At 39.8% G+C, this 60948-nt stretch overlaps 5 protein-coding genes across 7 annotated transcripts in view; 3 read left to right on the top strand and 2 right to left on the bottom strand.

Moving 5' to 3' along the window:
• The first annotated feature begins 3114 nt into the window (after positions 1 to 3114).
• Positions 3115 to 8200, top strand: cct7 (chaperonin containing TCP1, subunit 7 (eta)). 2 transcript variants are annotated; one of them, XM_053343394.1, is made up of 12 exons: positions 3115 to 3153; positions 4532 to 4615; positions 4717 to 4786; positions 4875 to 4981; positions 5122 to 5300; positions 5452 to 5623; positions 5736 to 5900; positions 5996 to 6184; positions 6533 to 6630; positions 6718 to 6850; positions 7110 to 7316; positions 7419 to 8200. In XM_053343394.1, the coding sequence occupies exons 1-12, from the start codon at positions 3148 to 3150 to the stop codon at positions 7641 to 7643; spliced, it is 1635 nt and encodes a 544-aa protein (XP_053199369.1). In that variant the 5' UTR covers positions 3115 to 3147; the 3' UTR covers positions 7644 to 8200. The 2 variants fall into 2 exon arrangements, with proteins under 2 accessions (XP_053199369.1, XP_053199370.1); XM_053343395.1 differs by lacking the exons at positions 3115 to 3153; positions 4532 to 4615; positions 4717 to 4786; positions 4875 to 4981 and having other exon boundaries at positions 5186 to 5247.
• A 1781-nt stretch (positions 8201 to 9981) lies between these two features.
• On the bottom strand, positions 9982 to 26654 carry hspa12b (heat shock protein 12B). Its single transcript, XM_053343325.1, has 14 exons — positions 26297 to 26654; positions 23742 to 23805; positions 23144 to 23226; positions 22506 to 22630; positions 22234 to 22420; positions 21262 to 21366; positions 21048 to 21164; positions 17917 to 18094; positions 13433 to 13519; positions 12358 to 12462; positions 12019 to 12277; positions 11813 to 11916; positions 10633 to 10823; positions 9982 to 10549 (listed from the first exon to the last, which is right to left on the bottom strand). Exons 2-14 carry the CDS (start codon positions 23785 to 23787, stop codon positions 10073 to 10075), a joined length of 2064 nt encoding a protein of 687 aa, XP_053199300.1. The 5' UTR covers positions 23788 to 23805; positions 26297 to 26654; the 3' UTR covers positions 9982 to 10072.
• Positions 26655 to 33637: 6983 nt separating this feature from the next.
• paip2b (poly(A) binding protein interacting protein 2B) lies at positions 33638 to 48013 on the top strand. Of its 2 annotated transcripts, none has more exons than XM_053343002.1 (4): positions 33638 to 33875; positions 44368 to 44534; positions 45539 to 45721; positions 45845 to 48013. In XM_053343002.1, exons 2-4 carry the CDS (start codon positions 44379 to 44381, stop codon positions 45899 to 45901), a joined length of 396 nt encoding a protein of 131 aa, XP_053198977.1. In that variant the 5' UTR covers positions 33638 to 33875; positions 44368 to 44378; the 3' UTR covers positions 45902 to 48013. The 2 variants fall into 2 exon arrangements, with proteins under 2 accessions (XP_053198977.1, XP_053198976.1); XM_053343001.1 differs by lacking the exon at positions 33638 to 33875 and adding an exon at positions 37317 to 37477.
• A 5057-nt stretch (positions 48014 to 53070) lies between these two features.
• On the bottom strand, positions 53071 to 56642 carry nagk (N-acetylglucosamine kinase). Its single transcript, XM_053343358.1, has 10 exons — positions 56596 to 56642; positions 56130 to 56214; positions 55847 to 55945; positions 55590 to 55731; positions 55192 to 55302; positions 54999 to 55111; positions 54346 to 54433; positions 54148 to 54245; positions 53982 to 54060; positions 53071 to 53886 (listed from the first exon to the last, which is right to left on the bottom strand). Exons 1-10 carry the CDS (start codon positions 56622 to 56624, stop codon positions 53684 to 53686), a joined length of 1047 nt encoding a protein of 348 aa, XP_053199333.1. The 5' UTR covers positions 56625 to 56642; the 3' UTR covers positions 53071 to 53683.
• Positions 56643 to 59300: 2658 nt separating this feature from the next.
• The window catches only part of dok1b (docking protein 1b), a 14457-nt gene continuing 12809 nt past the window's right edge, over positions 59301 to 60948 (top strand). Inside the window, exon 1 of the mRNA XM_053343348.1 lies at positions 59301 to 59674. Within this exon, the coding sequence (XP_053199323.1) occupies positions 59618 to 59674 (57 nt within the window). The 5' untranslated portion in view covers positions 59301 to 59617. The remainder of the gene's footprint in view (positions 59675 to 60948) is intronic.

Here is a 60948-nt window from a genome sequence, read left to right as displayed (position 1 = left end):
AGAAACACACTGGTTTATTTTGCATTTACTGATTTCAAATAGACAGTAAAAATGGATTCCTGTTAAAGGTCAAAGGTTGCCGGTGTCCTGCCTGCAGACTTCTTCCCTCTCCACCTTTCCATCGTCCAGTTGCCCTTCTGCCTGATGCTGCCGCTGTTCGTTGCCAATCACTTTCTTTGGCGTGAATCTCACCTGATGAACTTTTCAGCTGTCTTGTGCTCTATGATTCTATCTATGAAGCCATTGCTCCTCTGTCTGATTTGTGTGGAGAGGTACATGGCAGTGGTGCGACCCCTCGACTACCTACGGTAAAAGCCCACACAAGGATGACATCCTCACACATGTAGTGTATTCAAATCAAGTTTTGAGGCTCATACTAGTCCAATATATAATTTCTCACAATCTATTACTTTGTCTCATCTGTGTAAAAACCCACTATTCTTTAAAAGTCAGCAAGTTAACATTGTCTTTGTTTGAATGTCCAGGTACAAGGGGCCTCAGTACAGATGGGGATGCTTGGGTGTCTCATGGTTGATTTACATCATGATGACCTCAATTACTGTTGCTAACTACTCCAGTGGTGCAGTGTGTGTGGTGTTCCTCCCTGTTCTGGCCATAGACACCTTCTGCAGCCTGTCGGTGCTAAAGACATTAAGAAAACCTCCACCCGGAGACAGAACAATGGTGCAGGAGAAGAAAAAGAAGAAGAAGAAGAAGGGAGATACAGAGGAGGTGGATAAAAGAAAAGCTGACAGTACGCAGGGCAGTGAAGTGAAGGAAGAAAGGGTGATGAAAGAGAAGAGAAGCATGACGAGGGGAAAAGGAGAGAAGAACTCCATAAAAAGGAAAGCCTTCATCACCATCGCTATCATCCAGGTCGTCCTCACATTCAACTACGTCCCCTTCATCATCTCCTGGGCTATGGAATTGTTCCTTCCAATACATATTGTGAAGTGTCAGTATCTGCCCATAGCTATGGCTGCTGCATGCAGCTGCAGCTACGTGCAGCCTCTGCTCTACCTGCACAAACTGGGCAAACTCCCCTGTATGGCATCACAGAAACCCCCAAACCAACACCTGCATCACTAAACATTATTAATTATTATTGCTACAGTAACTTTCTTTCTTCTAACATTAATGCCAAATTACAGAAAAGACAAACACAATTACATGATGAATGAGGTTTATGGGAAATGTGGTCTTAGTTTGAATACATTCTAACATCTACAATACACAGGTTTAAGTAAGAGATGACAAAATAATAATGCTGCTTGGTATCCTGATCTATGTTTACTGCATGAAACTTGGTTTTGGTTATTTTATTTCATTTTAAATGCATAGTTGCACCACTGAAGTACAGACTTGACTAAGGCGTCACCACTGGGTGAAAGAAATCAAATGTCTGGAGAAAAAAGAAAAAAGATCTGTGATACACATGTATGCTGACATGTCATTTAAAATGACAAAACTTGTAAATGTCCATTTATTGTTTTAGGATATAGTGTGGATGTTTTCAATAGTAAAGAGTTGTTTATATCAAGCTGGATTGTTTATCAAAATCTACTGTAGTTTTAAGACCTTTATGATTTAAGCTGAGATTGTGCTTACATGGTGCATATGGTGCCTCACAGGCACCTGCACAATGCACAGAGGATGGTAGGTTGGAGTCTGGGGTCAGCAGGGGCCCAACAGAAGGTTGTTGCCTTGAGGTAATCACCTACATTATGTTGATGCTTACTAGAAAATGCAAACTATAGCCTCTTAAATTGTTTTAATTTGATTACTCATAGAAATAATCTTATTATGAACATTTTAAAGGTATAAATGTATCACAAAACTGGAGGCATCTTATGTTTGTTTTTTAAAAAGTGGTTTTCAGATTGTTTTAATATTTTATGTATCTAGTTTTAGGCCTTTCTATAAGCATTCAAATGTCTGAACAGTGCACACAGTATGTACACTGTTACATAAACAGGCTGCAGTGTAGAGACTGACTGTGTATAAATTGTATAAAGAATTCAGTCAATGTATTAAAAAAAACTTTAAAAACTGTCAATATGCATCTTAGTATGTGTCTTTGCTGTATGAATGAATAACATCTATAATATTATAAACTTAGAGCACATATAAAACACAAGAAGTTGAAGAAACTACACATACCACTGTATATATGTATTGCAGCATACATCTGGGAATCAAGTGGAGAATGATTTTAACTATACAATTTTACCATATTTGGTTGAATATAATACATTTTACCATATGTTTGGTTATATTTGAAGGGGTGTTTATTTTACTCTGATTAAAATCTTGTTGTAACTTGTTCTGATTGGAGTATAATCTGTTATAAACACTTGTTAGAGGTCAAAACAAAGTGAATCCAGCCATCTTCTATTAATGCAAGGAAAACAATACATGTAGAGGAAACAACTCAAAACCAAAATAATTATACAGCAGAATGAAATTCATGATCTCATCTGATATAAATACACAGTGCAGCTGACTTGTTGTATTTTTAAGAAATGCAAATTTTGTGAGCCCACTGCTGTGTCTGCTGCTATGTTTCCATCACATTATGCAAAGACACAGACCTCATCATCATGTTGATGGCAGTGACATGAAAATGATGTTAAATTAGTGTGTGTGTGTGTGTGTGTGTGTGTGTGTGTGTGTGTGTGTGTGTGTGTGTGTTTGTTTGTTTGTATGCTGATTAAACCTTTCTTTATGGCGATGTGACAAAAGGTGTGTTTCAGAATTTGGCCTAAATGTTAAAAAGTATAATCTACAATGAATTAAAAACAACATTTAAGAAAGTTTGGCAAAATCAAACAAATAATTCAATATTGAAAATGCATCTATCCATCTATCCATCTATCTATCTATCTATCTATCTATCTATCTATCTATCTATCTAAACCAATATTGCGCGACAATTTGAAAATCAACTTAATATCTCACATTTTATTATTATTTTATCATTTCTATCATTTTAATTCTTTATTCATGCTTTGATAGATTGACAGACAGAATAAAACTGTTGCAGAACGCTGCAGAACGCTCTTGAACGCACCTCGGGATTAGCTGTATACTTCGCAAGGCATTGTGGGACGGGATGCCGGTGGAAAGCTTCTCGAAGAAACGGCAAAGATGATGGTGAGCGAGTTAGCATTCATGCCCGATACTTAAATCATACATCCGTCTCAATCTGCATGTTTATCCGCTCGCATTCACATCGAAACCACCGTGAGATTAAAATACTGTCTGTCGGTCGGCTTTGAAAGCGATTATTTACTGGAAATTAGTCTTTTAAGGGTTTTAATTGTGAGCAAGACTGTGATGTGAATGGGGCGTATACGATGCTAACGGGGATGCTAACTAGTGTTTTAAGCAATATTGCTGATTATAAATAAAGCACGCTCAGTTAGACATAGCTGAAACTGATATTATGTGTGTTTCACTAGTTTTGATATATTGTGCTCTTACTGTTTTAGCAGTGCAGTTGTTAGCTAGTTAGCAGCAGTAGCCTCTATGTAGCTTCTTTGTATGAAGTGTCTGCATTGAAAACACTTTAAGGAGCTCATTGGATACAGTTAATTGCTATGGTTACCTGTCATTCAGCAGGTATATTTGTGTAGAGTTTGCTTTTCATATTAAAAGACAGCTGAAGTAAGCAATGATCTGCAGATTATCAGGCATAGGCCGGATAAAGAGAAGGAACTGAGTCACTGTCATTACTAGCAAAGGTTTTGCTGATGAATGGTCAGGAAATAGAGATGCGTGTGTGTGTCTCTGTCTGTATGTGTTAAGGCTTTTGATAAATTGTAATATTTAATTATTAAATTAATTAATACAATAAGCAGAACTGATTTTAAATAGATGGTCAATGGCATTTGACAGTCACATAATCTGCATCTCTGATGGACATCAACAAAGGCATCACACCCTGCAGCCTCAGCCCCGATGTGTTTTTACCATTTTAGGTTATAGACTGTACTGGGGTTTGGAGGTTTGCCTAAAAACAACATTAGTATATACTGATGATGATATGTAGTAAATGTCCTTGATTTCTTATGATATATTCTGGGTGAATGATTATTAATAAAACTGAGATGTGATTTAGATTTAAAGTTTTGTTTTCTATATTTGACAACTAACTAAACGACTTAGTATCTTAATATAATCTTCCTAAGTAACCCATTTGAATTAAATTATTAATTTGAATACTAGAATTTAGTAGCATTATCAAACAGTATATGACCATATTGTTTTAATATGATGGCAGTGACAATGAAAGACGATGTAGTGCCTATTATTGTTTGTATGAATGAAAACCACTCAGCCTGTTCAGGGTCATAGTTGAGCCACTGGTAATCTGTGTTTGTCTTTCATAAAGAGGCAAACTATGCTGGCAAACTTTCTCTTTTTTTTGATGACCACAATTGTCAAATACTTGATTGAGCTCAGCTGACTTGGATCTCCTCTCCTCCTTTCCCTTTTGTTTTTCTCTCCCTCGTTTCTTCTGTCATCTCAGCCCACACAGGTAATCCTGCTGAAGGAGGGGACAGACTCGTCTCAGGGCATTCCCCAGCTCATCAGTAACATCAATGCCTGCCAGGTCAGAAAAATGGACTCCTTTCTGCAAAGCTGTCTATGTATTTTCTCTGTTATGTGTTTAAGTAAAAATAGCTAAAAGTACCTGCTATCTTTCTTTTCCAGGTCATTGCCGAGGCTGTCCGGACCACCCTTGGGCCCAGAGGGATGGACAAACTGATGGTGGACGGCAGAGGTGAGAAGACAGGGATGGAAAGGGGAAAGAGAAATGGGTTAGACTTTAGCACCCATGTCTAAAACTTATGGATGTTTGTGTTTTCTAGGCAAGGCCACAATCTCCAACGATGGAGCCACCATACTGAAACTGTTGGATGTGGTCCACCCTGCAGCCAAGACCCTGGTGGACATCGCTCGCTCCCAGGATGCTGAGGTGAGAAGTTTTTATGTCTCTTAGGTCTTGATGCCATTTCTGTTTGAATGAAGGCGGTGGACATCTGTTTCCATCATGACATCACTCACAGAAGGATCCCTACTGGTTTTCATATAGTTTTTATTTTCCTTCACACTTAGGTCGGAGATGGCACCACCTCTGTCACTCTCCTGGCTGCAGAGTTCCTGAAGCAGCTCAAGCCGTATGTGGAGGAGGGTCTTCACCCTCAGACCATCATCAGAGCCTTCCGCAACGCCACCAACCTCGCCGTCAACAAGATCAAGGAGATCGCCGTCCCTGTGAAGAAAGACGATAAGCAGTAAGTGCTCACTCACTCTCTGACAATCAATTGACATCTGCTGTTTGATCAAGTGTTGGCACTATGTAATTATTATATGTATAATAATTATGAACGGTTGTAGTTAAAATGAGCTGTGAAAAATAGAGCACTTGTCACTCTGTCCTCTCAGAGAGCAGAGGCAACTGTTGGAGAAGTGTGCGGCCACAGCGCTCAACTCCAAACTCATTGCTGGTCAGAAGGATTTCTTCTCCAAGATGGTGGTGGATGCCGTCATGTCTCTGGACGAGCTGCTGTCTCTGAAGATGATTGGTATCAAGAAGGTCCAGGGAGGAGGTCTTGAGGTCTGTATCTCATTACCTCATTACATCTACTTCTTCTTTACGTTTATTGTGTTTAGACACCCTGTTCCTTTCCAAACCACTCAATCTCATACTTTCTCTATATAATGTGCAGGATTCCCATTTGATCTCTGGGGTTGCGTTCAAGAAGACTTTCTCCTACGCCGGGTTTGAGATGCAGCCTAAGTCCTATGAGAATCCAAAGATTGCACTGCTCAACGTGGAGCTGGAGCTGAAGGCTGAGAAGGACAACGCTGAGGTCCGAGTGAAATCTGTGGAGGTATGAAGTCCCCAAACACTGCATCAGGATGTGAAACCATCTTATCAAAAAATGTTGTGTTATTAATCTCTCATCCTCAATCCACCTGTCTGCAGGACTACCAGGCCATCGTGGACGCAGAGTGGAACATCTTGTACGACAAACTGGAGAAGATCTATAAGTCAGGAGCCAAGGTGGTTTTGTCCAAGCTGCCTATTGGTGATGTGGCCACCCAGTACTTTGCTGACAGAGACCTGTTCTGCGCCGGTAGAGTCCAGGAGGAGGACCTGAAGAGGACCATGATGGTAAGTCACGATCACACTGACCTTCTATTACACAGTTATGACTTTAAGCTAACAGGCTTCAACACATCAATAATTAAAGTCCTAGCGAAGCCTAGAAATGAAAGTTTTAATCCTCTGTCCATATATCAATTGTTCATTTAGTATTTAAAAAAAAATCAAAATCAGTCTTTTCTTTCCCTGTTAAACGTTTTCAAAATTGCTGACTCATCCTGCACCCAGGGGTGTTAATTATTAAAGTTGACTTTTGTGTTACAAACTCATATTTCTGCCAAAAAACATGAATTCACATGATAAAAGCAGCTTAACAAATGATTGAATCAGACTGATTGTGTGTAATGTGACCTCCAGGCCTGCGGCGGCTCTATCCAGACCACAGTCAGCTCTATGACAGACGACGTCCTGGGACAGTGTGAAGTGTTCGAGGAGGTCCAGGTCGGAGGAGAAAGGTAAGACCTTTCCCTTCCAATCCTCTCCAGAGAATAACAGACATCACGACGAGTTGCGACAGCTCACGCCCTTCTTTGTGTTTGTAGGTATAACTTCTTTAAGGGCTGTCCCAAGGCCAAGACGTGCACCATCATCCTGAGAGGTGGAGCTGAACAGTTCACAGAGGAGACAGAGCGGTCACTGCACGATGCCATCATGATCGTGCGCAGAGCCATCAAGGTCAGTTCTGCACAGGGGAGTGTGTGTGTTGTGAGACACGCAGCTGTTATAAAGGCACCGTGTCATCATTAATTTCATGCTGATGACTTGCGTGTTGAGTTGTTCAGGATTTAGGTGTCCTTTTTTTGCCTTTTTTAAAAGCAACATTTATGGAAACTTGTTGCATGTTTTGTTTTACGTCTTACATTTAAAAATACCTATTTATTGGCTTATCTGTGCACACTGACTCCAATAAACTGACTATTGAATCCATTTCCAGAATGACGCCGTTGTAGCAGGTGGAGGAGCTGTGGAGATGGAGCTGTCTAAGTACCTGCGGGATTATTCCAGGACCATCCCTGGAAAACAGCAGCTGTTGATTGGAGCGTACGCCAAGGCCCTGGAGATCATCCCCAGACAGCTGTGTGACAACGCCGGCTTTGATGCCACAAACATTCTGAACAAACTGCGTGCCAAACACGCACAGGTAGGAAACAAACACACAGACACAAGCTCACAGCCTTCTGTTTTGTATGTGGAACTGACAGGAAATCAAGACAACTTTGTAACTTTGCTCGTCTCTCTGTAGGGCGGTATGTGGTACGGTGTGGACATCAACAACGAAGACATCGCAGATAACTTTGTCGCATGTGTCTGGGAGCCCTCCATCGTGCGTATCAACGCTCTGACAGCAGCATCCGAGGCAGCTTGCCTCATCCTGTCAGTGGATGAGACCATCAAGAACCCCCGCAGCTCTATGGATGGACCTCCAGGGGGCGCCGGCAGGGGCAGAGGGAGACCCCATGCTCATTAAATGAGGCCAGAACAAAACCCATTTTAACCTAACATTAAAATCCAAATGTAGATAGAAGATTGTGTCTTCAGTTACAGAAAAAGGTTTGCCAATGTAGCTCGGCTTTGTTAACCTGCATTTGGATTTGAATTCTAGATAAAATGGTGTGATGAACCAGTCAAACACACTCATTGCAAATGGCAGGTGGAGTGAAACACAAACAAAAGGGGGAATTTGAACGGGCAGTTAGAAGACATAGTCAGTGTACTTTTCATCCACATTTCATCTGTTTTCTTTCCTTTTTTCTAGCTGTAGTCTTTTGGTTACTGAGACTTTGGTTTGGTAACTTGTTGAAGCTTCTTAGTGTTAATGAGCACTGTAATTTTACTTCTTGTATGTCTTTTTTACTGATAAATGATGTTCTAGCAGTTCCCCCTTTTGATTTGAAAGAAACACTCCTCTCCACTTTGAGCCAGTTCTTCTTCTCTGATCTGAAGGAGCTGTTTCATAATTTCTGACCCGGTTTTTTGTTTGTGACAAACTGATGTGTAACACAGAGAATAAAGCACTGAAAGGATGTTGAGTAGTTCTGAACCATTCATTGGTCATGCTGTGTGAACCTATTTATTGGACCATTCTTATCAATAAATTCACAGCTGAAATCACACTGTTGGCTGTTTGTTTGTATTATTTAAACATACATACAATAATTGCTTCCTGATAGTGTATCAACATATTAATGGCAGATGTACTGGCAAAGTTTAGGTTAGTTTTTTTAAATAGGAAAAGCTTGGTATAACTAATATACTGTATAGTATTATGGTTTTTAAAAATCTAGTTCCATGTCTCATAAAATAATGTTGATAAACTGGAAATCAGAGGAAACAAGGCAACATGTTGAACATGGTATAGTGGTTCTTAAACTTTATACATGAACAATAAACATGGATACAGTTCATTACAGCATACACAACATAAATGACACCGGATATTATTTGATGGAAGGAAAGTTTCTTTTTTCATCTTAAAAAGACATGTTTTTTAGTGCCGTCACTTATCCACCTGACTTATTTCTACAGAAGCTCACTAGATCTTTGATTAGTAGCTTCATGTACAGTTGGACATAACATCAAAATTTGATTTAAGTTCATTCTTGATCTTGGAAAGTGACCTAATGTCAACTTTCCAGCTTTCTCTGGAGCTTCTAGCCAGTGGAGTTTGCTCATTTATTATTAAGATAGCACATCTGTATTACATTTCAATTGCATTTAAACGAGTTATGTCACATAGCTATCTCCATGACAACTTAGCAAACTAATGGTTCAAGATGTGGCTGAAAACTGGTAAAAGCTGAGTAAATTGACTTTGAGTTAGGATTTTTTTGTCAAACATTTAAACCTTGGCTTCTGGCCAAAAAGACACTTTTGGCCCCATCTTTGTTTCTGAGTGGAGAATATTTAGACAAATGAACTAAAATAAGCTATGATGTAACTGAATACTTGTGCCACATGATGACAGCTAAACCAATGACCTTGGGATGTAGCTGAAAGCTCCAGAAAAAAGTTTTATCTGTTAAACTGTCACACAGTTCAACTTCTTATTCAGATTTTTAAAATGCACCGAGTGCAGCATAAAACCAACACTGACACTTGTCTTAGACATTCATGTACATGAGACCATGTCCTTAATAAAAGACTATTTAAATGATGCAATACTGCCTCCTAGTATAGGAAATTCAAATGTGTTTTGATGCATCCAGATCTTTTTTCTGTAGTTAATTATTTTTACCACTAGGTGGAGCACAACCATGACCACATAAGGGAAACAAAGCTGCAGTCCAGGTATAATTAATATCGATGGAGAAGATGGAGAAATAGGATTTAAATGAGGTATCAGATCAGAAATAAAGAGATCTCCTGGTGTCATTCATTATATAAGGTAAAAGGCCACAGTCTTTATATTCAGCGTTGAATATGAGTGAGTCTCACTCTAGGTAGTATAGCACAGATTACTTAAATCCAAATACTTTTGGAATTATTAGAAGGTATGTGTTTGTTCACTTCACTCAGCCTCCATCTTCATAGAGTTCACACGAGTATTCCTTTATACGGTGCAATGAGACAAACTCTCCCATGAAGCCTGAAGGCGGACAAATTTCTTTTTTTTTTGGTGCAGAGAGGGCACCCCAACCGTCAGCTGGGGAGATAGTGACACAGTCAAATTTTTATTTAAGAGTACACTTTAAAAAATGTTCCTTTTACGACACATTTCTAGAAGTATAAATATCTGAATTATGATATGTGAGTTTCTACTTTGAATGCAAAGCTCATGTTCCTTCAACAAAAAGAATATGGGGCCCACTCCCAAAGTACCGCTTTTTCTATAATTATCATCATTGGAATCAGTTTATTCTATGTTTTCAAATCCTCGTCTGCACTTCCTGCCGCTCCTCAATTAGACAGGAAGTCTATGGAAGCCCGTACAGTGCGGTTAGACATGATGTCAACGGCTGTGACTTTAATCTCTGTGTCTCCAAACTGCATGGTCGCTCTGATCTCCCTCCTCTCTGGTACTCCTCCTCCTGCAGCTCCTCCCACTGCTCCGGGTAGCGGTAATGGTTCTGGTAGGTCTAAAGTTATCGTCCCGCACTTCCTGACTCCAGCATCGGAGATGTACGTGACGTCATCTGTCGCGCTGCAGTAGATGTTGATGATGATCTTCCGTTGGCCAAGACGAGCAGGCGTATAGCTGCGCCTCACGACCTCGCCCAGTGCCACCGACTGGTCAACAGAGACAAAGCGGTCGAGGATGTCGGTGCACCATTCGCGGCCATCCTTAATGAGGAGTTTGTCTCTGGGGTGGCGTCCCTCCACGTATCGGTTCAAGACACCCACTCCGTAGGTCAGGGGGCACCGACGCACTCGAACCTGTGAGAGTGTAAGAAAGAGACATTGTTAAATCAGCTGTCAAAGGTCAGCTTCAGGACTAACAGGTGCTCCAAAACCCTTACCACAGTGGGATCCAGCCCAAAGAGCACAGCACCCTTCAGTATGGTCAGACCGACATCATGGGGGATGATGATGCGGCACGTCCGCCCCAGCGCTCTCTGAACTGCTTTCTGCAGCATGGGGGACTCTGCAAACCCACCAACCAGGAAGAGGAAACGTACACCATGCACCTCCGGCTTTGCCATTAGCTCTTCTGTCAGAGGGGAGATACAAAAAGAAGATTTTTAAAAAATCGAGATGGAAGACAGACAGGTGTACCATGACTCTAGATGTTTCAAATACCAATCGACTTCCTTTCCTTCAGAGTCAATATTTCTTCAGTTTGAAACGTGTATAGTCAGTCTTTGCCCTATGGTGATCCAGCAAAGCTACATGCAACACAACACTGGAAAGTGTCTGATTTAAAACAGACACTCTCCACGTCGCTGCCTTTTTTCCGTCTTGACAGGGCTAAAAAACTAACAAACAATGAAGTCACCAACATCTAGGAAAGGGATTCTAAGAAAAGCCTTTATGGCTGGAGTTTGTTTTGTTTGGTCTCAGCCAAGGCAGAAAGTGCTTTTTTTTAGCACTGGACTTTACTTCCTCCTTTTATATTTACACTGTCTATGTACAAGCAAACCAGGATGTGTGACCTAAGTAACACAGACACACGTTTTGGCACCTTGTTATCCTATCAGGTCAGAGGTTCAGGCAGTGTCGATGAGTCAAAATATTAAACCTACACATTAAAATTTTTTAAATGGCTATGTGTTACGTGAAAGGAGTCGCATGTAGTGACAAACCCACGGAGAGTTATCACCCAACTCTGCAGTCCTCTTCAGGTCTACTGAGTTTTTTATTGTCTTTCGGCTGTTTGGTTTAGTTTTTTTGTGACCTGCAACTTTATTACTTTGGTTCAGAAAGGTTGGTTCAGCTGTTTTCTGCTAAAAAAAAGTTCAGATAAAACCACTGTAAGCTTCCCACTCAACAAAGTCAGCGACTTGCTGGTGAACATAGTGGACCATTTAGCAGCTAAAGAGCCAGATGTTTCCCCCAGAATTCAGTGAAGAAATAAACAAAAACAGAGCAGAATGAATGTGTCTGAGCATATGTGTGCATGTGGATGTGTGTCACCCTGTTGTCTGTACACGTGTCTTGTGTGTGTGTTTGTGTGTGTGTGTGTGTGTGTGTGTTTCTTACCAATGTGTCTGACGATATTGACAATAGTGGGCTGGAAGAGCTCATTCATGGCCTCCTGTGTCAGCCGTAGCATCCCCTGAGATGACCACTTCACAATGTTCATACTGGCACACACACACAGAGAGGGACGGGTTTTAATTAAACTGCTCACGCACTCCATCTATCCTCACTTTCTCTCACACACTCTCCACTCAGCCAACACTCACTTGCTCTTCCTCAGGGCGGCCTCCACACTTTGTCCCCTATGTCTCTTGTAGTAGTCGATGAAAGAAAAGGGCAGGGAGATATTGAGGGCGTTGGCCCTGCCCGGCGCCGCTGTCCGCTTCCTCGCCTCGAACGCGATGGTGAGGTCCACCCAGGCTGCCGGCCGCTTGGCTTTAAAGCTCTGGATGAAGTCCTCACCAAAGATCTGGCACAGCATGGCTTCGAAGGCCAGGTCTACACCGACGGCACCATACGGACCACCTGGAGGAGAGAAATCAAGGCTTTAGGAACTTCAAAATTTGGTTATTTTTATGTTTTAGAGGATTGTGAAGAAATTGTACCTGAGGCCTTGTAGAGTTCTTTGAGTGTTCCTTGTGGCTGCTCGATCTGATGGACAGTCAGGTCAACTGTTCCTCCTCCACAGTCTGCAACAATATACTTGTCACCTACAGGAAAAGAGAACACATAAACACAGTTTTATGACCTTTAGTGATTTGGGAAAGCTTATCATTATCAGTTTGATTCCAGGGACAGGAAATATTTAGCCAGAACATGATGTTTCTCCTTAAGGAGATTGTGATTGATAACTTGTCTTCATTTATTTGTGGAATGTCAGAGTGTCACGTTTCAAATGTGTGTGCGTGTGTGTGTGTGTGTGTGTGTGCGTGTGTGTCCTGAAATTCTTCAACCAGGGGACCCTTTAACATAAACAACCTCCAGGCAACTGTGGTTGCTGCGCTCCCTCTGTGCGTGTGTTTTTGTGCATGTTTATGATATCTTCAGTGATAAGGGGCTGTTTTCAGCTCAGCAACCCTGACCACACCCTGAACATGAGAGAGGAGGTAGTTGTATGAGAGTCAAAGACAAAAAGGAAGAATTACAGCAAACAAAAACTGAGAAATACAGAATGAGAAGGATGAGAGAAGAAAATCCGAGAGAAAAAAAGATAAAACAAGGTTTCTGCTCCTTCAGTGTATTCACAGTCCCATTGGGCTGGGCCCTTCCTGTGTGTGTGTGTGTGTGTGTGTGTGTGTGTGTGTGTGTGTGTGTGTGTGTGTGTGTGTGGAAAGGAAAGGAAAGGAAAGGGAGCAGAAAGGGTCAGCAGGGGAACGTGGCTCCTCAGATTGTTGTCATGGCTCAACAAAATAAAAGGCTGAGAGTAAGGAGTGGATGAATTTGATTTGACCCTTGGTTCATCTTGTTGTACAGGAGGAGGAGGTGATAATTCACAGAGAGGAAAACTCATAATGTGAGGATCAGTAGAAATGAAGCAGTAGGTGTGTCCGCTTCTCATAGTCAGCCTCATAGGTCAAAATCATCAATATCTCTGACATATGGGGTCTGCTAGTCTGTCTGTCTCTCTCTCACACACACACACACACACACACACACACACACACACACACACAGCCTTACCAGTCTGCAGCTCAGACCACAGCTCTCCGGTTCCACTCTCCACGAGGAAAGTCCTGCTGTGTCGGGATCGCCTCAGCTGCTCACGGGCTGCAACACACATATACACACAGGTACAGGATGTACTTCAGTTTCTGGACCTTTTATATTTGCATATCACATTATCTCTGTGTCTTCCTTGACATTTTTTTAAAACTTTATTTCTGACTAGTGAGGAATGATTGTGATGATGAGACGTTGTAGGTTGCTTGCAAACTTTCTTCATTCATTCAGAGTCATATAGCTGGTTTAAATCATCATTAAATCAACATATATAAACCCAAAAGACATTTTCCCTACTATAGGTACTAGTACACAGGGGAAAAGCTCTAAAATCTTCACTGAGCATTACCTGCTCAGCTTTTAAAAGCAGAAAAGTTAGCAACTAGCTGATAAACTGAAGTATTTGAAGGATAAGGGGCAGATATTCTGCTAAGGAGTCGGTCAGGGCCAAAAGTAAAGCTTAAAGGAGAGTGAATACTGGAGTTATATTTACCAGATGGCCAGAAACACGACTCCAGATGAATGCTAATGTAGCTCTGTCATCCTGGATATGTAAAAAACTAATATATCTTATATGTTATATGTAACTTATATATTAAAAATAATTTTAATTGGGTTTACTGCAATATTTTCCACTCAAACTTACATTTTACATACAAATAAAGTGGCTTTAAAGTCTATTTTGCCTGCTTCAGGGGCAGAGTAAGGATACCTGAGCCGCAGAACACAAGTAGAAGGCTCTGAACCCCTCAAATGTAACTGTGGGCCTCCTGGTTTTAAATAAAATTATTCAGCAAGAATTCCTATGGACTCTCTCCAGCGGTGGCCCCCTAGTGTCACCACCACCTTTCACCAGCTTGTACTGTTTTAACTGCAGTCAAGCCTTTTTTTGAGGGGGGGGGGGGATTTCTACACATAGTACTGTAGGTCAGACACGAATGCTTGTGTTCTCAATGCAAACTTAATTCAAGCAAAACCAGGAATATTTTCAAACAAATGAAGATCAACGCTTTTAATTTATTAGTACATGTAGTTAACCCATGAAGTCATGACGTTTACTTAAAATATAAAAAATATTTCCATCCAAGAAAAACAGGACAAACATACCAAACTCAGAGTCCTAATGTTTTTGCATGACAGGAGCAATTTGTTGAAAAGGCAGAACACTCTCACACATCTATTCCTTCTCGACATGTAACCCGCCTGAATGGCAGGTTAAGGCTTTAGTTGGAGGCCAAGACAAACACAACACACTTAAACACAGCTGTCAGGAATATGAAATAGCAGACAGCTTGTTTGACAGATCAGATAGGTGTATATGACTCATTACATGCCAGTGGCCTTGTAAAATGAGACATAATGGCTTTAATATGATAAATAATCACAGATCAAAGAAGCAGGAGGAGGAAGTCCGAATGAAAAAAAAAAGAAAAAAGATATCTGTCTTTTGATAAAACAACTTCTTTGGCCTGATGTAAGAGTGTGTATGGGAGTTTAAGTGTGTGTCTTAAGTCAAAGGTTTGACAGACTGGACTTAAGTGTTTGTGTAATTTAGGAAGAAGTGGTTTTTACAAGGTTCCCTCAAACCACATGAGTACTACACGCCACAAAAATAAGTAAGAAAAGCAAAAAAATAGATATTATGTTTCAGAGAACAGATTTTCTGTAAAGATTATAGAGTTTGGGGTAACAATGACCTGCATTGTCCTGAAAGCAAGTACATGTACAGTTATTTTACCCACTAGATGACGCAGGGGGTAATGTATTTGCACCCCTGTGTGTGTGTGTGTGTGTGTGTGTGTGTGTGTGTGTGTGTGTGTGTGTGTGTGTGTGTGTGTGTGTGTGTGTGTAGGTGGTAAATGATGCTGAACAAAAAACACCACAATCATACTGGTCTTGATTTCATGTGTGTGTGTGTGTGTGTGTGTGTGTGTGTGTACGTGTGTGTGTGTGTGCATGTGTGTGTGAGTGTATATGGGGGTGATGAATGGAACGCAAGTCTGGAAACCATTTACATGAAAAAGCAGAAAAGAAAACGTACGAGTGTGTGCGTGTGTGCGTGTGTGTGTGTGTGTGTGTCTGTGTGCGTGCATGTGTGTGTGTGTGTGTGTGTGTATGTTAATGACTCCCCAGTGCTATCTTTGGAGACGAAATGAGCTGGAAGAAAAGCTAAAGATAGTAAAACCCACGACTGTGATGCCAAGTGTGTGTTTGTGCAAATAAGTCTTTGTGTGTGGTGGATTTCTTTGCAGAGTCTGTGCAAAGGGTACGACCTGGTTTAAAAAAAAAAGGCCAGCGAGGGAGAGAAAGAGGAAGAGAGCAAATATTAGAAAGAATGAGGGAAAAGACAGAAAAATGAAAGTGAGTGAAGGAGAGGGAGAATGACAGGCCAGGAGGGGGTGAGATCATAGTCTCACTGCACCTTGTTCCAATTACAATATCCTGTGTTTGGTGTGTGTCTTTGTGTGCGAGGCGAGTGTGTGAATGTTCTTTGTGTGTGTCACTGACTGCATATGTATAAATGGGGGTGTGCAGGGTTTTTTGGACGGCCTGTTCGCTTGTTGAATTATACATCAAGTCTCCTTTTACCCAGCCTGAAATCACTCTTTGTTTCTTAACTACAGTTTTTTGGATTCTGCAAACACAAAACATTTTATACAGCTGTAATGTAGACTTATCACAGTGTCTGGCAGATTATTTAAAAAACCATACACTTACTTTTGCCATATAAACTTTTTTTAAGCATGTACCAAAGAGCTGCACAGTGGGTGGGGATGCTGTTTCCATAAGTATTTTTTTCCCATTTGAAAGGTTTAATGCTGCACTAATCAATATTTTTATATTAACAATGGATCAAATAACTATAGTAAAGCTAAAGGTGTTGCCCATAGAGACGAACTCACAGAAAATTATCACCCGACTTTGCAGTTTCCCTCAGCTTGAGCTTGCCTTTTAGCATCTTTTAGCTCATTGTTTTGGTTTTACAGCCTGAAACTTTATTATTTTTTTTACTTTTAGCAGCAGCTGGCATCAGTTTTTGGCAAAAAAGCTCTGACAAACTAACTGTATTGTAAATGCCCAGCACCAAAGAGCAGGCAGACTAGGCAGTTATTGACTAACTTTTAAACTCAGTGGAGCATTTAGCAGTTAATATTTTTCCTATAAGGTTAGTGGAAGACAAACCAGAGCTGAGAGGAGGGTGAATATTGGCCAGAAATGAACTCCAAGAAAATGATAATGCTGCATTGTGTCCGCTGGATGTGTACCTATTTGTAAGTTTTTGCTAACATGTTCATGAAATCAACTTAATAAGGTGATAATGTATCTTTGTTGTGTTTACAGCTTGTTCCACTGATCCCAAGTAGGAAAAAAGACAATTAATACATGTTTTTCAATCACTTTAGTACAGTGGTTGGCTTTGAATACCACAATACCCATGTGTCTCTGTTGCTGTTGCTGTTAAAGAAGCCAAACAGAGGTGCTAATCAGAGCTGTAGCCAATCCAAAATGCTTTGTGAATTTTTAAGCTGGAGAACGTAGCATCAGTTTCTTTACAAAGCATGAACTTTTGCTTCTGCTCATCGATAGAAAACATATGTAACATTAAGCAGTAGGTCATTTTTCCCTGGACATGGAAGTTAACTTCAACTAACATTTTGTACATTTGATCTTTTATCAAGGAACCACACATTTTTTGTGCAGTTGCTCATCGTTTTCACTGATGATTCAACCAGGAGAGTTTCATGTCTACCCAAGCCTTGTAAAAGCTCCAACACCGAGTCACCTAAAGTCTATGCAAAAAATGTAACCTTGGATGCCTGAAGTAAGTCCCTCTGCTCTGCTACTTCACAGTGAGTTGAAAAGCACATTTAAAAAAAAGCCAAGTTAGCATTTGAAGACAGGTTATAATTTAATATATTGTAATCTTTCATCTTACCTCACAGGGTCAAAGTTTTTCTTACACAGTGTAAAATCAATCAAAGACCTCATTTGCTAAATAGTTGCACAATTAATGACTAATGGTTGCTTTGGCAGATTTTGCCCATATCCTGCAGCCTGTTTCAACACAGCTTTCCTCCTCTTTCTTTGTTCATGTTTCCATCTCTCCTGCTGCTTTGTGGGCTTTACACGCCACATATGGCCTGCCTGTCCAAAGTCATATGTGACTGTGTACAACCTCAAACACACAGACACACACACACACACACAAACTGCAAAGTCATCCGAGGCAAAACCACAAGCGGTATCTGAAGTCAGATCTTCAACCAAAGCACTCTTTCTTTCTCTCACACAAACACAGATTCATCCTTTGCAAAAACCACAATTCCCAAATGAAACCTAACAACAACATTTCCAGGAACACAGTGCGGTTTCATGCCTATGCTAATGACAAAGCCTACAAGACACACACTTACACCCCCACTCTCTTCCCCTTTCTGCAATACCTTGTCTAAAGCTGGAGTCGAAGGGACGGGACCCATCCAGATCCAGGCCGTTTGTGACTGGCTGCAGACTCAGATCAATCACCTGGTGGAGGCGGAGCTTACGGCAGTAAATGGAAGCAGCCTCAGGTTCGAGAGCGATGAGGAGCTGCTCAGGACAATCAGGAGAGACCAGACCAGCCTGGTGAAAGAAGAGAGAGAGAGACAAATGTACAAGCAGAATTGTATTATCCTGTTAGCATTAGTGATTTGATCAAAGTAATTCTCAAACATTTATTTAGCATCTTTGTTGTTTTATAATAAAGAGACAGAGCATTTCAATCAACCAATCAATCAATCAATCTTTATTTGTATAGCGCCAAATCACAACAAAGTTATCTCAAGGCACTTTACACATAGAGCAGGTTCTAAACCGAACTCTTCAGGTTTTAACTTTAAAGAGACCCAACATTCCCACATGAGACACAGTGGCAAGAAAAAACTCCCTTTTAACAGGAAGAAACCTCAGAACCAGACTCAGAGTGGGCGGCCATCTGCCTCGACCGGTTGGGGTTGAGAGGAGAGAAGGGTTAGGGTTAGGGTTAGGGGAAGTATTTTGGTAAATTCGCATGTCTTTATAATCAAATTCAATACCACAATTTAAATCCCCGTACAGTCTCCAGTTTTGATTTTACCAGGTCACAACAATGTTTTTGCCTTCAATTCAAGTCAAAACAAGTCAAATCAAGGCCTCGCTACACTCTGGGTTTTTCGGCTGTCCGAGACAAAACCTGATAAGAGAATTGAGGTGGAATCTTTAGACGTTTATCCAAAACATGGTTCTAGAAGAACACACAGTGAATTTAGGACCTTGGCGACTAAATTTAACATCAAATTCTCATAACATGAAATGGCACATGTGTACAGAGGTACACATGTGGATACTGCATTGCTCTGTATATATATCTATGCTTAGTGCCATTTCTTTCAGTTTTTCCTCAATAGCACACACACTATACCAGGGTCTATTAACTACACACCTCAAACTATGATGTCATCTGCCAAAAGACAGACTCATTTCCCAAAACTATTCCCCTGTTTTCACTCATGTTCTCATTTAGAAAGTGCTGGCATTCAATAACATCTACTCAAGTTATCACAGCTGGAGCCCAATTAACACAAAGTTCACTAGGTGGAAACACTGAGTCAAAATTGTTCATACATAAATCAGAGCAGCAGAATAGACAATTCACTTGTTTTGGAACAATGGATCCATAAAGATCTGAAGCATGAATAAATGTGATTTCTTTTTTAGTACGAACTGTTAAATTGTTAATGCATGGACATGATTCTACTTTATTCTACATACTTTATAAGTTGCATATTTTTACAATGCATTTCCCTTTTTCACTCAATTTCAGTTTATTTTACTACAGTATATTGAGTTTGTCACATGAAGAGGTCGTTTTGGGGGAAAAACCATGCACGCCATTATTCATTGCAGTATCAGGTTTTTACAGTAGTGTGATCTCACCAGTGTGCAATGGCTGTGTTGTTTTGTGTATTTGGTGGCTTTTGTGCGATGCCTGAAGGCAAAGTTTAGTTTTTAGATGTAAGATTACATGGGTTTGAGTGGAGAGTTAGGTTTCTGACATGGATATTATTTTGAGTGTGCAGTTATGCCGTGGTGTTTAGAGTTTTGGGAAAAGGAACATCATTTCCAGCAATGTGTTGAGGAAAAACTGTAATGCAGTTGTTATTTGCATGTTTGTAGGTTTTTGCAGGAACACCACAGCAATTAGCACTACAAAATGAAAACAGAGACAAAATACAGCATTTTTAAACATTTTTATATAAGCACTTAGATGTAGAGAGTTTTTTTCTCTTGCACCTACAGTAGTAAAATTTAAATAAAAAAATGTAAGGTATGAAATTATAAATGAATATGTTGCTTCTATGTTTCACCAAGGGCTTATATATCATATTCATGGTCACTGAAGTAAATGCACAAAAAAGAATAGGGATAATTCATATATTTTTAGTTCAGATTGAACTAACATATTTTTTTTGAAGATGTCAGTGAACAAAACAAGCCTACAGTATACATATGATGGGATTAGGATGGAGGGCCAAGGCCAAGTTGTGGAGGTCATCGAAAAGAGGAGGAGGAAAGGAACTAGATAGAGGAGGGCTCAGAACAGCTGTACAACATAAACACATATGAGAGAACATAAACACAGGGTGAAAGGTGGAGAAGGGATAGAAGAGAAAAAGATATCAGTAATGTTAGAAAGAAGAGGAGTTATATACTATAAGTATTGGTCATGATAAATCGAGAGCAAAGTTGAGAGACTGGAACAACGTGTGTGTGTGAGTGCGCAGGGCGGGGGTCTGGTCTCAGCTTCCTGTGTTTGTATGCCGGTCTCCCTCATTGTTCCCTCGTGATGACATCATCACCAGTAGGAAGCAAACACACCCCGACAGCTTCATATAACAAGCCAGCGCAGGGTGTGTGTCCATATATATAAATATATATATATATATATACGTACGTGAGTGTACACCCTAAAGTGTGTATGCATTAGACTGTTTATGTATGTAAGCGGGTGAGTGAATGGCAGATGGCAGATTATGGTTAGCAAACTGAGGTGTGTGTGTGTGTGTGTGTATGTGTATGTGTGTATGCGTGTGTGCGTAAAAAAGATACAATTGAACAGTGAGAGAGAAAGAGAATGAGGAAAACATGATATTAAACTAAAAGGTTGTACATTACGTATGTACAACACAATTTGATACACACAAACACACACGCAGAGGTCAGTCCATTCTCATTGATGTGTATTTTGATTGGACTCTCCGTATTCCTGTGCACACTTCCTACAAGTCATTGTAACACATACAAGTACACCAAGGAGAGGCAGAAGTGCAGTATTATGATCTGTGTGTGTGTGTGTGTGTGTGTGTGTGTATATCTAGGAAACTTATGCCTAGTCTTCTGAGATAAACTTTTCTAGACAAGCAGCTATCTTCAGTTACAGAATAGCTCTGGCTGATTTAAAAAGAATAAACTTACTATGAAAATAAAAGAAATGTGTTGATTTTGTAGATTCTCATGTCAACAATCTGTCCCTCTGTGTATGCATGTGTGCGCCTACCAGGTATGCCGCCTCTCTCATGAACTGTTTGGCAGGTTGCCTCCACACAGCAGGGACAGTGATCACCCATCTGATCTCCTCTCCTTCTAGCACAGATGACGACTGGTCCTTCACCTCCTAAAACGTGATCCATCAAACATTTTCGTTGGTAAAACTCATTGAAGACATGAGGTTTCCCCCGTGTCAACACATTGAGGGGAGTTTGAAAGTGTACCTTAAGAGCATGTTCCCTGAAGAAGCGTAGGGCGTGAGCGAACACCTCAATGGCTCTGACCCTCCGACCATTGACAGCCTCCAGCTCTGTCTCCATGGTGAGGTCCTGCAGCAAACACAGACACAATGCTGCTAAAAGGAATATTATATTATTTTTGTCTCTATTTGTGTAACTAATGGTTGATGCTAACTTGCACTTGCCACCTCTGCTGTGGAGATCTGGGATACATGATTCAATAAAGTTAGACCAAAATAAACACAGAAATTAACCCCTTGGATTAGCTACAGTAGCTAACTGCATAGGGATGTATTTCCAGAGCAATTTTCAGGGTGGTCTTACGCTGCTTGCCCCCAATATATGTTGTTTTTCATGGAGTTGCGTTTTGGAAATCTCTGAAAAGTTGGCACTGATTGCAAAGATATCATGACACAAAGTCAGAATGGACATAATTATGTGAATATAATTAGAATATAATTGAAATGTACTGTTATTGTCTTTTAAACACTGCAATTAGCATTACACTTCCATAAATTTGAGAGACATGCTGGATGAAGATTAAAAAAGCGGGGTCAAGTTGAAGAAGTGGAGGCCCTGGTGTGGTTTCAATTCCTAAAACACTGGATGCTTTAATACAACCCATGATATAATCCCATAATACAATCCCATAGCATTCCTGTTTGTTTAATGTTAAAATCAAATCCACACCTCTTTTTGTAACCCAGTCTCACAACCAAGCTGAGAAAATCCTAATGACATCATCAACAGGGTTATCTTCTCTGACTTGATAAAGCTCCTCCAGAGCTACAGATGGCCTTTTACACTGTTTTCACAGGCTGTTCACCTTAATTTGACTGGTGAATTAATCTGTGTAAAATTGGAGTGCCCCTTTAAATGTGGAAGTACTGTATAAAGCTGTTTTTCTTTGTTTCATCTAATTATCCTCATCTCTCTCTCTCTCTCTCTCTCTCTTACACTCGTGCTATGGATCTTCATCTTGAACTTGTCAAAGTAAAGCCAGTGCCGGGCCTCCTCTGGGTCCAGGTCGTGGTAAAAGTCACGGGCCGCAAACCCAAAACTGTGGAACCGCAACTCAGGGGTCAGCAGCAGACATGTTGGGCTCTTCTGATTGGCCACGCCGGGGTCACCACCCTCCCAGCGCCTGTGTGGATTGAAAGAAAAAGCTGTCAAGGATAGAAAATAATAGAGTACAGTGGAAAATAACTGAAGAGAACACACACTCTTACTTCATCATGTGTATGGCTTCTGCGTCCTGTGTGAAGCTGAAAGCATAGCCGCTGGAAGTCGTCCCAAAGTCTATCGCCACGACAACTGAGAACGGACAGGCCATCCTAGGTCTGACCTCTACCCTCTGAGAGAGAGAGAGAGAGAGAGAGAGAGAGAGAGAGAGAGAGAGAGAGAGAGAGAGAGAGTGTCAGAGCTGATACTGACAACATTTTTATAAAAGTTATAAATGTTTAGATTTGTACTGTTATTGCCTTTTATTATAATAAAAACATGCTCTCTTCTCTCATCTGTCCTCCAGTCTCTGCTGAAATAACATGTTTTCTACCACATTTCCTTTATTACTTGTGAGGGTTACATTTTTCTTGTTTTACAATAAAAGTTCCAGTGTGTATGTATTTTTCTGCCACAGACTACAGTTATTATTGGGTACTTGTTTTAAGTCCACTCTTCACTTTAATCTGCGACTGTAAGCGTTATTATAAACCACTAATAACACTGTGAAGTGGATGTGGGTTTACAGGGCCTGTTTAAGAGCTCTATATAAAGAAAAATACATAGAAAGAGGAAAGGGTGTGTAAGAATTTCTGTCTGTGCATGTGCGTGTGCGTGTGTGTGTGCGTGCATGTGCATTCGTTACCGGCGATGGTGAGGGCGTGAGGGGTGTGATGCTGCAGTCATTTCTCGATGTGGCAGGTGATGACGGGACTGATAAATTATCACCTATAAATGAAAGAAAAAGAAGGTAAGAAAGGAGAAATTAAACTGGAATGCAACACTCAGTGGTGCCAAACAATTAAAATCTCATTATGAAATGTCATTATATATGTGTCTTTTGGAAAAGTGCCACACGTACGTGCTGGAAAATGAAAAGATAAGCCAAAAGTCTGTTTGAAGTGATATGCAGGCATGGGAAACTCTTATCAGGAGGAAAGAGGCAGTTTTAACTGTCATCAACAACTGATAGTAAAATACTGTACATACAAAAATGCACAGGACCACCTTATTTTTCATTTTGGAGGTTAGCACGTTAGGGTGTAACCACAGTTGGAGCTTTCGAGATGCGAGATTCAATGTTTTGTAATGAACGGGAATGATTGGAATGTCATCGGAATCTGAAGTGAGAAACATTCCCAAGTGGGAGAGGGACATGGAGAGGTCAGTGTGTCCATGCTCCTAAAGATAAAGGGAGAGAAGTGAGTCATATTGACCATGTTACCATAGTAAATGTGTCTCACCCGGTATCTGCAGGCTGTTAGCGTCTGGCTGCATCACGTCAGCCATCTTTACAGGAGCCAGCGTCTGGAGAAAATGAACACCAACATGATACACATTATTTAATAAAGAAAATGCTGCTTTATGGTTTACCTACTATCAGTCTAATGTTGGTAAATTGCTGTAATATCGATAGATATATAGATATAATATAGATAGAGATACATTGACATATCAATACAATGATTTAGGTACTTATGGTGAATTATTATGTAGAATGAGTCATCTAAATAAAATAATTTTGATATTTTTCAAACTTTAATTGGGTCTTTTTTTACCCAGTTGGATGCAGCTCATTAGCCAGAACAATAAAAACTAGCTAAAGTTGATTTGGCTAATGTGTTACCAAAAGCTGCCTACATATTTTGTGACTTTATCTAAGTAATTAAATAAAGCAGAAAGAAATACAAAAAAGTACGATTTACAGTATTTACAGTTACAATATGTATAATAAATGTAAGTTATGTGGAAAGTTTTTGCAAGTTTGTAGAAAATAACCTGCTCTATGCATTGTCGTTAGCTTGAATGATGAAATGCGTGTTCAAGATGTCGGGTGAAAGGTCCATTGTGTACTTCCCTTTCTGTAATATTGTATATTGGCGAGTAAAATGTTCAGTTCAAACAATACCCATTTTGGTCAATGAAATTTCCGCTAAACAACAATTTACTTGTCCAGCAATCACAGAACAATGTTAGCTTTCATTTGGAGTCGTGTTTCTGGCAACCTGATGAATGTTATATTCTGTTATTAGCTCTGTTTTGGTTTCCAGCTGCCCCACAGAGAAATATCTGGCCGTAGCCGCTAAATGCTGCACTACATCTACTAACTATTAGCTAGAATCTAGCTTTTCTGATTGCTGTCTGGCACTGGGCTGCAGTGATGCAGCGGGATTAACTGTGCTTTTTCTTGCTGAAAAAAGCTTCTTTCTGATGCTGGAAACTATGTGCTATCTAAGACCAATAAAATGAGCTAAAAGATGCTAAAACCCTCCATAGAACTGAGGGGAACTGAGTTGAGCAATCAGTATCTGTGGGTTTGTCACAAGCATAATAAAGAGATCAATTGCAGCTTTAAGTGATTCATTTTAAAGACCTTGCAGATGAATGCCAGTGCCAATCATCTTATACAGCTCAATAATGTACTCCATAAGTCTGAATTTAAAACCTCAGGCACAAATGACTCATTGTCATGTATTCCATCACTGACAGATGTATTGCAAACATTTTAATCAGAGAATCTGGACACTCAATTACAAAGCTGGGAAAATAAAAATAGCATACTAGCCAGGGAATAGCCTGGCAGTGATTTTGGACATTCAGTGGCCTGAGAGGGGAAGTGACTGAGACACACCCTGATCATCTTTCACAGCAACTCTCACAGTGCACTTGAACTTCAAGCCCCTGGCTACTACAGCTGATCAGAGACTGAAGACAGGCTGCACTGTATAGCTTTCAGGTGTTAGTTTATATATTTGAATTTTTGCCAAACACCATATGGATACACACGTTTTGTCAGGGCCAAACAAATAAGACAGCCAACAAGAAAAGAAGAGGACCTGTTAGATTACATAGACTTGATTGAATTTCATTTGTTTATTTATGCCATCCTTATTAGTGAGTCGTCTCTATGCTGAATGCGTCCTCCTGTACATGGATCTACTATGTCTTTGTGTGTATTATGTGTCCTGTTTGGCTAGTGTGTGTATGTGTGCGCGTATCGTATGAAATTGCAGCACTGGGAATGATTGGATCAGTCTGTGATCTGAGCCAAGAGCAAACTAAACAGATGAATGCAATGAAACAAAGATGTGTTTGTTTAGATCTATTTCTGTGTGTATATGTATGTGTATGTGTGTGTGTATGTATGTGTGCGTATGAGAAAGAAAGACATGATATATTAGTTTGACATCCTTTCTTCACGTACGCTACATGCATGCAACATCTGAGTGCATTTAATAAAACATATGCCTGAAACATTTAAATATAATGTGTCTGGTGCATGTGTGTGTGTCATTGGCTCTCTCCTGTCCTTGCTGTTTGATGATAAAACCAGAGAAAGATGAAACTCCACATCTATCCTCTCTGCACACATACACATCTCTCCTTCTGCTGCACTCCCTCAGTTGCCTTCCTTTTTTATTTTTACTCCTGTCTCTCTTTCTCACACATATGACTGAGGTCTAGCAGGGGAACAGCAGAACAAGCAAGTCTAGCTCCCTTGAGACGCTGCATTACAGGGCGATTGTGCAACACACTCCACTTTTACGCACAATTAACAATAGAGCACTCTCACTTTGACATTTGTAGGGAAAGTCAAGAAACTTTACTTGCAGATTTAAAGTCAAGAAAAACTTATCAATGCTGAAGAACCTTTAATGCAACTTAAAACCAACACAAAGGGGAAAATCAAAAGTCTGCAGACAGTAATATATTACATTTTATTCATCTAGCACTCACTTGTCCAAAATTGACTTACTCCCTTTAGTGCATTCATCATGTCATCAAAATTTTAACTCACCCCTTTGAGTGCTGCTGCAACACTATGCCCTTGTCCCTTTTTGCTTCTCCTGGCTGGAGCTCAAAAATGTTCCCAAACTTTGGAAAATGGCAGTATAATGTTAGGAATCCGACTCCAGGGAGAGAGATGTAGAGGAGAAGAAAGAGAAAGGGGCGAACTGTGAACAGATACAAGGGGGATGCTGTTCTTCCCAGCTGACTTGCAGGCAGATTTCCAAAAATTTTAAATCCCCTAATCAGCAAGATGTGATGGATGGAGAAATGAGCCGCAACCTATTCTCTTCTTCTTCTGTAAAAAAATCCCAACTTCAAACTGAGTTTGAATTTGCAGTTGTGTCTCTCTCTGCAGCCTAGCTCACCGTCTCTCTGCTCTGCACTCAGAAAAGTCAGGGAAAAGTAGTGACATACACACATATGCACACACACATACATGCACACACACACATGAGTAACAGAAGTGGGAGGGCTGTGACAGCGCATGGAGGGGGGTGGTGGGTGGTGGTGGTGGGGGCTGTTGGGGGATTTACCTCATTGGGAAAATGCCGTAAGTGTGAGTTGGAGAGTGAGGGTGGAGTATTCCTGAGAAGGGCGGTGTATCTCAGTTAAGTTATCATGCCCTTTCTCCCCTCCCACTCCTCCATATCTATCCTTCCTCTGTTTAATTAACTCTTCCTGTCTTCCTCTCCGCTTCTCTTTTCATCTTTTCCCATGTTCATTTCTTTCTATTTTCTCTTCACTTGCCATTGCTCTTTAAAAAAAAAACTTTTCTTTCTTTTTCTTTGTCTCCATACCATTTTTTCCCATTTTCTTTAATGTTAACTATCTAACATGATAGCAGAAGGAGGGGAGGAAAAGTGGTGACTCACTCTGAATGTTTCGTTCCAGTTTAACGAGAATCAGTTTAATGTTTGAACTGTAGATAAATAGATTTGCTGCATTCTTACCCGAACCCCAAAATCTGTAAGTGTTTTTCTTATGCTGTGTGTAGAATTGTGTTTGTGGGGTTCCACATCTACGCTGCAGGGATCTGATTTCTCCCCACTAGAGCTGTGATTGAAAGCATACATTAACCCCCAGTGCTTGTTACACACACACACACACACACACACACACACACACACACACACACACACACACATGCTGAGACTAGTCGGCCTTACTCCCAATGGGCAGAGGAAGTTAGACCTCTTGAGTGAAAGAAAGGCCTATGTTACACACACACACACACACACACACACACACACACACACACACACACACACACAAGAGTTGTATTTCCATCACTTCAGAGGACATTACATTGACTGAAATTCATTTCCTGGAGACTTATCCTTAACCCTTATCTAACCTTAACATAACCCTAAAATAACCTTAAAATAACCCTGCCTTCACTTTTGAGTCTTTGCTCAAAAAACGAATGTTTTAAGTGAAGGCGGCTTGCTTTTTGTCCTCATAACACAGGCGAGTCCCCACAACATGAGGAATACACACGCACACACACACACACACACACACACACACACACACACACACACACACACACACTCTCTCTCTTTCTCTCTCTCTCTCTAATTCAATTTTGAAATCTGACAGTGTGTGTGTGTGTGTGTGTGTGTGTGTGTGTGTGTGTGTGTGTGTGTGTGTGTGTGTCTGGAAGCCATTACCTGGCATGTCTCCCCTTGCTGCCCAAAAACCAAGAGGCCCCATATGGATCCTGCCATCACCTCTCTCTTTCTCTACCATTTCTTTCTCCCTCTTCTTTTCTTTATTGCCTCTTTTATTGTTCTACATCTGTCGTTGCCCTCTTTTATAGACCATTCTCCTCTCGTTTCTCTTGCATCTCTCTTTGTTCAATGCATTTTATTTGCTCCTGTCCCATTTGTTCCAGTTAATTTCCCAACATTAGCAGTTAGGTGATAACATCATTTCACCAGCTTCCCTATCAAACGTGAGCTTTTCAAAAATTTCAGCTGCCTTACACCTTCGTTTAGCAATCGCCTCCAACCTAACCTGAATTAAAGCTGATTAAACTCGTTAAGAGGGCCGCCATCCAGCTCCTCCATCATTTCAGAGACACAAAATTATAAAGCAGAATCAGAATGGATGTCTTGGTCCAGGTCTTTCCTTGGAGGTCCAGACACAGGAAGCCCAGTGCAGGAAGTGATGGAGTCAGGTGACAGGAAGGAACCCCTGTGCGCCATTCCTCTCATGAATTCCACATTATCTCTGGGACCCTGGAAGTCCTAGAAAAACGGAAACACGCCCATAACATACACACACACCCACATGCACACACATACACACACACACACACATATGCAACTCCAAGAAAATGTTCTTCCTCCAGGTCCTTTAAATAGCCATGGATCTCAAGCACGGCCTGATTGAGAACCTGTCACTTCCTCTCTAGATAGCATCGAATGCCACACTGCTGATGTAAAACAGCCATGCGGTGACAATTTTAGGAATTTCGTCACTATTGTGGTGATAGCTTTCCACCATAACATTCATCAGTGTTAGCATATGTTTTGGGAACTATGCTTATACACGTTTTTGACATGACTCTTGTGTCTATGTTGTAAATATAAGGTTACAGCCACAGGGTAGTTAGCTTAGCTTAGCACAAAGACTGGAAAGAGCTAGCCTGGCACAGAACTTTTTGATAGTACCAGATTGCTTCCAGTCTTTGTGCTAAGCTAACTGACTGGTGTTGATCAACCTGTAGACAAATCTCCCAAAATGTTGAGCCATTACTTCCAACAGAAAAATGCAATACATATGTGTGAGGACTTTGTCTGCTGGATGATTTGTTTTTGTTGTTTTAATGTTTTCTCTGTGTAGTTCAAGAGTGTATTTTTAACTTTAACTTTCTTAATTCTTTCTTTCTTACTTCTTTTCTTTGAATACTTCTACCCATCATCACACACACACATTGGATTCAGCCTTAGAAAAGTGGTATAAAAGTGTGAAAAGCTAACAAATTGCTTTGCTTTGAATTATTAGTCAGTGCAAATGGGATTGTTAACTACACCTGTCATCATTATTATTACCCAATATATTATTTACAGTATAAAGTCAACACGGATGTCCTAGCGGTGCTCTGACTCACTTCCAGAATAAGCGAGGAAGTATACTTTTGGATGTTGTGACTGACCAGTAAAATCACAGGTGCGCAACAGCCATCATTATGCAAATGTCCTTGTACTGTACTTTGCATACAACAACAACAACCCTAAAAACACATGTCCTCGTACAAGTACAGTGAAACATTTTGCACCATTTTTCTTACAAACACATTAAACAAATGAGGGGCCCAGGGTCTGAACATGCGAGGTATAAAACACACAGGGGAACCATTAGAGAGTTGGAGTGAAGTAGAAATATCTGCGTGTACTGTATGACTCCTTGTTTTCTTAAAGGTTTTTGCTGGAACAAATGTGTAGCGGGAACATATTTCCATGTTCACCAAATTCCTCGTTAATATTGAACACACTGTAGACCTGTTGCTTATTACAGGCTGAGTGTTAACAGCACCTCTTGTGAGTGCTAACAGGACCTCAGCCTATAAGCGCTTGTGCGTGCAGGAATATTGAGTTTGTGCAGAAAATAATGAAGGCAATATTGTACCCTTGAGTGTGTATGTGTGTGCTAACACGCTGCTTCCTGTGCATGTGCATGAGAGGGTGTGTTCCCTAGTGCACATATTTATGTGAATGTGTCTGTGTGAGTAGCGCTGGACAAACTCACCGGTGAAGCCTAGGGTGGGGACGCAGGGCCACAGGAAAGACTGGGTAGAAGATACACACACATACACACACATGACTGCCCTCTGACATCAAGTCTGGGCCATTGTGTAACAAAAAGAGAGAGAGAGAAAGAGAGAGAAAGAGGAACAGGAAGGGAAATTATGATTTATGATTCAATAGAAGAGAAACGTATTGTAGAGGGGGACTGGATGGGAGAGAAGAGGGGGGGGGGACATGATGTAATAGCAGTGGGGAGAAGAAAAGAAGGGGGTTAAAGAGTAAAGTGTACCTCCTTTTTGTCTGTAACTGGGTAGCTAGTTTGAGAATAGTTGTGTGCATGAGCACAATACAGTGAGTGGGTGTGGGCTGTTGAATTTCTGCAAAATGGGGTGCCTTAAATCACAATATTTTATTATTACTCCAGTTAGTCTCAAAACATATTCAACTAGTTCTGGCATTAATTTGCATGCAGCTTGTGTTTTCATGCATGTAATCACGCGAATGCAAACCATTCCTACGACCCTTTATGAGCTTCCCAAAGAGAGGTATCGCAGGTCAGAGTGGATACGTCAGCTGCAGATACACTCTCGCACAGTCACAATCTGAAATCTTAGAAACATCTGCCGCTCTTTCACGCTGATTTAATGTCCCCATCTCCTTCTTTAACACATACGCACAGCCATGCATCTTGTATCCAGCTGAAAACAGACATAATGTATCAAGCTGGAAATATGTTACAGTGATGGTTTAAGGTGACGTGGAGCTGTGTTGTGTTTCACAGCTCATGTTTCTCTAACTGTTTTTACAGTTACGCAGTGTCTCAGGTGACAGTGTGGTAACAGTTACCACACTCACAAACATATTTTCAGATTTTCTTCTAATCTTTGCTTTTTTTCTTGTAAACTACTGGATCATTTGGATGTGTATAAAATGTATTTGATGGAAAAAAAATCTGAAAGGAAAGAATACAATAGTGTTTTATTCAAAGACTCTTCAAAACTTACAACCTCTATGATGGACTATACACATAATAAGACTCACAAAGCAGTATAAAAGCATGGTTTGGATAGATTTTATTGACTAAAAAGGTTTTCCCCTCATTTTGACAGACAATTGTCACACTACAGCTGAGTAGCAATATTTACATCTCCAGATGCATGTACACTACTTAGATCAAGATCATACAATTTACATACATACATACATACATATATTAACATACATTTACAACACATCCATAATATGTCTGCCGGTAGACGCATACTCTCACTGAGCAGCCACAGTGTGTAATAGAGGACACTGCCCAACAGTCACACTGTGTGCTACAGTCTCCCTCCACTGTGATTTGAGGGTAATGCACTCTCACATTTTCAGAAGAAGTACACGAGGAACTCTGAAGTGGACAGCTGTGTGATTGCAGGTGGAAGCCGTTATCATGTGCTGTTCATTTCACTTCAGTCATGATGAGGAGGTGTGGAGGATAGATGGTGGATGAGGATTTGAATAACCTATTCTTCAGATAGGTTTTTAAAATTCCACCTCAGAAAAGTGGTGTGAAAGCTGTAATTATTAATCTGTGCTCCCAACTTGTCATTTACAGAACACAAGCTGAGACTCATTAGATATTGAACCTGGAAATGTAAACGTGCAATTTTCTATTACTTGTAATTTAGAGTACAGCTTCACAATAGTAAGATTCCCCAAACATTTCACCTTTCTCAACATATTAATACAAACTGTGCTTGACTGTGTTTGACATGTAAGTATTAAAAAGAGTCAAGATGGAATATTTAATATGTGTTTTTGTGCACACACTTCCACTATCAATCCTCACCCACATACAATACATGTGAGGTTCCTCACACCAAACACTGTTTAAGAGTCCATTCTCTTAACCTGCAAAATAGAAACATAGAAACAGGTGGAACTGAGACTTTTGGCTTTGACCAAGAATATAGAGTCATAGAAGCTATAAAAGAATCTGATGAAGGAGCAAAAAGCATAAAACATTCATAGTATTGGCACAGTCTCTCCTGCTATTTTCCATGCTTGGATTAATCACACTGAGTCTAATTTGAATCAGTCATTTAGTGAAAAAGCATATTCAATTGAAATTGCATCTAGGCATACTCACGTGAGAGAGATTTCCGTCTTTTTATTCAAGCACAATGTCACCATAAAAGCTGGGAAACTCATTGAGCGTGAAAGTTCTTTCTTCTCTTCTCTCCTCCTCTTCTTTAAACTTCTCTCATGTGATCTCTCTTTCCTGACCAGCACCGAGCAGAAGTCGTGACGGTCCTTGAAAAGCATTTGTTTGTTATGGTTCTGTTCCAGACTGCCTCAATGTTCCTTTGCTGCCATTATCAGTCCTCCAGAGACCCTCAGCATTTTTCTCTCTGTGACGTCAAGTCTGGACTGAGCGGAAGAAGAACATAATAAAAAGATGCCACTGTTTAAACCTGCGTTATGCTCTTACATTGCAATAGATGCCCTGTGTGTTTATTGATCTGTTCTCTGTTGATACTCACGGATAGACTGAAGGAGAATCTGTAGGTGGACCAGAAGGTGGATGTTCTGTAAATATCTATAGATGCTAAAACGATCCAACAGTATCTGTCTGTCTTTATGCCCCCCCCCCCCCCCCCCATCCCCAGCTCCTTTCCTGTTCTCCTGTCCCACCTGCATTTCCTCGTCACTTCAGTTTGGATTTAAGTCCTGTGTTTCAGTTTAGTTTAGTTTTGTTGGATCCTCTGCTTTCTTTGTTCTGCATTGTTCAGTTTAGCTTTGCCTGCACTCGACCCCAGAATGAAGATGTTATTTTCAGCTTTGCTCTGCCTGCAGTCTCCTGCAATTGGGTCGACCTGCTCCACTCCATATAATGTTATTCTCCTACTTTTGCCGCTGTGATTGTACTGCTTATTGTTTGTTTTCAATGTAGCTTACTGAGTGGATTGTCCTAGGAAAAAAAAAGAAAAGTTAATTGAATTGAAAAACCCAGACATTACTGCTGTTCAGATTGAATCCACAAGCATTCTAACCAAATGGAAGAAAAGACATCTGATCTACTGCATACTAAAAAGTTGTGGCTCCATTTCCTAATAAAAAAAGGTAACTAAAAATTAGGCTACACATGCAGTTTCTCAGTTTACAACATGAACCACACATTAACACGCTCTCAAGTGATAGTTATGTTGTAATGTGATGTAACCAAATTGTAATAACTTGAGTGGCACAACCTGGGGCAGTCCTACCCCCTGAAAAGCTTGTGCACGCCACTGTTGACACTCACATATGAGCTTCTTACTTTTATTCTCGTCTTGTTCACTCGCTCTCTCTAATAGTCTAAACACATGTCATAAAAAACTAGAGCTTCATCTGTTAAAGATGGGTCAAACCTAGTTAACTTAACCGCTTTGTCAATTATTAACCGCTTATATTGATTACAAAGAGAGGACGGCTAGGAAAATTGGTTATATTTTGTTTACTTACGTGAATGGGGAGGCAAAGGTGGGACATGTGATCATTTCAACCAATGCCATCGCGAGAAAGCGGTGACTGACGTAGACTCGAGCCAATGGGTGAAGTGTACAGCTGGACAAACGCGACCACGACGTATTGCTCTCCCCTCTCAACGTTTTAGGCAGTAAAACAGCAGATTTATTCGTTTTTAGTCAATAATACGAACAAACCGAGCAAGAAGACACGTGTTTGTTTAGTATATCGAGGATTTATAGAAGTATTTATTCGCTGTGTGGAGAAAAAGGACCGGAAAGGACCGTTTCCCCCCACGACAGCTGGTTTGCAGATCCCCCCCATTTGCACTGAAGTTGAGAGGTGAGTCTGTTGTTATTGTTATTGGAGTAAAAGGGGAAAGCTGGGTTATTACTAAAGAAAGAAAGAAAACGAAAAGAAAAGAAAGACTTCCTTAGCAGCAAGAAAAGTCATTAACTTATCCTACTTTCTTTATGCTCGATGTTATTCTAATCTACAGCCAAAATTCACAGTAGGCCAATATTACCCTCTGTGTTTCACCTCTCAAAACCTTCAATATCAGTCTGAAAAGATGAGTCAACTATTAGCAACGTGGTGGAAATGTGGTGAAACAATTTAGAAGCCTTCCTGTGCAATAGAGATAGTTGACTACAATGTGAGAGCACCATCAAGGTCATGAAAACGTGCAGTTCTCTCATGCTGGATGTGTATATCTTTACTTAGATCAGTGATATGTGGGGTTATAAACACCCTGGTTTAAACCAACAGATCTTATAGCTTGTTAATAACCTTCTTCTTCTTATAAAAGTCAATCAAAGTGTAGACTGTCTGGATTAACAGTGAATAATCGACAGAAGAGCTTTTGGTTGTGAAGCCACGCAGGCATTTGTGTTTTGGAGGAGACTGAAGAAAGAAAGAGTAGTGGAAGTGGTGGTGGAGGAGCTTCAGGGATGTTTGTTCACGTGCTGCATTCAGGTGTCCATTCTGAGCCCCGATTTTCGAGACTCAGCAGAACTGTTATTTGTAATGCTCGTTTACAGTAGTTCAGTCATTTATTATCCAATTTTTGTAGGTCTGTGACCCTGTAAGTTGAAGCTGTCTCTGTTTTTGATCTCTTGGCCTCACATACATCAATCAGGAGCAAACGGTAAAAACTACAAGTGATGTTAACCAGTTACGAGATGGACGGAAAAGGGATTAGTGACAATATTAATACGTGATTTATCATTTATGTCTTTTATCAAGCAAGTCTGCCAAACATTCACTGGCTCAAAGTTCATTATGTTATTTATGGCTTTCTCTTTCTCTTTTTGCCTGTGTCTAATTTCGCTGTGAATGATTTGGGGTTTTGGATTGTTGGTTGGACAAAACATTCAATTTCAAAACCTGACTTGGACTTACAAAATGTGTTATTTTCTTTTCTAAATCTATCATTTTATGGACTAAACAAATAATCCACTATTAAAAGCATATGAATTGATAAGGGATCATATAATAATGAATATTTATTCCTTTTAGTGTATTAGCTTTTTGAATGATTGCTAGTAAACCTACTTTTTGGACTGGACTGCTAATTATGATCAGTATTTAATATCATTTATTTAAATATGCATATATAGGATTGGGTATGGTGAGTGTTCATAGTGTGAAAATGCCCTAAGAAGTGTCTTATAACTTTCTTGCTATGACTAAATAAAAGGGGAAAAAAGGAATAATGAAATCAAAATAATAGTTATTTACAGCCATAGTGATGTGTTTGGTCATGAACAGAAGAGTCTATAATTTAACAGGTGGTTGTCTGTATGTGGGTATTTCCACACATGGGTGGTTAACCACGGTGATCCCATGTTGGTGTTGCTATTAGCTGGCAACTAATAAAGTGTTGCAGCTGTACTGACATTTCATAAGTGGACATGATAAGATATGATAAACACTATTCTTAGTTGGTGGTGAGAAGGAGAAAAAAAACACTATCCACATTTCAGAAACAGAAAAAAGCAGACTGGCTCCTTTTCATCAGTATCTTTAGCAGAGGAAAAAGGATCAATGATTTACTTTGTTTTTCTGCTCACAGTGCATCAGAGCTGGACCATGTTCAGTCTTGGGATTCATCATCTAATCACGCTGCACTCACTATTAGCCCCAAGGGGTGGGGAGGTAAGGGGGGGGGGGGGGCAAGAATGGGAATAATGTGGGATATAACCAGATGTCTTGGTGTAGCTACTTCCATATCCGGGCCAAGATGTCTGCTTCTATGCATCACTGTTTGAGCCAAATATTTTACAGCACAATAAACAAGCATCTGTTCTTTCTGACAGTATTTTGGAAAATGATATTTGTTCTTCATGCGCTCTCCACATGTGTTGTGTGGTAAGTCTGCCCTTGCTTAACTGTTTATCAGTGCTAATGCAAGTCAGCCTTCGAACAGAGATCAGCATCCTCTTATTTTCTGGGTATTTGCTGCTCACTTCATAGATTAGTATCTAAATGAATGAAGACATCTGAGCTTAGATCGTTCACAGCTTGGTTTGCAAAATGTTTCCTTTGAGAAAGAAAGTAATCGCACTAAGATAAAGTCAATACAGCAGCTGTTAAAAAATGTGCCAAATGTTTAAAAGTTTTGCAAGCAACTGGAAAATTAGTGAGTATCATTTTCCCTATTATATCTTATTATGAGACATCCAGGCTTCTAAATGCCACAAGCATGTCCTGCTTCTCATGTGAATGCTATTATTACATTCATTTACACTTTTAACTCATATGGAAAACAAACAGTACAAAAGTATTGTGCCAAAATACAAAAATCAAACATTTCATTCACCATAATATTCATACCTCAGTTTTATATTTACTGTTTTTTGTTTTTTTTATTAACAAAGAGTGCTATGCAGTTATTCCATAAATTAACCCCTTTAACAGTTGTACATTTATTCTTTATATTTGTCCTAGCCCATGTTTTTTAAAACATATTCCCCTGAGTTCAAACTGACTGTCTCTGATTTTGTAGACACTCAGGAAGTTGTTGTTTTTAAAACTTTGTACATTATTCGTGCAGTTTTACATAGCAGAATATTAAAGTATGGAAGTTAATAAATAGTGAATTTGTTGGTTCATAATAATCTGTTTGGTGTTAAGTTATAGGTCTCTTCAGTAGTATAAACATTTGATTTGTGACACAGTAAGTAATGTAACCATAAAAGAAGGTTCTGGATTTCTGGTTCAAGACATATTTCATTTTAGATAATAATGTAATGGATTTAGATGTTTTTGATTTTGGATGACTTATATGTGGTTTCCAAAACAGAGTGTACAGCATGATTGTTTATTACTCCCGATACTTTGTTTTAACACCCTTTAATTTCAACATTATTGATTGTTATTTTAATAGTTACATTACACTTTTTTCTGTTAAAAACACATAAGACACACATTGTTTCAAACAGAGTATATTTGTATGCATTAATACATGCCTGGAAGGGATATTGAAGTATTTACCAGCGATTACATAACTGTAAACCGACACAGGGAGGATGATTTAAAAATAAATGAAAATCTTTTACAGGTTACAGGTATGGTTTGATAGTTGATATAGATATTTAGCTCAGAAAAAATGGCTTTGTGCTTAAAAACAATGATTAATGAAAAAATGAGCAGAGTTAAAACAAAACAAACAAAATCTAGAAGAGTTTTGTAATTCCCTACAATCCTGCGAACACCTGAATGCACCATAATCAGACCACGTGACGAGCCCAGCTTTCTAACGTTAGCAAGGTGGCTAACGGGACTTAGCTAACTCGAGCTACGTTGCATCGCAGCAGCAGCGGACAGAGAAAAGCAGCCAGCGGAGAAAAAAAACGACGAACACGCTCTCACTTCGCGGTGAACTTGAAACAAGTCTGTGTAAACGTGACACTTTGAGGCGAACGCCGACAACACAATGCCAGGTAACTTTACCGTGTGAAAACGTTGTGTAAAGCTGCTGTAATCCCCGGAGCGCAGCTTGTTTTTTTGTTGACCTGCTTCAGAGATGCTGCCATGCTTGTAGCACAGCGTGCTAGCCGACTTTTGTTTGGCCTCACGCATCCAAAACGGGGAAGGAGTTTGACCTCGTTGCACGGTGTCGGTATTGTAACGGGTTAGCTTTTATTTTATACACGGTACATTTGGTTTTTCATGTCGGCGCGTGTCGTGAGTTTGACGGTAATAAGTGTTAGCAGCCACCCAGCCCGTCCACCCTTTGTTGCTGCTATCATTTAGGCCCGTTCACTGACAGCACAGCCATGTATCTCTATCTGTGTGCAGCCAGCCACTGGAGCTTTACCTCGACTAAATCCATTTACCAACTTTCCAGGTAGGCCTGAGCTCCGTGAAGGTGTTAGCAGGCTGCATCGACGTAGCCCCCATTACTTTACAAGCATGTACACACATTACATAATGTGTTGTGGAGCGATTTAAAGCACCTATTATGTACACTTGATGGAGTTGCATAAACCTATTTATACTTGTTCTCAGATTAGATATTTGTATTTCAGACTTATTTTTTACACGCGTCGAAATTGATGGTCGTGTTTAACGCCATTTTTAACAAATTACATGAAGACAAAAAAAACACTTAAGCAGACCGACTACATTTTCACACATGGAGTTTAACATATGACCTTTTTAAATGGAGTAATGGGAGTTGAGTTTAAGCTTATTTTGTTGTTATCCCACAGCCTTACTAACCAGCTGAGAGCAGCTCAGACCCCACTCTTTTTTTTTTAAGGCTGGAAATCCTTTCTATTCGGATTATCATTATTATTAATATTAATATTGTTATTTATTGTGTGTTCTATGCTAATATTGGCACATTTTGAGTTTCACAATGAAAAGTGCAGAACTTATTAATTGTATTATCATTAATTTCAGCAATTTATAAAGAGATGATTTTTTTAGAGTTTTAAAATGATATCTTATGGTCCTACAGTGTCCTTAACTTGGAGAAATGTTAGATGTTAACATTTTTTACAAACTTATGGACTTCAACTAATATCACTAATTAATATGATACATTTCTTGAGTAAATGTGTCTGCAAAAGGCCAATCCTTGTGAAAAGTTTCCAGTTTTTTAAGAGGCCAGGGTCCATTGTTTCAAATGTCCAAAATTATTCAGTTCAGTAAGTTATATTAAAAAAAGAGAAAAGAAGCAAGTCCTCCTGTTTGACAAGTTAGGAACAGTAAAGGACTTCAGTGATGTATCGAAATTGTGGAAAATATAAAATTTGGTTTGTTAAAAATGTAAAAGTAGAAGTAATCATATTTTGACTTTCTCTGATATTTTTCTCTAAGGGTCTTATAACCTGAAGATATTTAAATTACAATGATAAAGAAACAACAACAAAAAAAAAAAACGGATAAACTAGCGAAATAAGATTTGGGAATCTGGAACGAGAGAAAGTTTTAAATTGTGTAATTTGTCTGTTAAGAAGAGTTCACCTCATTACTTGTGAAGAGGAATGGGTGTTTCCATCAGTGATCTCATCTGTGTGTGCATAGTTGTTTAACGTGTTAGACAATCCTCACATACAACAAGTATTTAAGTCTTCAGGAGTGTCATGCATGCAAAATAAGTTAGAAAAACACATAAGTCATTTCAACAAGTGGCAGTGACAAAAAACATAATCAAGGCAGCAAAGTGAATATTGCTTATTAGCGTTTAGCAGGAGGCTACAGTTGAGCTGAGAAAGGCCACGTGTGAGGAGGAGGAGTGGTCATCAGCTGCACCCATTCAGAAAATATTCCAATCAGCCCACAACTCGCGTGTAACGGGAGGTGTTTCAGATCACGCAACGCATCATTTTACACAGAGCTAGAGTTAATCTGTTTTTCTTATTTTTCTGTGTATCCGTGCTGCAGAACAGCGCTGTACCTCTCCACTGTTTATCCTTCACCCTCATCGAACTGGATTAAATCACTCTGTGCCTGCAGCCCTGGAGGATGGGCCAGCCGAGGCCTCACTAACTAAATATTACATGGTGACCAACACATGGTTATGCAACACGAACATGTTAAGTGCTTCATGCAGCACATAATGGCACTGTGCTCGCCGTCTCCACTTTTCCTTATTCCTGTTTTTTTTTTCCTTTTTTTCTTTCCCCCCTTGTGTCGTCTGAGCCGAGGCTGTTTGCTGTGACTCTCAGCAGCTTTTGGGAGGTTTATTTTAACGCTGGGAGTCACATGATGATTTCTAGTTTAAAGGATTTCATACTTTTTGAAGTGATGCAACTTATGACTATTAATATTTTTCTTTTTGCTTAAACGGTTCATTTTATTGTTTTTCAATCACAGAATTAAATGTCAGAAAAAGGTGAAAATTGCTGGGCATAATTTTTTAATTTTATTTGTTTAGAGCCCAAGTTGAGCCCAAAGCTTCAACTGTTTTGAGTTTTTGGTGAATTTATTTTTATTTTTTAGGCCTAAATGCCAAGTTTTTACTAGTTCCAACTCCTCAAATGCAAAGAGTTGCTGCTTTTCTCTATTTCTGTAGTTGTAAACAGAATATTTTAGGTTTTTGACTCTTGCCGGGACAAATCAAGACAAGGCTATTTTATAGATATATTTATAGATAACTGAGAAAGTAATCAACAAAAAAAATATTTGATGTAAAATAGAATAAAACAGCAAATCCTTACTTTTCAGAAGCTGGAAACAGACTTTGTTACATTTTTTCAGCTTGATAAATGACTCAAATCATCATTTGAGCTCACACATTACATTTGTAATCAACATGTTTATTATGTAAGCCTCATAGTTTCCTTTCTAACTTGAATACCTGACATGCTGCACACTTCGAGTGCGGTGCATTGTTTGAAAAGCATCTAGTAGAGTAGAGATTGGCAGTCACCTTTATAAAAAATCAGTGTGGTACCATAAGACTTTATAGACTGCAGTAAAAGTGAACAGTGACACACTCACACATCGGCACATGCAGGCTTTAAACTCTTTTGAACATGCCGGCGCCTCGCTCACAAGTGGAGATTTAAATGCGGGCTTTTAGTTTTCTCCCCCAAAGCGTTTTGTCCCACCTGCTCACTCTTCATTCATTCCTGTTCTCCTTATTATTTGGCTTTAAAATGGACATTATCACTCCGTGTGAAGGACAGACAGACAGCTTATTATTACCAGGCAGACACACCTACTCTCACTCAGCTAACCTACTTAGATAACACATGTTTATTTGAACTCCTCTGAAGGACGGCGTGTCCACACCGTCACTTGTGAATAGCGTTCTGCCTCGGGTCAAGCTCACTTGCTCGCAGATGTTGATTTTGTCACGGAGACAGAAACATCAGGAGCCAGTCGTCAAAGTCACATAACGTCCCGAATCTGAAATCAGGTCATCATATGAGTGAAGGTGCCAGCACTTTGTGAATGTAAGTCAATCCTCCCCAAGTCAAACATTGCGATGGTGCGTCTGCATCAGGTTGAGCCCGGGGGCTGAGTGAGCTGCTTGGTTGAGATCATCCCCTTTTTTTTCTTCCTTTTTTTTTCTCTCGCTCTCTCTTGCTCTCTCTCTCTCTCTCCCTACTGTGAGGCCGCAGTTGAGTCATGACAAGTCTGTTAGAGCTGGCAGGCAGTCTGAGGATTATGTCATTATAGCGGGCATGTCTCATCCTAGCAGGAGTAAATAATCATGTCTGATCATCCCCCTCCCCTATTTTTTCTTTATTAAATGTAGAATACCTGAATATGGCAGTATTACACTTCTATTAGACTGTCCTGCATTTAAGCACAGTCTCAGTTTTTATATCAGGGAGAAAGAAGCTGAGTAAAATGCTTTCACAGTTGATCAAAATGATAATGATCTGGATCACTCAGCATTTCAGCTCCAACTTTTCCAAGTTTTTCTATCATTCTATATCAGCAGGATCGTGTTATTATGACAAGCCTGTCTCCGTGTTTCTGTAGTAGACGGCTGTCCTATTGTAAAAAGTTACAGGCCTGGATGCACAATCAATACTCAATCTGTCCCCCACTATATACAGTTTGTGTTTTTGATTGTAATTTCCTGGCAGTCTCGAGGAAATCCAGCAGCACAAAGAAGGCCAGGTAATAATGGGAAAAAAGTGGATGTGCTGGTTATGTGATCTCTTATTCAATCTGAGCTCAAGGATCAGCAGGAAATGTCACATGTAAGCAGACAGTCTCAGTGTAGGGACACTCTGAGCGGCTCCACTGAAGGACATGTTGATTTGTAGTTGCAGATAGTTTCCTTTTCAGTGCCTCTGTGGGTTTCCCCTCACTGAATGGATTGACTCCTGGTTGGTGGGTGTGTACAGAGGGGTGTGTTTTTTATTTTGTTTTTGTTTTTTTAGGGAAAATGGCCAAAAATAATTTTCACTTTCATTTTCACACTATTTTTAGACAGAAGATAGTCTTCAGATGATTGGATAATGACAATAATACATAGTTTCAGCTCTAGTATTTTACTGATTTTTGAAATGTCCCTCATCAAACGGGTGCACATGAGGTTGGATGGTTTTTTACATGCAGATGAAAGGTCTTTGAACTGAGAATAGACATCCAGGGACCACATCTTTGTCCAAAACAGAAGAATTTAGTCAGAAAGTGTATGATGAAATACTTCAGAGGTCAGTAGCAGCTAGAACATAAAAATAATGAACCACAAACAAAATAATATCAACATTAAAACGACACACCTGATAACATTATTATACCTGTTGATTGAAATCCTACAGATGTTGGAAAGCAGCAGGCTGTGTGTGTGTGTGTGTGTGTGTGTGTGTGTGTGTTACACCTTAAGTAAATTATGTGGCGTTATAACCTACAATGACTCACTGTTTACCTCATTTAATAATGTCCAGCTAACTCTGGCCGTCAAAATAACAAACATGTGTGATTCATAGCAATGTGATAAATACTACATTAATAACACAAGCAGCTCTGGTTCCATTGTAACGCTGCATGTTGATGCACATCCACCCTAGAGATTTCTAACAGGAATTTCCGTATATTGAGCCATGTGTCGCTGTGATTGGTGCAGCCCTCTAGCACCGCGATTGGGTAAAAGGCCAGTGAGTAATCATAGGTTGACGCAGTCGATGACTTGTCACATAAGCTTTTTGTGCAAAACGTTGCAACATGAATGAGTGACGAAAGCACGACCCTCGGCACACAAACTAGAGCTTTGACCTTCTGAGTGTTTGGTTTGGTTTTTTTCAAAAGACGGCTTGATCGACCAATCAGTGCAGCTCTAAAGTTGATGAGTAAAATAGACAGGAAATGGACAGCTGTGAATTTGATAATTGATTTAATGATTATATTTTTTAGCATCAATGCAAAACATAGTACAACCTCAGCATTTCTTATGTGTAGATTTGCTGCTTTTCACAGTAAATGCAAAGACTAAAGTTATACTGCTCATTTTCACTTATTTCTGATGTTTTATAGAACAAATAAAGCCACAGTTTTCCTGCTCTGCTGTGCACCGTTTCTGTCTGTTCCCATTTTCTGCTCCTGCCATCCTCGACTATGATTTGATTTTTATTTGACTTTCTGCAAACATGCTGAAGCCACTACGGAAACAAGGATGTTAACACTGCACTCTTGTTTTCTTTTTTCCTGTTAACTTAAGTTAACTGATTTAACACTGAGTGTGTGTGTGTGTGTGTGTGTTTTCTTGGGAGTGGTGCTTGTATGTCTTCATGATGTTAATCTGGGTCAGTGTGTGTGTTGGTGGTTAATAATAACACACTGTGGCCTTTTAAAGCCGCACTGCAATTCACCAACCTGGAAAACTGAAGTAGTAAAAAGTCCAACGACTCTATTAAGCCTTCAGACTAATTTAAAGTGTTTAGCAAGAACTTTATTATTATTATTTTTTTTCTATATAAAACAGGGAGGAGAGAGCAGGATCACTCACAGCTGGTGTTGCAGTTTTCAGTCTGTTTCTTATTCTGATCAGGAGATTGGGGAAATGGTTGTTTGCTGCTTTTATTGTTTACAAGCAGAAAGAAGCTCAATAAAGACTTTTCCCACCCGTGGGAGCACTCTGCCAGCTGTAGCTAAAATCTAATTGAGATAGTGCCACTAATCTGTTCAGTTTGGTCCCCGGGCCGTCACGTCGAAGCCTCCATTCAGAGGAGACGATTTTAACTTAACAGCCAATAAGACACAGGCGTGGTGTAATGAAGAGGAGTTAAGCTGAAGTTATCTGCCCCTTATTTAAAAGTAATCTCAAAACCAACCTGTTCAGACTGCCTTCTTTTAGAATGGTTTATAGTCTATTTTTAATGCATTTGTTTTGATGTTTAAAAATGTTGTTGTTTTATATCATTCTATCATTTTTACCTCATATTTTATTCATCGGTTTTTAGCCTTGTCTTTTTATTAAACTAACTCTGTTTATTTTTTGTCTTTTTAATCTATTTTAACCTAGTTTTTTACTCTAACTTTTAATCAGCTTTCTTATTCTGTTTTTTCTTTATTCTTTAAGATTTTTATTATAAAAACAAAAAAAACCCAAACATTTTTATTATTATCTCTTGTGCATCAGTCTCCTTTTTTTCTTTTGTTGTTGTTGTTGTGTTCTTTATCAGGTCATCAGTCCACACTTGTTGTGTCTTATTATCAGCTTATCAGTCAACTGTGAAGCACTTTGAACTATATTAACCTCTATGAAAGGTGCTATATAAAGAAAGTTGGAAGTGATTTGAAAACATCTTCAGTTAGTTCTTTTATAAGGATACTTACAAATACTTGTACTTAATTACTATATTTTGACCAAAAAAGTCCTAATTTTTCTGTCCTGGCTGTTTTCTCTTCTGTGGTGCAGAGCCGGCTGAGATGAGCGGTCCAGAGGTGGCCAAGACACCGGGAGGAGGAGCTCCAGGAAAGGAGGGCAAGGAGCCAGTGGCCAATGGGCACGCAGGAGAGGGCAACGACGCCAACCCGTTTGCTGAATACATGTGGATGGAGAATGAGGAAGAGTATAACAGACAGGTGTGTGTGTGCCAGTCTCACTCATACATGTAGTATGGACACTTTTGGGTTGATTTAATGGTCTAATTGGTTTAAATTGTCCCGACTTTTCCTCACTGTCTTTTTGTCTTCTTCTTCCATACCTACATATTCTATTCTACCACTAGTCAACTCATTTTGGACAATTTTATGGGGGAAATAAAACTTTTTTTTTTTCTTCTTTTTTTTAACTTAAAAAAACCCCATCCAAACAACAAATAAAATGTCACCATGATTAACTTTCCAGAGCAGTAAAATCCTGTCTTTCCATTACTTTTTTAATGTGTTAAAGTATGACCAAATAAGTCATTTTAAAAGCTTGGCCCCTGATGCTTATTCAACTTTTTAAAATGTTCTTTTAACCTCCCCAGTTTATCTTTGTCTTTTTTTTTTTTTTTACACATAACTCTCACCTCCAAACTCACCCCCTCCTTCATTTTTCTTCCTGTCTCACTCTACTCTCATTTTAACCCTCCTATACATTCAGCTCGGCCATTTTATCTCTCCTCCTGCAGTTCTCCACCCCCCCCCCCCTCGTTTGTTTTCCACTCCACAGGTTCTCAGAGCAGCTGAAGACTGATAACATCAACAGTTTAACCGACCGGTTTTCTTCCCCCGTTGCGGCTTTTTTCCCCTCTTTTATTTCACACTCTTCCTGTCCACTCCCTTATTTCTGTGACAGTTATTTTTAATCCCTGTGGATCTGAGATTATTCAGACACAATCACTGAGTTACAAGGTTTGTGATGTATAGGTAGAAACGTTCTCTTGATATTTAACACCTTTTCCTGCTCGACCTCGCAGGTCTTTTTCTCTCTCGCTTGGCTGGATGAGTCATATGTGTTAATACCACCACTTTACTAACCTCCCACCTTTGTTGCTATGCAAATAGTCTCTCGTAAATACATATACAGGCCTCCCTCCGGTCTCTCTGCCTCTGTGTTTGCTGTGTCACTCATCTGACTCCTCTCTCTTTATCTCTGACAGGTGGAGGAGGAGCTGTTGGAGCAGGAGTTCTTGGAGCGCTGCTTCCAGGAAATGCTGGAGGAGGAGGACCAGGATTGGTTCATCCCTTCGCGTGACCTCAACAACCAGGGCGTGGGGCAGCTGCAGCAGCAGCTCAACGGCCTGTCGGTCTCCGATCACCACAGCAACCTGGAGGAAGTGGCGGTGAGTTGAAAAGGCAACTCAGAATAAAATCATGTTTAAATCTGACCTGTGATTTAGAAACACTGACTTGAGTTGAAGAGGAATGTACTTACTTTTATTTTTTTCCATGACTTTTCTCCACAGAGGAAGAGCATCTTGAATCCCGAAGCGAAGGAGTTCGTCCCGGGGAAGAAATACTAGGAGTCCCCCTCACCCCCATGGAGCCTCCACGCGCACACACACAGCAGTCCTCACATATTCTCAGAGACTCTGGCGGCCCACGACCGCGCACACACTGATTCTCACACACATGCATGCACACACAAACAAACACACACACACACACAGACAAATACACTTGAAGTCAATGGCGTGCTGGCAGGCCCAGTCGGGGGGTGGGGGGATTTCTTTTTCTTTCTATCTCTTTTCTTTTTGTTTCTTTAATCTTTTTATTTCCTGTTTGTTTCTTGTAAACTGAGGGACATTTGGGAACTGGGGCGGGGGAGGGGTGTAATACCAGCACCGCCCTACAGCGGGCGCTAGCTCATCATTGCATTTCAGAATACACGATGTCTTGCAGAGTACGCAGATCTCATCGATATCCCCTCGGAACTGAGGCAGCTACCAAGGAGTGATGCCAGGACAAAAAAGTTTAATCCAAAAAGTTAAAAAAAAAAAAACGAAACAAATCAAAACCTTGAAAAATAACTTCACATACTTGTTAATTTGCGTGTTGTCCAATTGAAAAACATCGAGGGTTTCCGCAACAAGTGAGGTTATAGAATGACTAACATTTCAGGGGATCTCTTTGGTTTCTGCCACTGCTCTGCAGAGTCATCAGTCTAAATCCGCTAATGTTTGCTCCTACGATGTCATAATCCCTGTGACATCACAGCTCTCGTACATGTCAAGATGCAGGTTGTTATTTGTATCTGCAGCGGTTGCGTCCCAAACCAAATACAGCCCACCCTCAGCCCTCCCTGCACGCTTGTTTTTTTGAAGTGATCCGAGCAGATGTGGACAGCTGTAATCATGGATAAGAAATTATTTTCCCAATTTATGTGGAAGTCCATGTTTCTCTTTTGTCCAGTTGTATTAGAACAGAGGTGCGAGTTTTTTCCGATTACCATGCATCAAGTCATCACGAGTGAAGGTCAGAGCTTTTTCAAGCGTACTGTCAGTCAGATATATTTTCGTTCACAGCTTCATTCCTTGGTTAAGTGTGAAAGAACGAGGTGTAGTAAAAGGTTTTTGTTACAGGGAGTATTTGGTGTGGAACGCAGCCACTGCCTCTCTCAGCTGGAACAGCTTGGTTTGTCCAGCATCAGATCAAGTGTCCATACCCAAATCAGGTTTTCAAATAGCCTCTCCTCCTCTATTTTTCTTTATTATTTTTCTTCATGTTTTTTGAGGATGAGGCATTTTGTGTCTCTACTGGGTACAGTAGCCTGTGGTGTCCATTCAGTCCTGTTAGTAGGAAGAAAGGTGGGGAGGTGATGTTCTCACAGTCTGTCTGAATAAAGCAGTATGGAACACGTGGCGGACAGTATTGCCTCCTTGCTGTTCTTCCTCGTCCTTCTCAAGGACACGGATTGACTTTTTTTTTTTTGTTCTTTTTTTTTTGAGGAAGTTCTTCTTTTTAACTGTAGAAACATGTTCCATGTTTTTAACCATGGGTCCCTGTTGAGGTCTGGCTTTCCCTGAAGCATCTCCCTCCCAGTCAAGTCTAAACTCCGTTAATTTGTGAGCCAATAGGAAAAGGTTGTATATGTGAAGATGCTTTGGAGGAAACCTAGATTGTAATCAACAGTAATAAGTTACTTTGCATGATCCGAACATTAATTTTCACACTAACGATTAAAGTAGACCACTGTTAATTTGTGGTTTTAACCGTGTCAATAATGTGTCATGCATTTTACCGTAACAGTGTTAAGTAGACACTTGAGCACTTGTGCTTCTTTGAATGTAGAAGCATCTGAAGGGCAAAAGCGCTTCAATCCATCTATGCAGCTTTTCAGCCCAGCCAAGTACTCAGGTGTGTTCTTAAACAGTAGAGACAGTGACGTGTCGGGTTAAAGTTGAACTTCCTCACATGGTGTTGGACCACAGCTGTCAGAATGGCACCCTGGTGAAGCCAATAGGAATGTCCGCCAGGTGGATTGTACAACATGAAATCATTTTTGGTGATTTTGTTTGAGTTAGGTGACAGAAGCCGTTTAAAAAAAAAACAAAAAGAGGTCCAGAAGACACAGAGTATCAATTTCATTACAAATAAAAATAATGAAAAAAGTTAATAAAGATGTTAAAGACAAATGTGGTTTTCTCATCTTTTGTTGCACTCGACTCATATACACACACACACACACACACACACACACACACACGCACGCTGGAGAAGGACCCTGATGAACACACACCTGACTAATACTATACACCTTAATGCAGAATATACTGTTTAGAGTAGAAATAACTGGTTACTGCAGGTTTTATTATCAAGTATAGGCAGATAAATGGCACAATTTAGGTTATTCTAAACATGATGTAGTGGCCACATGAAGGATCTGAGCTGAACACAAAGAGGAAGTACTCTGGTAGAACATGTAAAGATGTGGTTTGACGTGGTCTGCGGTATTGTTATAGGGAGCTCCAGAGGTCGGGAGTTAACAGATGGCTGCGCTGCATGCGCAGAGGATATTGGTAATATGTGTTAACATCAAGGAATTTAAATATTCATTACAAGATGGATTCAGTTAGAGAATAAAGTTAACACGTTTGTCTGATTCTTCCTCTAATTTACATATTAGCACATTATCAGTCAGATAAAGGATATTAAATAATAAAATGTATTTAAAAGCAAACAGAAAAGACACATTGAGCATGTTAACAGTAAAATGAAGCAATACAGTGTTAAAAAACCAAAAGTGTGAAGAGTTTGTACTTTCACAGCAGCTTTTTCAAAATAAATGTCTTCTTTAAATCCACATTTCTCTGGCAGTAAGAAGTCAAGCATGTCCTCTACGGGTGTTTAGTTCCGCCTGTTACCTGTCCTGTTGGAACAGAATCTCAAGCCAGATTTCTTCTCTATAAAACAGACATTTGCAACAATTGTGATTCATACCAGACTGTCCTATCTGTCCACGCGTCTTCTCTTTTTCTCCCCCCTTTTTAAAACATATATATATATATTTCCAACACAGGTTTTAGAAAAGGCTCCTGAGGCTTGAACATTCCTTGGCAATGAGATTCACCATTTGTCACAGAAGATCTGACCACAACATTACTTAGGAATGATTTTTCATGTGAGCGTCTGGCAGCCCTCTGACCTGCAGATGTTTGGACTATTTTAACGTGATGTATTTCTCTGCCACTGTTTAAACTACAGATTAAAAACCTGATGACAGATATAAAATGTAGGACTTTAAACTCACTGTCATATTTGACACAAAAGACCTGCTTTTTTTTTTTAAATCAACTTTTTATTGAGACAAAAGTTCAGATTCAGAGTGAAAGATGAAATCTGCAGTGTTGAGGATAAGGACAATGTTGAAAGTCATTCTGCTGGATTGTAGGTTGAGCCCACTAGGAGGAGACACAAAGGTAATAAATGAGATATATGAAGTATGATAACATTATAAAGATAATGACAGCTTGACCTCTGTGACCTCTCCTTACCCCAGCATTGTAGCTGGCTTGGTACTCCGTCATCAGTGGGGTCCTCCTGCTGCTGCTTGGCTCTGAGCAGTTCAAAGTCGGCTGTACCGGAGGAGCTGGAGGCGGATTGCTGCTCTGAGGGATGTGAGGAGGCACAGTTTGCATCTCAAAGCAGCACCTATCAGCATCCTTAGTTTTCCATGTGTAGCTGAGAGGGAGAAGAAAGGAGACAAAGAAGCCAGGAACATCATCATTAAAAGACATGACGTGAGAAGAATTTGTAAAAATAAAAATGTGTTGATGATGTTGTGAGATGTGTGTTTGTGGCTTACCAAGTGCACTGCCCGCAGGTAGGCTGAAGGAAGCTGTTCTCTATCTGTCCGACAGCTTGTCTCATGCCCGTCTCCCAATTTTCAACTTCTTACAGGGAAACGAATCAATATTTTAGAATGTAAGACTCAAGATGAATTAAAGTAGCAGTTACACCACTCTAAGCTCTCTCCAGCTTTTTTCCACTTTATGCAAATGAAGCAAACAAGATTTAACATATCACACAGTGAGCTTTAGAGGTGTGTGTAACTCCTTAGGGCAACCTAAGATGACTGAATCCTGACTGTGTATATTTACTGGACATACATGGAAAGAGAATGAGCATATTTCTTCTATGGATGTCCTTTTTTTTGTCTTTATACATTTCTTTGACAGTAATCATTTCTGTCATTATTTACAGATGTTCTCTAGATTATTCAATATGAATAAATAAAGAACATTGTGCTCATTCTGGTAAGTTCTGGTGTGTAAATTCCCTAAATCTTACTGTAAAAAGGGTTATTCATTGGGTTAGAGGTTGTGTGTCATGGAGCACGTTTGCTCATATGTTTATGTAAGAGATAAAGATTTTCTAACCTTTGACAAAGGGAGAGGGGGTTACAGGATGGTTAATCAGGTGCTGCACACAACCGAGGAAGTCACAGCAGGAGGGAATCACATGAGACGACAACACAATCACACCTAAAGATTGGGATTATAAAAATAAGCCATTTAGGCAGGTAACATACACTTCAAAGGTTGTTGTGTAGGTTAAAAATGGCAGTTTTAACCTGTTCAACCACAAAGCAAAGTTACAACATTCCTGAAATGAAAGTCTAACCAGCAGTCTAACCTTCCTCGTAGAGAATGTCAACCTTCTTCTGCTGTGACTCGTCTGTCGCCTTCCGCTGCTCCAACACATTTGCTGTCAGTAGAAGAAAACGATTTAAGTGTCAATGCTGCCTGTTTAGCTGTTTGCCTGTTTTATACAGAACAAGGATCTCACCATTTCCACCAAAAACACAGTGCAGATGGCCTTTTCCTTTCTCTACATGTAAAGGCCCAGTCTCCTTCCTGACTTCCCTCAGGCCACAGCCAATAACTCCAGTCACTTCAGACACAGGAGAGACAATGCCGAATGGAGGTGAGGATGCGAGGTGGAGGGAAGAAGTGGGAGGCTGAGAGACAAAAGTGAGGGGAGTGTAAGGAAATCAGTTTGAAACAGAGGTCAGAGGTCATTGTGAACTTCCTGCAGTTCACCTGTGAGAAGGAGCCGTAGGTGTTGTTGGTTGTCTTGTAGATGTATCGATAAAATACAGGCCAGGTTTCACGTTTGGTCTGTGAACACAACACAGACAATAAGGAAGAGAGTAAATGAGTCAGTCCATCCATCCATCCATTCATAAATTCATTAATCCATCCAACCTGTGGTGGGTTGATAAATGCAAGAGCAGGTTTGGCTTCAGTCCTGAAGTTCAGTTGGTTGTCCTGTAGGAGGCGCTCACTTAGGGGGTTGTAGTCATTACTGTATGTTGTGACAAATCTCTCCCAAGGCCTCATACCTGGAGTCTGAAAGGAAAAGACAACATTTCCTGCACTGAAAATGTTACTCAAATAAAAGTACATTAATGTTATTAGCAAAACTTAAAGTATCAAAGTCAAAAGTAGCAGAAAAATGGTGTGACTTTCATTGTCGTGGGAGATTTCAAAGATTTATTATGTGATGTTTTATGAGTCTTGTAACAGTTTTAATCATTCTTATTAGCTAAAAGGATTAAATTAAGATTCAGTTTAATTACTTAACATTAATGGATTATAATTACAGGTGAATTAATGTAAGTGGCATTTTACATTAAAGTAATTAGCTACAGCTGTCAAAGAAATGTAGCTTGAAATAGAGAAGTACCTCAAAGCTGTGCTAAAAGTGAAGACTGTGTAACATTTGAGTCAGGAAATAACACAATCTTTCTCTCACTCATATGCAATAGCTGCACCTATAGACTGTATATTACTTAAAGGTTATATGACACTTTATCATAAGTGAAAAACACAGTTAAGAAAAGAACTGGTGGCTGAAAGTTTTGCTGGAGTGGAGTTTAAATTCTTAAATTCTAGTAGGAAATATTTGCTCTAATCATATTCCCCACATTGTTGACAAGCTTAATGTTACCAGGAGCTATTATTGAAGTCAACAGCAACAGAATTATAGTGGTACACTTATGAGAAGATCATCATTTTTTCATTTAAACAAACAATCCTAGAGAGAAAACAGTTGTTATGCATGGGCATAGATGAGAGTGTTGTGGTGAGGCAGTAATGCTGACTGACGTGTTGTTGCAGTTTGTGGTGGGTGACGAGTTCGCCTGGAGGCTGCAGACTCAGTGTACGAGAGAGAAAAAGGTCAGCAGCTGTGTACTGCAGTTATAATGGCGGTGGCAGCAGCCGAAAACAACATTTTTAACCTCCTCAATTCAATTCAAAACATATTAAAAGTAACAAAAAAAAACAAGGTTGGCTAATGCATAATTCAACTATAAGATGTGAAAGCAGAATAAAAAATGACTTAAAAAATCTCAGTTTATACCTTCAGGTCTTTAAAGGGAATCATGATGGTGTTTTGATTCCTCTTCAGTGAAGTATCACCATCACAGCATTGAAGCTGAACTGAAGCGAGGAGTCAGACTGTCACACTCTGAGAAGGAACAGCTGGAATGTTCAGTTACTGTTTTTAATTAAAATGTATTTATATTCATTTTATTCACTATAGCAGCACACACAATTACTGCTAAACCTAATGCTGAAAATAAGAAACTGTGTCTTCTTTTTGGGGTTTAAGATGACTTTTTCTCCATTTTTGGACCTCAAGCTGTGATATAAAACAATGACATCACCTATATATTACTTTCCCTTTACACTTGTTGAATAAATGACCAGAGGATATAAAGTGTGTCCAAAGTTCTGCTGCCATCTAATGTGTTTATTGTTGTTATTCTGTCTTTATTTTCAGTTAGTATGTTCTGTTCTCCTGCATACATACATACATTCCCCTATGTACACTTAGACTGTGCCCTCAACCAACCCCTAACACGCAGACTGTTAGCACCCACCCACTCATGTATGGACTGCAGACACCTACACATGCTGAAACTGTTTACTGAAGCGTGTGGGCAATAACAACAAATGCTGTTCTTATGTCAGATGTTTTTCCGTGTGAGATTTCATGTTTTATGTTATCATTGTAGGAGAATGTGAAATGCAAGACTAATTGTTGGTGTGTAAATGAACAATAAAGTTTTACTGAATCTTTTTATATCAGTATTGCCTCTGAATGTGTCCTCACACTTTTATTTATTCTGTATTTTTTAAAGTTTAAGTTGATTTTTAAGTCAATGAATTTGCCTTCATACAACATAATGCATCACGTTTATTAGAAAATATGACTGATTACAATAAACATTATTCTCAAAATTACAAATTGTGTTGTACAAAATTGATTTCATGTTGGAAAGAAAAAAAAAGTAATATCTCAGTCATTGAGGATCAGACAGGTGCTGTCTCTGTTTGCATCATTACTGAAGAAATGCAAAGAGGATGCCAACATGTGTCAGTCACAAGTAAGAAGGGAATGTTACTGCGCCACCTACTGGTTTAAAACAAAAGTGCAGGAAATAATCTATAGATTGAGTCCACCTTAAGTTTAACAAGTCACTTCGGAAATGTATTGGTAGCCTTAATTAAGATTTATGAAAAATCAACTGCATATAATTGCTTATATAAGAAAGGTGGAATGTAAACAAGTGTGAAAGTGCAGAGGTTTGTTTTGACAGTACAATGAAAGTAAAATCAGTTCCATGGTCAGAGAGGCCGATGTGCAGCTGATAAGTCACCAGAGTCTTCATTTTAACCTCCGTCTTGGAATCTTGTAGTGAGATCAGGCACTGTAACCTTATTAAAAAACCATTATCATTATCATCATTACAGAAAACATTATTAGTAATTACACATTTGTTCTCAGCTGAACTCTCATTTGTTGCTGTTGAAGGTGTGCTGATAGAAAACTTTGGCATTGGCTGAGTAATCCATTTTAATTGTGGCCCCCATGCTCTGAGCCCCGAGACTGGCTCCTCCGAGGGCTGAAGAATGCTGCAAAACCAGGAGGCTGTAGCCATGGAAACGGCCTTTGAACTTGTCAGAGGATGCCACTTTATCCAAAACCTGAGTAAAACCTGGACAGAGACAGAGAGACACAGAAATGAGAAAGATTTAGCAGATCTTTTGATTTCTAGAAATGAAAGATAAGTTGTTCCACACAGACACTGACCTGGCTTCAGAAGCTCCCAGCTCTTCCACACTGAGCCCTCACACAGGATGAGCAGGCCGAGGTCACCACTCAGTAGAGGCTGTCATGAGAAAAATTAAAATAGTTAAGGGTTATAGTAAATAAGTGAAAACACAGCATCATATATATGTGTGTGTGTGTGTGTTACCTCCTGTGCTGCAGGTAAAACTGCTTCTACATGTTTTGCCAGGACTCTCCCAGCCTGAGTGAACACATGCTGGCAGAGAGCATCCCCAGCCTCCGCACCTTAAACACACACACACACACACATACACATACACACATTGTTTTAATCTTTTGCTTTCCTCCTCACAACAAAACCAAGCAGAAAAGATGCTCCGCCTACCTTCAGCCAGCTTCTTACAGAAACCGGCAAAGTGAGACTTCTGGAAGTCTCTGTAGAGGTGTGGCAGCATTCCCATCAGATTTGACACCTGAGATGAATTGTACATGATTTCTTTCAACATTTTTCATAACGTGCAACATCTAAGAATAGAGTCCTGGTTCTATGTGACTTCACAGAACTGCAGCTGGTTTCATTTGTCATGGATGGTTTTGCTCCAAACACCAGATCATTTCTAACTTCGATTAGAAGATAATTTAATAAACTCAAAGTGCTTATGGCTCCAAGAAACTAATCCTATTACTATTCATTCATGTTCTGATTAATGTTTTTATTCAATTAATTGTTTGATCTATAAAATGTCATTCAATAGTGTGTTTGTCTGACTGAAACATAACGATTTTATTCATACTATGTGAAAATACTCATAGGAATATCATCAGACAAACAAAACCAGCAAATATTCACATTGAAGAAACAGAAACTAGTGAATTTCAGGAACTTTTGCCTAAACTGACTGTTCCAATTTATTTTTTCTTGATCAACAAACCAATAAACCAACCAAATTACTTCATCTCTAGTTTGTTTTATTCAACAGTTCTCTATCTTAACATGACTGGTATTATTGTACAAATGAACATATTTCTTTGACTGACCTGGAAGTACTCCTCCATGGTTTTGTTCACATGTGTAATGTCATGCGGAGGAGCGACAAGGTTGTCTTTGGCATCAAACACCGTCTTTACGGCCAAATGTGACATCCAGAATGCTGAGACACAGAAAGAAGTTTAAATATATATTTATACTGAGTGTATATTTCTAGTGTTTGCGTTTGTTTACATGTCTTACCCGATCCTTCATCCCCCATCATGTGACCCCAGCCTCCGCAGCCAATTTGTGACCCATCAGGATTGACTAACTTGCAGTTAGAGCCGGTCCCTGATATCAAGACTACACCTCCTGGAAATAAAACATAGATGTCTCAGTGAGATAACTTTTACTATACAATAATACCTGAATATGCCCATTTTATTAAGCCATAAACTCTAGGAAGATACACTAAGAGTGATAGCAGCAATACGGCCACACGTCAGGGGGTAAAGTATCAAGCCTTGCCCTTTTATGACATTTTAGGGTCATGATTTCAACTGTGTGAGTGTCTTTTAAACATAAATTTAGCTGGAACTAAAGTAGCAATAATATACAATATATGGTGTTATTATATACAGCAAAACATGACTGGTTACCACAATTGCTGGCTGTTGCCATGGCGCCGATGGCATCTGTGGTGATGAAGTAGTGCTGGCTGAGATTGGGGTAGAGTTCCTTCATTTGAGCGATCAGTTTGTTAATGGCGTCCTTCTGCTCCCCTCCACTCAGAGACATGCCCTACACACAAACACACACACACACACACACACACACACACACACACACACACACACATTTTACTTTATCAACCAATTCAGAGGTTAACAAAAGTGTGATGGAAAGTTTGACTGACCAGTGAGTACAGGGGCGTGTTTGGATCCAGTCCTGCTGCCACCTTGGCTCTCTGGACCATGTCGTTGATCCTTTCGATACATTTGTCCACACCAACCAACTACACACACATCAACACACAAATGACAGAAAACCTTTAGAATACAATCAGTTTTTCTAATTTAAGGGGTTTTGATAACACTATGGAGAAAGATCAATCATCTTTTGTGTATCTACAGTATATTTAGTCAACATATTTCTTTCATTTCTCTCCCCAAACTGCCTCCATCCCCACTTCTGCTCACCCAGTGGTTGGTAGATGGTCCCTCTGTCTCTGCCAGGATCTTCCCATCTCCTGACACCAGCACCGCTTTGGAGTGGGTCCCTCCACTAGAGACAGAAACACAGTTATAGTACATGATGACCAAGGCAACGTCAATAAAACTAAGTATTATGCATTTCTGTGATATAGAAACTAACAGATAAGGAGGCAGGGATACACAAAAGTCCTTTCACATATATAATGATAAGGGTTGAGGGTGGGTGGGGGGATATGATTACGAGACAGTAAGAGAAAAGCTTCCTAGTCCCTCAGTGAAAGTGTGAAAGGACTGGTCTGTGGTCAGTAACAAACTAGTAGCTATTCAAAGATGCCAACCGCTAAAACAACAACGAAAACGATTAAAAGTCTGCGAAACACACCAGTAACATCTGACAAGTCACAAAAACAAAGTTAAGCCAGTCTTCTTGTACATTTTAATTCATTCTCACCCTTCTACGCCACCGAACACTGTCGCCATGTCTCACTTCCTGTTTTGGTCCTTTGGCAGATTGATATCGCGAGAACAGCAATTTGAACTTCAACCTGCAGTGCTGCTCAGTCACCAGTAGGGGGAAGCTGTGTGCTTCTATGTGTGGACTGTATACTGGGAATGGTGCACATAATTAGTTTTTATAGGATGCCCGAGGCCTCAATTAGAATAACTTGCAACTAAAATAAACCAAATTAAACAATTTATAATGTTTGCATGTCAGAATAAATGATGCTATGGTGATATATATGTATTTTTTTTTTAAAAAGGAAAAACATATGGAATAGCATTAAGCCTAAATGTTGGATTATATAAGAAAATGTTTTTTGATACTATATGTTTTATATCAGAATCAGAATTAGATTTATTTGCCAAGTATGTTAATATATACAAGAAATTAGACTCCAGACAATTAAACATGAATATATCTCCATTATATATAATCAAATGGATGGAAAAGATTTTATATACAGGTGAAAAAGTTTATGTGATATTATGGAATAAAAATAGTACAAAAGTGTGTGAGAGTGCTGAAAAATGTGACAAATACAGACTGCAGATATTCCTTGATTAGAATAATCTGCAATTAAAATAAACCCATGGCTGGATCTACCAGGGGCCCTTACACAGAAAGGGGCCCTCAATGATGGGGCCCTCAATAAAAAATAATTCTTGTCAGGCTTTACAGGAATATGACACAAGGTTAACTATGGTCACAGGAAACCTAACAAACAGTCTAATGAATAATAACATGGTGTTTAATTTGATTTAAATGAAAGCATATAGAACTGCAGTAAATGTTAGTTTGTGTAAGGTATGAGGCATTTTCTAATGCTATATGTTTTATATGTGAGAAATACAGACTGACAGGACAAGAAAAGGCCTTTCAAGTCTTCTGAAGGAAACCTGGCCAACCACAAAAAAAAGAAAAGAAGAAAAAAAAGTTTGTATCTTGACTCATGGTTTAAAAATCCACACTTTGATTCAAGAAAAATATTGACCGAGATTTCGCACCATTTGGTTATGGACTGAAAACACAGACACCAACTTTGAGTTACACTGTGAGCCAGCAGGAGGCATCTGCAACACATTAAGGCAACAATTAGGGCTTCTGTTTGCCAACTTAGGCTCCTTAAAAACAATTATCATTCCTTGGCTGTTTAAAATTCTTATAATTGGTCTGTAATTAAATCTGACTATTACTAGAGAGTTCAAACAAACTAGAATCGCCTATTATGTGATATAGTTGGATGACTTCTGCTGAGATGTTTATTTGTCCATATAATCATCACCTGTTGCTGCGTGCATGTAGTTTACATGTAGCTGTAGGCTTTATTTGCGTTAGAAAGTGTGTGTGTGTGTGTGTGTGTGTGTGTGTGTGTGTGTGTGTGTGTGTGTGTGTGTGTGTGTGTGTGTGTGTGTATATGTGTGGGTTAGGGTTAGAGAAGTTACACAAGAGAGAGGAGGTGGGAGGAGAGGAAGAGGAGCGGCTCAGCAAGCGCTGCGCACTCCTCCTGCAGACGTCCTGCTGTCAATTGCCTCACACTCACTACCGGATATGATCTGACCCAACCTTCAAAATAAGTGTAGTCATAGTAAATCAGCATATTCAGTCTTCATTTTTATTAAGTATTTCGTTTGGAGAATCATCAAACTCAGGACAGTAACGCTAAGTTAAAGTGTTTGATGCTGCAATAAAACTTGGCCCCAGGTTTTCTGTGCAATATAATGAATATATAGCTACTATATCATTTGAGGGGGTTTGACTACATGCACATGCTTAAAGGAATATTCACCATGTGAGCACAGTAGACATGAAATAAGAATTAACTAGATTTTAAAACAGGGACCTTCAACGAATAAGGGATGAAGAGAAAACACATGCTAGCAACCTCATGGGGTCTGGCTGCAGTCTTGCAAACTTACACCACACGCACCCACTTCACTACGCTACACCTTCTGGGGCTACTGAACTTGATATTTACAATATGGAATGTGAAATCAGTGGGATCAGTAGTGTATGGAGTGGAATGCATGAATGGAGAATCTCTCTCTCTCTCTCCCTCTCTCTCCCCCTCTCTCTCTCTCTCTCTCTCTGTGTGTGTGTGTGTGTGTGCTGAAAGGTGCATGAAAGAAAAGTTAAGGCTGCATAACTGAACCAGATTAAACCAAGTGTCTGAGGGGAGAAGCACAAAGCAGTCAGAGGAAATAAAAGCAGATGCAGCCTGAACTTTATTAACCTGGCAACCTGGTGAGCTATCAGGTGTCCTGTTGAACACCTGTTGAGACAGAGCAGAAAGGTAAACCACAGGGCCAAACAAAGATAACACCAGGGATCCTTACAGCTCATTGTAAACTATTTTTCCACAATGATACACTAATTAAAATATACTTATGAATGTTACAATTCATTTTTGCCAAGTTCATTCTGCTACGGACTGCACCTTTAAATAGTGCACATTATTAAACTAAATACACCAAGTTACCATAGAATAAATAGGCCAGTCACTACTAATATATCTATATCATATTCAGACAGTAGGTGAAACATGGAGATCAATGACAATGTTCTCAATTAGGCTTTTATTGTGAAAGTTGCAAAGGGAAGCTTAAGTTCTCCGTTAATTGAAGCTTTTCATTGGTCATTGGTCCAGCCCCGTAGGAGGACAGGAGACAGCTAAGCGTCCCGCCGACAACATTTGGACATTATTTAAGTTGGTCTCGAGCACCCAGAGACTGCTTGGACCCTTTTTTATTTTAAAATGAGCACCATGACACCTTTATCTGCGCACGAGCGTTACGATACACGCGCCGTGACAGTTTGGGAACGGAAGTGAGAGAAGGGGGAAGTTGTTAGGGGACATAGGAAAAAAAAAACCTATAAAACCCTTCAAAAAAGTTGCTATTTTTCGTCTGTCAAGTTCAAGTCAAGTCTTTTTTTTTTCCTTCCGGGGGGGGGGGCGGCCTGGAGGTCGGGGGGCATGGACACTCACGTTAAAGAGGGACAGCTCTATGTGCAGCATCAGAAGTTTGGAAAGGTGAGTCTGAGAAAAAAAAAAAAAAAACGTTGTTTTTGTTGGTGTTGCGTTGATAGAAATGAAGAAGGATGCTTTGTTAATACATGACTCATAACTTATATAAATAAACAGTATTTAGAGATTTAGCTTCAGGAAACATGCACAGCTAAAGGTTGATAAAGTCACTATAAAGACTATGTAGGTCTTTATAGAATAGTATTGATGATGTTATTAGCTTCAGAAGTACACACACAATGTAAAATCTTTCTAGGAGCATTGTTGAGTGATTGAGTGATCATTGATTAAATGATTGAGTTCTACCATAAGAGTGATAAAAGTGAAATTAATGTTTACTAAAGAAAAAGGCAATACACATCCACCTGATAGTCTGAGGGAGATGAGATGTGTCTAATTGATGCTTTAAACTGTTAATTCACATAGAGCTACCTTTTGCTGTTTAAAGCATTGCTTCAAAGCCACACTTTGTACATGCAGTGGAAGCCATCGGAAGGTTTCACTGTGCTGCCGTTGTTTTGATGTGGTGGTGTGGAGTAAACCTGCCATGCATCTGTGTCAGTCTGTGTGTGTGTGTGTGTCTGTCTGTGTCTGTGTGTGTGTGTGTGTTGGTGACCCATTACTTGATCAAGCAACCAATAGAGTTGCATGAGGAAAAGACTACTATATGTCTGCAGTACCAGAACATCAGGGCTGGGAAATGGCAAAGGTGGTAGACGTGTTTCCAGTTAATTTCAGCAGAGCTTGCGGTGGTTCACACACAGCATTGCAAGCAGTGTCAACAAGCTGCCTCTGTGTGCTCACTTAACTGTGTGATGCCTGTAGGAGAGATAACATGATGAAGGATGAAGATGATGTCAGTCACCTATCTGCATTTTTGGTGCTAATCTGCAGGACTGGACACTCTGTTATGTCAGTGATATCACCTGTGAGTGTGTGTGAGTGTGTGTGAGAGTGTGTTAGTTGCATTGGCCTCCATGCAACCTTGCTTTTAGTCTCATTGCATCGCTGGATAAGACCTCATCTACTATTTCAGATTTGTAAAAGGGTCTTTGTGTGTCTGTGTGTGTCTCTCTCTGGTCATATGACATGGACCAACAAAACATTCTGCCTGCCCCTGTTTCCTGCCCCAAAATCCCCAGTCAACAATAGATATTCATACACCCAAAACACACTTTCAATGCCTTTTTTATAAACTGTATACAGTAGGAAAGAAACAATCAAACTAAATGTCTGTATTTTTTCAGAAGTAACACGCTATCTTATCACAAGCCGAAGCA

Source organism: Scomber japonicus, chromosome 22 (genome assembly GCF_027409825.1).
Source record: "Scomber japonicus isolate fScoJap1 chromosome 22, fScoJap1.pri, whole genome shotgun sequence".
Lineage (NCBI taxonomy): Eukaryota > Metazoa > Chordata > Actinopteri > Scombriformes > Scombridae > Scomber > Scomber japonicus.
Note: the sequence above shows the minus strand (reverse complement) of the source record. Positions and strands in the feature narration are given on the sequence as shown.

What these genes read in the sequence shown, in the direction of transcription:
- cct7 (XM_053343394.1), top strand. An exon ending in GTCCAGGTCGGAGGAGAAAG is followed by an intron (nt 6,631 to 6,717) that starts GTAAGACCTTTC and finishes TTGTGTTTGTAG; the next exon opens with GTATAACTTCTTTAAGGGCT. An exon ending in TGCGTGCCAAACACGCACAG is followed by an intron (nt 7,317 to 7,418) that starts GTAGGAAACAAA and finishes GTCTCTCTGTAG; the next exon opens with GGCGGTATGTGGTACGGTGT.
- hspa12b (XM_053343325.1), bottom strand. Translation starts at nt 23,787, where the DNA reads ATGGCTGACGTGATGCAGCCAGACGCTAACAGCCTGCAGATACCGG. An exon ending in CAATATCGTCAGACACATTG is followed by an intron (nt 10,824 to 11,812) that starts GTAAGAAACACA and finishes CCCCTCTGACAG; the next exon opens with AAGAGCTAATGGCAAAGCCG. An exon ending in TTGGGCTGGATCCCACTGTG is followed by an intron (nt 10,550 to 10,632) that starts GTAAGGGTTTTG and finishes ACACTCTCACAG; the next exon opens with GTTCGAGTGCGTCGGTGCCC.
- paip2b (XM_053343001.1), top strand. An exon ending in AGGAAGAGTATAACAGACAG is followed by an intron (nt 44,535 to 45,538) that starts GTGTGTGTGTGC and finishes TATCTCTGACAG; the next exon opens with GTGGAGGAGGAGCTGTTGGA. An exon ending in GCAACCTGGAGGAAGTGGCG is followed by an intron (nt 45,722 to 45,844) that starts GTGAGTTGAAAA and finishes TTTTCTCCACAG; the next exon opens with AGGAAGAGCATCTTGAATCC.
- nagk (XM_053343358.1), bottom strand. Translation starts at nt 56,624, where the DNA reads ATGGCGACAGTGTTCGGTGGCGTAGAAGG. An exon ending in ACACGCCCCTGTACTCACTG is followed by an intron (nt 55,732 to 55,846) that starts GTCAGTCAAACT and finishes GTTTGTGTGTAG; the next exon opens with GGCATGTCTCTGAGTGGAGG. An exon ending in TTTTACCTGCAGCACAGGAG is followed by an intron (nt 54,061 to 54,147) that starts GTAACACACACA and finishes TTCTCATGACAG; the next exon opens with CCTCTACTGAGTGGTGACCT.